The 64,433-nt window shown below is 42.7% G+C and overlaps 1 protein-coding gene across 1 annotated transcript; it reads right to left on the bottom strand.

Moving 5' to 3' along the window:
* Nucleotides 1-11,231: 11,231 nt before the first annotated feature.
* Nucleotides 11,232-32,841, bottom strand: CTNND1 (catenin (cadherin-associated protein), delta 1). Its single transcript, XM_006875787.1, has 19 exons — nt 32,608-32,841; nt 30,408-30,479; nt 29,571-29,723; nt 28,340-28,875; nt 23,404-23,867; nt 22,112-22,295; nt 20,928-21,045; nt 20,351-20,504; nt 19,964-19,981; nt 19,522-19,590; nt 18,709-18,836; nt 17,728-17,878; nt 15,828-16,020; nt 15,367-15,481; nt 14,753-14,840; nt 12,612-12,674; nt 11,827-11,930; nt 11,409-11,495; nt 11,232-11,258 (listed from the first exon to the last, which is right to left on the bottom strand). Exons 1-19 carry the CDS (start codon nt 32,800-32,802, stop codon nt 11,232-11,234), a joined length of 2,919 nt encoding a protein of 972 aa, XP_006875849.1. The 5' UTR covers nt 32,803-32,841.
* Between the last annotated feature and the right edge of the window lie 31,592 nt (nt 32,842-64,433).

The following is a 64,433-nucleotide window of genomic DNA, read 5'->3' as shown; positions in this document are numbered from 1 at the left end:
TAGACAGTGTTCCTGAGTAGTGAGGATGTCAAGCTTTCATTTCCTGTACTTTAGACATATTGTCAGAAAGGACTTGGACATGGTTGATAACGAGGAGGGTCAGCAAAAAAAGAGAAAGCTCCCTTCAAGGAGATGGACTGACACAGTGGCAGCAACAATGGGCTCAAACATAACAACTGTGAGGATGGACAACAGGGCAGATAGTGCCTAGGCTTTCGTTCTATTGTACATAGGGTCACTGTGAGTCAAAACCAACTAGATGGTACCTAACAACATAGACATGTACAAAAAAAACAAGGATGAGGAACAAGAGCAGGGTAAATAGAATGGGTCAAAGATAACGTCCATAAAGGCCAAGTTAATAATTATGCTGTCTGTCTGTATTGCAAGGCACCAAACACCTAAATTTGCCCAAGGTCACACTGTTAAGTTGTTGCTAAATGCCTGCCGTTGAGTCAGTTTCAACTCATAGAAAGCCTGTATAGGGTTTCCAAGGAGGGACTGGTGAGTTTGAACCACCAACTCTGTAGTTCAAACAGACCTAGCTGTCCAGTGCTTATCCTACAGTGCCACAACTAAAACTAGCAGAGTGCAATTTTGAACTCAGTTTGGCTTTAGGCTTTATAAATAGATTATCAATCAGAATCATTCCAACAACCCATGAGCTAGACTTAAGGGGAACTGGTGGCACTGTAGGTTAGGCATTGGGATGCTAACTGTAAGGTCGGCAGTTCAAACCCATCATCCACTTCATGGGAGAAAGGTGAGGCTATCTATTCCCATAGAGCTCCGTATTTGTGCCCATTCCAAAGAGAGGTCACCCAACAGAATGAGAAAATCATTGGACAATATCTTTGATATCCCATGTGAATAAAGTTTTACTAAAGGTAATACAGAAATGGCTGCAAACATATATTTGACAGAGAACTTCCAGAGGTTCAACCCAGATTTAGAAGAGATGGTGGAACGAGGGATATCATTGCTGATGTCCGATGGATGTTGGCTGAAAGCATAGAATATCAGAATGATGTTTACCTATGCTTTATTGACTATGCAAAGGCTTTTGATCATGTGGATCATGACAAGCTATGGACAACATTGCAAAGTATGAGTATTCCGGAACAATTAATTGTGCTCATGAGGAATCTGTTCGTGAACCAAGAGGCAGTTGTTCAAACAGACATGGGAACACTGAATGGTTTAAAATTAAGAAAGGTGTGTGACAGGGTTGTATTCTTTCTCTATTCTCATTCAACCTGTATGCTGAGCAAATAATCTGAAAAGCTGGGTTACATGAAGAAAAATGTGGCATCAGGATTGGAGGGAGACTCATGAACAACCTGAGATATGCAGATGATACAACCTTGCTTGCTGAAAGTGAAGAGGACTTAAAATATTTACTGATGAAAATCAAAGAGCACAGCCTTTGGTATGGATTGCATCTCAATGTAAAGAAAACAAAAATCCTCACCACTGGACCAATAAACAACATCCTTATCAACCAAGAAAAGATTGAAGTTGTCAAGGACTTCATTCTTCTTGAATCAACTGTCAACACTCATGGAAGCAGCAGTCATGAAATCAAACGACGTATTACATTCAGCAAATCAGCTGCACAAGACCTTTTTAATGTGTTGAAGAGTAAAGATGTCAGCTTGAGGACGAAGGTGCGCCTGACCCAAGTCATGGTATTTTCAATAACCTCATATGTATACGAAAGCTGGACACTGAATAAGGAAGACCGTAGAAGAATTGATGCATTTGAGTTATGGTGTTGGAGGAGAGTATTGAAGGTGCCATGGGCTGCCAAAAGAACCAATAGATGTATTTTGGAAGAAGTACAGCCAGAGTGCTCCTTGGAGGTCAGGATGGCCAAACTTCATCTCTCATACTTTGGACATATTGTCAGGAGGGACCAGTCGCTGGAGAAGGATATCATGTTTGGTAAGGTGGAGAGTCAGAGAAAAAGAGGAAGACCCCCAGCAATATGGGTTGGCCAAGTGGCAGCATCAGTGGGCTCAAGTGTGGCAACAATTGTGAGGTTGGCCCAGGATCGGGCAGTGTTTTGTTTTGTTGTGCATAGGGTCGCTATGAGTCGGTACCATCTCGAGGGCACCTAACAACGAGTCACAATCAACTCAATGAAAATGAGTTTGGTTTGGTTTACTCAAATAATCCTTGTGGCATAGTGGTTAAGAGCTCTGTTTCTAACCAAATGGTCAGAAATTCAAATCCACCAGCTGCTACATAAAGATGACAGCCTTAAAAACTCTGTGGGGCAGTTCTACTCTGTCTTATAAGTCAACTCCACATCAATGGGTGACCCAATAAAGAGAAAGAATGGATTAAAGCATCTGAGTAAGATATTGTACCATACATCTTAGTCCCATATAAAAGCTATGCTTTGCATTACAGCACACATACTTTAAGTGCATCACAAAGGACACAGAGAAATGGCTTTTGCAAGTGTGTATCACGGTAATGTATCACAAACAATGCAAAATTTGAATCATCTCCAAGAAAGTCCTTCTCAAAGGCTAGGGAATGATCCATGAGGCAGACAAAAATTCAACAACAACAACAAAAATTCAACAGCTCCTTCCTCTCCTTGCCTTTCCCAACTCTAAGGCTAGTGGTCCCTAAAAACAAGGTATATCTTCCTCATGTAGAAGGAAGGCAGTCTCCAGCCTTAACCCGGAAGGAGCCCTGGTGGCATAGCAGTTAAGCATCAACGTCTAACCAAGAAGCCGGCAGTTTGAATCCACCCAGCAATTCCATGGGAGAAGCCCTGGCAATCTGCCCCTATCCAGATCACAGCCTAGGAAAACTATGGAGCAGTTCTCCTCTGTCCCATGGGGTCATTGACTCAAAATCAGTACAATAGCATGGAACAGTCTGGGTCAAGCCCTCTTAGAATCTGGTGAAGCTACTCAGACAAACAAGACTTTGTACTCAAGGATTTGGCAAGAAAGTATTCTGCGCTGACATTGTACCATTAAGCCAGACTGATCACCTCATAGCAGACAGACAGCATAATTATTAACTTGGCCTTTATGGACGTTATCTTTGACCCATTCTCTTTACCCTGCTCTTGTTCCTCATTGTTTTTTTTTTTTTGTACATATCTACTTTGTTTGCTACATACTATGTCCCAGAGTCAATGAAAGTGAGGGAAATCCTCAATGAGATGAATTGCCACAACAGCATAAAAAAGGGAATTCAAACACATCTACGATCATGACGATGGTGTAGGACTGGGCAACATTTCATTCTGTTATACATAAACTTGCTATGAGTCGGAGTTGACTCGACAGCAACGCATTCCATTACTGTAACAGAGGCAGGTTCACCAGCTGCCCTGGGAGCATAGCTTGTTCTCAAAGGTAGAACTAGTCCAACTCCTTTTCTCTTGCCGTCTCTGGAATTAAATGTTCTGTTCTTTAGTGGCTACCCTATATTTAGATTCACAAAAAATTGAAGTTAATCAGTAACTTTTCTTCTGAATATAAATTCCTAAGAACATCTGTGTTCTAAACACCCAGTCAACTTACACTTTTGTTGTTTGGTATTTTAATCCCATACCTTGCTCCTATACATCAGATCTTGCTTATACAATTAATGCTTATTTACATTCACCGACATTGTTTACCAGTTATCTTCCTTCAGTATTCCTTCTGGAATCTAACGTCCCATCAGAAAGCACTTTGTGTCTGCCTAAAGGACATTCTGTAGAATACCTTTTGGTCTTTAAGTGGAAAAAACTGGTTTTGTCTGAAAACGGTTTTAGCTAGTATTTCATTGTATGTAATTTTCCATAGTTTTTTTCTTAGCTCATGTTGAAGATACCATTCTTGTGTTTTCTGGCTTTCACAGCTGATGCTGAGAAGTCATCCATCTGTGTGGCTTTCCAGAGTCTATTATTTTCTTTCTAGTTGTTTCTTTCTTTGGTTTTCATCTTTATGTCTCTAGATGAGTTCCTTTTCTATCATCCACGTAGTTTACGGTTTGGTACCCATCTCCAATCCGGAAAACGACATCAGCCATTTTGTTTCAATATTGACTCTTCCTTTCTGTTATCTCCTTCTGGGACTTGAAATAATGGACATTAGATCAATTATTTCAACTTCACATTTTTCATCCTTCTCTTTGAGATCCATATACCAATTCACAATTACCTTTCAAGTGGTCAAATATATTTTTCACCTCTAATTAAAAGAGGCATCCCTGCTTTTAACATTTTTACTTAAATTCTTTATAGTCAAAAAGTTCATTCTTCTGACAATGTTTACAGCAGAAGTTACATTAAGGATCTGCTTGTGTCTCTCCTTGATTTCACTAAATGCCTATTTTTTTGTATATTTTTAAATTTTTAGTGAGGGTGGTTCATTTGCCTTGGAAGCTTATCTTGGGGAACATTTTGGTAGCCTTAGAAGAATTGCATTTACTCTTGGAAATCATCGAGGATATGGCAACTTTGTACCAGATTATGCCTCACTTTAAATTTTGGAGATCAAGTTGATGTAGGAAAAACTTGGAAGTAAAAGATGGCATTGGCAGTTGCTTATTTCCTATGATTCCAACTTTCACTTCATTTTGGATTTGTGGATCCCTTACTTTTGTACCTGCTTGGCAATGTTTCTTGTTTTTTATGAAAACAAGGGGAACTCAAAAAGTTTGTGAATAAATGCTATTATCTTACAGTTCATTTTTCCATGTGCTTTTTGAAGTCCCCTCATATATGTTATCCAGCATCTTAGTTGTTTGGCTTGCAAGTGGATTCATTCACCCTCCATGACCCCAGAAAGTCTGAAATCCATGAAATCTGAAATCGTGTTTCGCATTTCCCCACTTTTGATTGTGTTTCTCCCATGGACTCTTACCAAAATGTTCAGCATGTTAAGGCAAGCAATCAAGTCCCTTCAGGACAAATCCCCCAAGACTGAAACTCAAATGGAACACACGAGTAGACATGTAAGCTTGCTGGTGACCACGTTGGTCTATTTGTGAGTTGAAGTGGGGGACAGGCAACAATGAAGACATGGGCTGAGTTTGACCGTGTTCCACAGACTCCTGTCAACCTAGAGATGACAAAAAATGAAGGGCTGGTTGGTCCAAAGTGTGGTGAGACCTAGGGGCTCCTGAGCCCATGGACAAGGACCTAGCCAGGGAGGACTAGAGCTGAGTGTGAAGTGTCCAGCAGATATGAAGTGAGGGAAGATGCACAAGAACACCCAAACTTTGCAGATAGTGCCCATTTGACCTAGCTGTGATGGCTTGATGACCAGAACTCAGAGGAAGACAAAGGAATTTGATAAAGGAAACAAGTGTAAATTGCTACGATTGATGAGCTTGACCTGTACTTATGGAAGTAGTTGCTCAAGATACCAAACAAAAGGGAACAAGTCTTCACATCAAGGATCAAACGTATTCCCTCTGTAAGCAGGGTTGATAGGGATGGGCAACTTAGACACTGGCTACCTAAAATGGGGCAGCTATAAATGCAGGAAATGACTGGCTGACAAGTTTTCAAGAGGGAGTTTAGTTTCAGAGTGTGCGGGGGAAGGTAGAATTCCCACTGAATAGTTTCATCTTGTCTAGACGGGCCTGGTGAAAGGAGATGGGGTATAAGATTCTTATGATTCAACAGTAATTGTTATCATGACTAATTGCAACTGTCACAATTGTAAAGGTAGTTTTCAAACAAAAGGGGGGAGTAGTTAATCTTACAGTCCAGGAACAGAGGACCCTAGGACCATCAAAGAAGAGCAGGAGCAGAATGTGGGACCCTATCCAGTGAAGCAGTAACACCAGAGATGGAGGCAGAGATGAGGACATGGAAAGAGGGAGCAGCTGAGGACTCTAGACTCATGGAAAGGCAAAGTCTGTGCTGGTGGCTAGGAAGCAGGTTTGCAGAATGTGCCCTTGGGCTGTTTAAATGATTCTATAATCCTGAGTGTTTTTGTGTACATCAAAAGACAAAAAAACAGGGGGAACAGAAGCAGATACTGTTGAACGTTGATACATGGAGGGGACTGTAATCATTGCAATGAAATGAAATACGATAGGATGAATGTAAAGCTGGTGTTCTCCCATGTAAACTCATAGAATTCACAGTAAGAACTTAAAAAAAAGCAAAAGCCGTCCTTTTCAACAATGAAAGAACAGAAAAACGCATTTAACATTTACTCAGTTTAATTTTTAAAATTTAATTAAAAAGGCAAAAAAACACTAGTCTCCTTATGCTTCCGAATCCTACAATTATAGTAGCAGGTATAAAGTACTTGACTCAATCCATTTGTGTACAGCCAGCCCCGGTCATCTCATACTGCATAAAAGGAGAAAGAGGAAAACTGATACAAAGCAAACTTATTGTCATTGATGCCTATCCTACACCTCGTTTTCTCCAGCTTTCTCTCCATCATTGTCTGCCTATAAACTGTGAGTGGATTGGGTCAAGAATGGTTTGAAATAATTGCCAGAAGGCCTCAAGTCAAGATATCATAGTTATACAAGTTATGAGAAAGGAATTGCTCCTAGTGGTATCTTATCTTCTTGTGCTTGGAGGTAGTTATCTTTCTGACTCAATGTTTCCAGCCTCTGACTCCCTAGCTTTGGACAATGAAGGACCTTGCGCCTGATCAACAGAATGGCATTGCAACTGCCCCAAATGACACTGAATGGGCCGCCTTGAGCTTCCGGATCTCCGGGGACACTTGGGTCTTTGTTACACCTGGAGACACCACCCCCCCCTGAAATTCCAGGTTTCAGGAAAATCTCCATACCCCCGCCCATTGTAAACTCACCAGAACTATACCCAGACCACACGGCCTATAAATACCCTAGTCTGTAAGGGAACAGACTTGGTCTCCTTTGGTGACGTAAGAGTACCCCTTCCCAGGTTTACTCTCAATAAACCTGCCTGCTGTTGAAACCAAGACTCTCTACCTTCATCTCTTTCTTTTTTTTTCTTACAATGGTGTCACAAAGTCTTACTCCCATTGAGGTACTCTTTGTATCCAGAGGTGATAGTTCAAAGTTGCCCTATCAAGGGAAGGCTTCACTCCTCAGTAACTTGGGTACTATTATCTAAGGTTTCTCCTACCCACGTCCCAGTCCATCAAGTGTACTACCTCAAATTCTATTCCTTTGAGATCAACATTGTTTCCTCTAGAAATCCCCTCTTAACATGGCTAACACCATATCACATCATAACTACATCCATTATGATACATGTTATTGTCAACGGACTTGGAGAATGTTTGCCTGGGTTCTAGTATAAGCATTAACAAGCATGGTGGCTCCATACAAAAAGCACTGTACTGTGAACCACAAAGACAGTGGTCTGAGCTCACTAGCCACTCTGCAGGAGAAAGACAATGCTTTTTGCAAAGATTTAAAACCCTGAAAACCCTATACAGTATTGCCATGAGTCAAAACCGACTCCATGACAATTAAGAATACTTTAAGCTTAAAACCCTAAATCACTGGAAACACAGTCATAACTTTTATGTATATTAAAATAATCCGTGTGACCTACCCAGATTACTACACAGGCAAACTTTAACAAAGCCCAAAGGATTCCTAAAGTTGGTGTAAGCAAATTAGCCACAGGCTCTAAAAGCTTCACTAAATCAGTGTCAGGAAATTCAGCCATAGAGGGCATTTATAAATCATTCTGCTTAGCACCTCTCTGGAGATAAAAGAACCACAGATCTCTGCTACATAGGATTCCCCTGGAATGCGATCTATAAGAATCCGTTTCACTGGCTAATCTAAAGCTAGCCCCTACTACAATGACTATTACGTAGAGGGTACTGGAGGAAGTAAGTCAAACAAATGAATCCAGGAGACTGAAGAGTAAGAGTTGTGTTTAACTCAGTGTCAATGGATACCACAGAATTTTACAGAGAAATAGGTTCCTTTCCCAGTGGACAAGTTTGTCTACATAGGTAAAAAAATCATCTCAAATGAGATGATCATATCTTTTTGAAAAACAAACTATAATAGTTTTTAGCTCAATGTGCTATTCTTCTAGTCTCAAACCATAATGGTCAGACTCAGAACAAGTCTTCTAAGAGCTACAATGCTTACATTTCTTGGCCTATTACTAGCCCAACTGTTTTAATTCCCAAATCTTGGTTCAATAAAATGAGACATGACCATCATCAGGAGCAGCTATATAATTTTAATCTCAAGATTCTGGCATACAGAAAGCATTTTACATAAATTCTCTTGAGTCTTTTAATTATATAATAGGAAATATGGGCCCAAGAAAAATAACTCTCTTCCATACATCTTAATCCTTGGCCTCTGCAGTAAAGACAATACCTGCTAACCCAACAAGTATTTGCTGACCTCTCATATATTACTTGGTAGGGCACGAAGGAATGCTACAGGTCTGTCCCTCATCTTCTCATTGAAGGGCTTGCATAGTCTAAGGCGCAACTTCATGGTCCACGTCCAGTACTTACATACATGGGCCTTTGAATTCTGCATTTTTCATATTTATTGGGATAGCAGTTCGGGTTGGTAGCTTCTAATCTTCCACTCATACAGTTCAATAGGACCATATATTGTAATGAACTTTATTCAGCATTAATTTTGTCAAAAGTTACCTCTTCCTTGGTCATCCTTCAGTGACTAAGTAAGTCTTAATTGCCTGCATTTTCAATGACCCACCTCTAAGGTGGTAGTAAGTTCGTTGTACTCTACTTCAGCCACACTCGATTTTTAAGAATCTTTAGAAGGAAGATTGTTTCACATATAAAGAAAATGTTGCCTGATTAGAGTTGGGATTGAGCTCAACCTAAATCCATCCTGGTCCAACTCCCCTCTGGTTGCTCTGGAGAGAAAAAAGGACATGGATACGTAAGAAAATAGCCAAGATGAAAAGGAGAGCAGAGGTAATTAGCTTGAAGTAAAGAAATGACACAGACCCCCCACATACACACTTTCAAAACTTTTATTTATATAAAAAATTCATTTGTTTTTAAAAGCATTAACAAGAGAGAAAGAAAAAGACAAAGTCTGGAACAGAAGCCCTGCTCCTTAGTCATGTTCGGTGGGAAGGTGGGATTTTTGGTTCTCTGAAATTGAACGTTTAGTGTTTTAACAAACAAAGTAGAGGGAAAAAAATTAAAGGTCCCCAAAAGCCCAAGGCTGTTCTATTACCCACACCGCACCGAGAAAAAGAGCACCAAGGAAAAGAGAAGAAAAGGACAAGAGAACCCAAGAGTGAGCCAGATTGGGATGGGGTAACTCCCCTGTGCAGTGCGCTCTTAGGGTTACAGAGAGCAAACGGCTCCTTTTTGCCAGAAAAGGTGGATGAGAGTAGGAAGATCTGGGGTAGGGAACGGGCAAACAAGGAATTCTAAATGCTTAGGAAAAAGGAAAGGGGTGTGCACATTTCTCCTACCCCATAGCCTCAATATATAAGGGAACTGGGGAGAGGAGAAGGGTAAAGATTTCCAGTTGATTGAATTTTTAGATTAAGGGGAAGGAGACAGCAATTAAGAAAAAAGGTGGGTTTAAAAAAAAAAAAAAAAAAAAAAAACAATCAACTCACATAGCAGCTGATTTCTCTAACCCAACCTGCTAATATACACTACACACTGGGGTGGGGGAAGGTGTGTTGGGGTGATACAGTGGAAGGGAGACAACTTGCCTATAACCCTTTCAGAGATGATGGTAAATTCTGGGCAAGTGAGGAGTATGAGACCCACACCTGACTCCTCCCACCAATCTCATTTTAAGATTCATCAGAATGGGATTATTACTGCAAATGCCCAACCATATGCTGTTGAGCAAAAGCTTGACATTATGGCTGAAATTAGAGGCTATCCCAACACCAAAATAAAGAATCTGAGGTTCTCTAAGTCACCTCTCTTCTTTATGCTATTTAGGACCAACAATGGGTAGGAGAGCCAACAAAATATAATTTGTAAAATCATGAGAAATGAGACTGCAGAGGCAAAGAAAGGCACATGGAAGGGAGGGAGGAGATACACCCCAGGCCAAAGGCACAAAGAAGAGGCAAAGCCAGGGGCAACCCCCACCTTACAAGGGTAACAGGGACAGAAGTTATGTACATCAAGTCCTTTAGTTAGCCAACCCCAGGGAAAAGGTAGGGAAGGAAATAGGAATATAAGGATTGTAGGGACAGGAGAAAATAGGGCAGGGAAGGAGGGCGGGGAAGGGGAAAGCCAGTTTGAAGCTTCCTGCCAGTTTCAGACTAACTGCTTCATGTACATTCCAACTAGCTCCTCCTAGGCATTCCTCATCTTCCCATCTTTCTGCTCCTTCTCACTCAAAATTTCTTCCTTGGCACAGTTTCCTTTTTCAACAGTCTCTTGCAAATAGCCAGGCCAGGTCAGCAGACATCACAGGACGGGAGAGGAAAGCTACTGACAGCCTGAGTAAGGGGCAGCGGCAGGAACCCAGGGTTGGCATGAGGCTTGAAGAAGATATGGAGTCTGTAGATCCTTTATGGTCCCTGCCTCAGAGATGAGGAGAGGAAGGTCTCTTGATCCCAGTTCTCAGACACTCATTCGAGGGCCTTTGCCAGGTGGAAGGTGCCAATGGTGCCGGCCTTCTTTGCTTCAAAACTAGCCATTAGGACCAAAGGAAGAGCTTACACTCCCCTTCTCCAAAACCAGAAAAAGCCCCTTTCCCCACCAGGGAAAAAAGAAGAAGAACCGCAGTTGATCAGATACATATATAGCATGTGACCTCCGATTCTTCCCATGGCTTCCAGTGAGGATTTCCACTCTTCCCCGCCCTCCAGACAAAGTCAAGAGTTCCAGGGAGAGCTGGCAAAAAGAGCTAATCGGCAGCAGTTTCTCCAAATAGGAGAGAATGAGGCATCCTATGCAAAGAATTGAGTCAGGCTCTTTGGGAAAAACCGGAGGGGATTTGGAGTGAGGGATCAATTACACTTCACTGGAGGAAGTTGGAAGTTGACGAAAAAGAAGGTGGCCACTTAGGCTCTGAGGGCAGGAGGCAGCCTGGCAGTTGGCACAATAGTCCAGCGAAGAAAGGGAAAAATCATTAGTCCATTTCACCACCAAAAAATAAAAGTACATATATTATAAGCTCAGGTGCAGCGGAGATAGAGGTGCTAAATCTTCTGCTGTAGGGGATAAAAAGAAAGAGTACGTTATGAGTTGGGATTAGGGCAAACCAAAAAGACAGCTGAGCAAATCTGGAGGAAGGAAAGGAGCGCATAGCGGAGATCAGACCACCGATGCATATCCCAGACTCTTAAGAGGCAACAATCAGAGAAGCAGAACCCCTAAGCTCCACATGTGGGGCCGAGACTACTGTCTCTGGCCAGATCTGATCAGCATGATTGGCAAATTGCTGCTACACACGGGCCTCCTTCCTCTCTTGGGGGTGACTAGAGGACATACCATGGGGGGGTAAGAAACTCGGTCCCCCTCATCATCCAAAACCAACACAGCCAACTCTTCATCCAGAGAATCCTGCCCCTCGTCCTGCTGTGAACACATGCATTTTGTTAGTATGAGAGTAGGGAAACAGGAATCTTGTGAGTGTGTCCCAGACCGAGAGTACAGTCCAAAATCTATTAACTCAAAGTTAACAGTAAGAGAAAGGTAAGACACAGGAAGACAGGCAGGTATGAGGGCAGAGTAGTTACTGTTAGTCTTCTCAGGATCAGTAACACATGCACATGTGTTTTACTTTACGCCCCACCAACTCAACCACCAAAGAAGGAATACCAGCTAAAGAGTCAAACCCCTACCAGTAAACAATGTCTCTATTCCACAAAACACACAGGCTTCAAAACCATATATGAAGAGAATTTACCATCAGGGGTGTTCCCTTTAATGGCTCCATATCCCCTAGGTCCCCGGATCGATCCAGTGTTCTACTGTGGTCCCCTCTCTCATTCAATGTGGAATAGTTGTTATCTAGGTGGGGGGAAAAAACAGCAACAGAAAAATCCTTCTCTATCATACAATACATATCAAACAGTTAAGTGTGCATTAAGCCTCTGGGGGGAACTGAGCTTGGCCAAAGTTCTAGAATGGCATTAGGGTCTAGTCTAGTAGTCTCTAACTTAAAAAGAACTTGAATCTAATCGGGAAGACAATATATATGAAATACCAAGAGTATGCCCTATAGTAAAAATAAAGTCAAAGTGAAGAGCTCTGTATATAAAAAGTATTGGAAAGAGGATTTAAAAGACTCCCATAGGAAAGAAAATGGAAAGAAAAATAAATAAAAGTATTGAATGAAAAAAAGCATTAGCAAGTCAACCAAGTGGACTAAAACACGGAGAGAAGAGAGAAGACAGAGGGAAGCCTGAGCTCAAACTGTGAAGTGCTAAGAATAACAGTTTCACAGGATCAACTTGATTTTGCAGGAATGAGAGAGGCACTAAAAGCTTTTTGGACATCAGAAAACTGAAAAAATAGATGGATCTCAATTTTTTTTCATCCTTTAAAATGGAAACAAATAGCCAATGCTCTTCCAAGATGATGAGTGGCGAGGGTTCCTCTAGGAGAGAGGTCAAACCTAAGCCCGAGATTAGTTCTTGGCACCCCAACAAAATGTCACTCCATGTTCTTAAGCAGACATAAATCACCTACCCAATAATTTTGTGTTTGATCCCATATTGCTCATTTGAATTTCTTCCCGATCAGGTTTCTTATCTATATGGAGTCAGAAAGGTCAAAAATTAAGTCTTCAAAACCTAGACCCATCAAAAACCTGTTGCTGGTCTGTCTTCCCACCCTCCTCCTCCCTCAGCATTTAAATTTTTAACTGAGCCTGCACTATGGGGCAGGCATTACACTCTAGGGTTACAGCAAAGCCTTATTAGAGGAATAGTCTTCCCTAAAGACCCCTGAGAGAAAAGCCACTCAATCTACACCAGCAGCTGATGAAGACCCACAGCTTTCATGGGTGTGGCTTAGAGCAGTCATTATCTACTATAATGAAAAATTTAACACATTAACTTCTATAAACAGAATATATCATTAACAAATCATGTATAAAAAAATCTGTGTATCTTTTTAAGTTTGGCTTAATAAAAGCTAAATTCCCCTATCTGCTTGTGCATTTAAATCTATAGTCATATGTTGTTTAGATTAAAATATGAAAAAAACATCTGACCTCACACACTATATAAGGGAAAAGAATTTTAGTAGCCTTTTTAGATAACTGTAGATATTCTTCAATAGTACACCAACATTAGACAAGCAATTTCGTGTTAATAAGCAACATAGACTCTAAAGTCATATTAATGATCTCTTCATATGCTATTAAATGAAAACTCATTGATCTGTCTTGGATCAGTAACCCTGCATGATTTTGAAACATCATGCATTCATCACTTGGAAAATACTGGTTCATGGTTATGCAGATCTTCCAAATATTAACACAATTCACTATATAATATAAAAACAAAAAAAGCACATGTTGCTAGCACCACTGATTTCATTAGAAAAGCCTCTGAGTATTTACAGTTATCAGGCTCACAGTGGTAGATTAAAGCTTTCCAAAACTGTTAACTGTCACTTCAATGCGCAAACTTTATCGTGGACAACCAATGTTGACAGCTATTTTCCTCAAATGGACAGGCTCACTGTATTCATCCAAGAAAATGTGCACCAAACTCCCAAGTCTGAGCAGTCACACTTTGTCTGCCAGTTATCTTTCAAGTAAAAATAGTATCCCACAAAAAAGGGGGGTGAAAAAACCTAGCAACTCAAACAATAGCATAAGTGCTTTTCCAAGAAGCAACTATTACACTTTGTTGTTGTTAAGTGCTGTCGAGTCGGTTCTGACCCACAGCACCAATACTTTAGTAGGTGGTATAAGTGCTTCATGAGAACTTAGAAGTAGTTGTTGTTGTTAAGTGGTGCCGAGTCGGTTCCAACTCAAAGTGTTTCCAAGGAACGGCTGGGTAAGTTTGAACTGCCAACCCTACATTTCAAACCAACCTTAAGGTCCAATGCTTTATCCCACAGCATCACACCAGGACCTTAACAAAATTAACAATTTTTGCAACTTCATCAAATGAATTTTTGAGGGAAACTGGCTCTTCTTTCCTTTTCTTTTTTTTAAACTGTAAATACACTAAATGAAGAATACAATGACTAATGCAAGTTTGGTGCCTTTGCCTTAATTAGCAGTAAGTACCACCAGTGTTTTTGTGCCATCAGTATAAACATAACAGTCTTGGCGATTCTCAGTCCATGCACAAAGAATTTATGCAAAAGCCACGTGTCATTAAGAATGAAAAACAAAACACGGAGTTAACGGAAAAAGAGAATATTTTTCAAAACAAGATATATCATTCTTTTTGAGCCGAGGTGACAGGGGTGAAGATAGGTTTGCACTAATGGCAAGTGTCTAAAATGATCAAATGACAATAGTGATCTCCAGGTGAGAGAATTAAGTCATTGTGTATCATTTTTCTGCTATCTGTCTCTTGTAATGTTTGAACAGTTAGCATTTACTAATTGGCATTATACTGAAAATTAAAAGGAAAATAAACAAAGGAACTAGGGGTTCACTTTCCATCCATTTAAATCGACCAGGCCAGCGATTATAAATTCTAACTTTATAAATCTTGCATAAGATTTCCCTTCCTCTTCCCCACCCACAAAAGCCTCGTTCACTCAGAAATATCAACGTCTCCCCCGCCCATTCTGAATCAGTATGCAGAGATTCAGAGAAGGCAGGGCAGCTGCAAGGAAAGAGGCGTGCTCCCACGCCAGTATACCTGATTTCTGACTCCGGTCAATGAGCGGGAGAGTGCTATCATCATAGGAATGACTGCTCTGGCTCCGAGAGGCGTTGTTGAGATTCACCTGGAAGCAAACCCCAGAACACGGAATTTACCTACATCTTATTCCCTCCCTTCCAGGTTCACATCCCAATTTCAACTCATAAGGTTGCGCTACTTAGTGAAGCAACTAGGATATTACAGCTTTTAGTTGTATTCACAACCAGAACACGAACATTGCAAGGCACCAAACCCTCGTACAGGGAGGCAAAGACTCAGGAATAGTAATGTCCTTCAAAATGCTATGACAGATTGGGGGGGGGGCGGAAAAGAAAAAGACCTGGGGTACCCTTCCCCATGTCTCTCTACCAGGAGCACTTAGGGAATGTTAATGTTAGGACATCGAGGGAGACCAGAGCTGCTTCAGTAGCAAATGACCTGTAAGGTCACTTTTGAGGAGTAAACCAACAGATTTCCTTAGTGCTGAAAGGCTTGGACAGAAGACAACTCAGTGTGTTAATAAATTAGAACAAAACAAGACAGATGTATTACACTGGGATCGAGAATTTAAAAAAGCAAAAGCCTCACTCTTCAAAGTTCCTTCCCACTACCTGAAAGTCTGTTTTCTTCCATCCTTCCTTTTCCAGTGGCTTCCGCAGTTCTTTATAACCCCAGATGGTCTGTAAGACGAGTGCCGCTGCTCTAACCTCTTTCTCGGAGCGATTCCTTTGAGAAAAGCAACACCAGACGAAATATGGATATAAGACCAAGAAAGAAGCTCAACATGCTATCCTCCAATACAATTTAACATAAAACATAAATGCCAAAGTGGGCAAGATCGTTTTCTCCAAATCCTGTATTTTGTCCCAAAGATCAGCACAAAAAGCATTTGATGCAAGAGGACCTGTTGCCAATTTATAAATCAACATGGCAGAAAGCAGAGCAATACCTCTTGCCACTGTCCATGTACTTAGAAGGGAAAAAACTCAAAAAAAAAAAAAAAGGGTGGTGGTGGGGGAAAGCTCTTTCATATGCAAATGCTTCCAGTCATCCTTGGAAGTGGTGAGCTCACCCTGATTTGTTGATCAACACCAGCTTCTCAATACCCTGCGTTTCCCGAAGCTTCTTGGCAGCCTCCAAGTTCTCAGCAATAACCTCATTGATGGTGTTCAAAATAGAGACGACAGTATCCTCAGAGTAATTTCGGGAAGTGTTCTGTTGCCCACCTGGCAGATTCTTTACCAAGTTAGGAATAGCATGTTTACCTACAGCAGTTAGATAGAAAAAACATATGCAGGAAGGAACAAGCTGAGTCAGGCCAGGGGAAGTCTTAAAAATGATAACACCTAACTAAATGCACTAACTGATGAAACAAAAATGCTTAAGTACTACTCCACATAAATCAACTTCATTTTCCTATGGGTTTATCATATCAAAAGAGCCAAGGACCTGGAATAGATGAATTTAGTCTTCTTCCTATGATTTCTTCTCCCCTGCTTTATTCACAATGAAACCATGTAAATAATGTCTATTAAAAATGCTACCATCTTACCATGGTCAGTTGGCATAACATAGTCCACCAAGACAATGTTCTATACCCTACTATGGTGAATAGCATCTGGGCTCTTAAAAACTCAGGAGCAGCTATGTAAGGTAGATTTCATCTCTATATGCAGAAGAAAGAAGAGTGATGAAAATTGAAGATACTTGGAAACCACTAGCCCAGTGGACCAATGGAGCATGGAAACATCAGTCACCATGACTCTGAGACCAGAAACACTAGATGGTGCCTGGCTACCCCTACCAACCCCTCTGAAAAAGCTCACATTAGAAGGTCCCAGAAGAGTGAGAGAAAATGTGGAACAAAATTCAAAGTTATAAAAAGGGCCAGGCTTACTGGTCAGAAAGAGACTGGAGGAACCCAAGACTAAGATCCTCGACCACCCTCATGGTCTTGAAAGGAACTCACCCTCATGGCCCAATTTTCAGCCAAGCAGTAGATAGATATATAGGGGGACAGCAACACTAGTAAGGTATGCTCCCCATCGAAGGGTCAACCATTCAAGATCAAAAGGGCAACATTTACCTAAGGACAAAGCTGAGAAGGGATGGGACGGAGGGTGGGATGGAGGAAGTGGGATCACTGTTGTTGCATGGCGGGGATTGCAATCATTGAGATGAAACAAAGTGTAGCATTTGTTGAATGTAAAGCTGATGATTTTATCTGTAAACCTTCATTCAATTCATAACAAAAAGTGTTTTTAAAAAGTCTTTTCAGAAACTCAACTGAAAATATTTTAGCAGATCAATAGAATCCTTATGAATTAAACATACACACACAGAAATCTGGGTTCTGCTACTATTGTTAACTCTAGGAAAATTACTTAACATCCCTGACCCTGAGTTTCCTTTATTTGTTTAAAAACTTTTTAAAGGAGCCCTGGTGACACAATGGGGTTAAGCATTGGGTCACTAACCATAAGGTTAGTAGTTCAAATCCACCTTCATTCACTCCAAGAGAGGACGATAAGGCTTGGCTGTCCCCATGAAGACCTGTAGTCTGGGAAACACTGGGGAGCAGTGCTGCTCGGCCCTGTGTGGTTGTGGGTGGGAGTAAGTGAGAAGAGACAAGTGCTTACTTGATCACCATTCATGGTGACTCCATGTGTGTCAGAGTAGAACAGGGCTCCACAGGGCTTCCAAGGGCCTCTGGGTGGACAAAGGCCACTAACCTTTCCGTAAGTAGCCACTTGTGTTCAGTAAGCAGCCATGTGTGTCCACTGTTTGCTCCCCTCAGGGAATGCTCAATAAATAATCCCTATTACTAATCCATCTTTGAAGAGTGACCACTGAACTGCAGTCGTCTCCAGTCCCTGGATTCACAAGCTGTGGAGGACTCTTTCCCTCGGTCATTGTAATACAGAAAACAGGAAGCCTCTGCTCTACTAGATGGTAAGCACTCAACTCCTTACCAATCAACTCTTTGTTGCGAGCATCCACAGCCAGATTCCTCAGAGCTCCAGAGGCAGCTCTCACTACCCGCTCATGTTCACTGGTCAGGAGGTCAGCTATCGCAGAAAGAGCTTTCTCTTGACGCAAAGCAGAGCGGATATATCGACCATACTAGAAGCAGCACATGGAAAGAAGTGGAACAGATTACAAATTTCAGTAAACTAGCTATCTAAGTCCTCCCACGGCGATGCTATGAATGATCTGATATGGTTCTTCCAGCCACAGTCTTTGTAACTCCCACCAAATGACCAGGTGAGACCAGGCAAATACGGTGTATGAGCACTAAGGAGGGGACTGGTCAGTTTACCATCCCACTAGCTTCAAATGAGCCATCTCAGAAGCAGGAACATGACCTCACTACCACTGAGAAAGAAGAACCAGGAGCTGAGCATATTCTCTGGTCCCTGAGATCCCGGAGCAATGAACCTCTTCAATCCAAGAGGCACGAGAGCAGTGGCAGAGAAGCCTTCAGGCTGAGGCATATGGCAGCATGGTGTGCCCTTTGGGCATTTATCAACAGCACTAAAGGAACTCTGTATCACTTACAGAGGTCAAGGTGCAGCATGGCTCTGAGGCCACGGACAAGAGAGAAATGTGTCTACCGGAATGGCTGAGAAGGGGTGCTCCTGACCAGAAGAACTGTATCCCTAACATTTCTGGTCCCTAGTAAACCCCGTAATCATGAGTATGGTCTATGAATTCTGTGTATTCACTGCAATGCATTAGTGAAGCCAGAAGAAAAGTTGAGAATGCCTTGGGAAAGGTGGTTGTGTCAGAAGACTGGAGGACGGAGGCATGTCTGACCTCCGCTTCACAGGAATCAGCCTCGGGCTGATGTGAGTTTGCTTCTCCTTCTGCCTTGCGAAGTCAGAGGAGGTCAGACATCATGCCCACACTATTCTTATACTCACCTCCTAATCCATTTGCTAAAAGATACTCACCGTCCAGCGCCCAGCACACAGGTTCTGGATAGCTCCAGCAGAGGCTTCTAGGATAGCAGAGGTCTTGCTCTCCTTGAGGAGTGAGATGTATATCCGGACCACCTCTGGCTGAAACAAGAGCTCATAGCCTGCACAACAAGAAGCAAGAAAGCAGAGGGGGATAACCAATACCTACAAATCAGGCTCTGGCCAGTTGGAGCCCAAACTTAGTACTGTGGATGCACAGTGATGGTCCTATATCAGAAGGTTCCCAACACTCTCCACTCAACAGCAAACTCAGAGGTCTGCTTCGGTGCCTTAACAATGAGTTGTTGTGTTGTTGTTGTCAGGAGCCATCGAGTCAGAACAATAAGTAACTCATGGTAATAGCAGCATAGATGTCAGTTCATCATGTAGAACTCTCTTCTCTCTCATCTGACTTGGCTTGATCATGGGCATTCAGAGCATTTATTTAGCTCATTTGTAGCAATCAGTCAGTCAGTGTCAAAGAGTCTCAAATGAACAGGTAAGATTTAATTGGCTTAGGCTACCTAAGTTCCTAGTAGAGACTACCATGAAGACTTTACCCTTAACCTATCATCAAGTAATCCAGAGTTGTCTGAACAAGCAGCCCCTTTCAAGTTATTGCTACAGTCTCTCATAAGTTACTATAGCATTTAACACTTTCACTATCACTTCAAATCCATGAGTCAGAGAAGAAAAAAGAGTGAACAAGATCATATATACCTATAATCTGCTGTTAGGCTACCCAATACTCTATCTGTGGATTATGTTTATGAGACCCTTGGTGACGAGAAGAAAAAGCTAACTTACCTCGAGCAGGACTGCTTCTTTTGGGAAAGTCCACAGTATCGTTTGCTTGATCCTCTGTGAGTTTTTTCCCTTTGGAAATTTAAAAAAAGTAGGGAAGGGCAAAAGCTTAAGAAAGGAAAAAGACTCCAGCCTGGAACACTTTTTCATTCTTCACTCATCAAGATGGGCAAAGAAAACTCAGGGCCCCTGGGGGGCTTGTCCTAGCAGGGGGCCAATATCACAAGGCAACAGGGAAGTTAGGGTAAGCATAGCTGTGCTACTGCCCTTTGTCCTGATGACAGGGACTAGCATGCTATGGGCCTTTCACTCAGAAGAACTACACTGGTTTCAATGGTCTTCTTCCATGCATCACAGGGTAGGGTTAGGCAAGGAGACACTAGGGAATGCAAAACCAAATCATGCAAATTAAAAGTAGACAAGCGCCTTAAAAGATTCCACTCACCTCTGGAGAACCACTCATCTTCCAGTGCGTCACCCAAGTGGATGGAAAGCAGAGCAGAGATTGAAGGAAGAAAAACGCAGGAGAGGGATGTCAACGGGACCATGGGCAAACAGGCAGTAAAGCACAGAGGGGAAAAGAAAAACACAGGAAACACAAAGGAGGAACGGGGGAGAAGGCCCCAGATTAGTTGAGTTCTTGTCCTTCACTGACCCAATCATTGCTACCGACACCACACCACCACCACCTTGAATAAAGCACACAACACAAGGGAAGCAGCAGCAGAGCAAAAGACATCTCTGACCAAGCAGACCGCCTGCTTGGCACATACTTCGCACCTAAAGCTCAAGGAGCTCTTGCCTTTCCCCATACCACATTCAAGAGACTCACCTTTACCCTTTTTGGCCCCGAAGCAACTGGCAGCATGTGGCCCAGTATTGTTGGCAATGGTGGGAGGGGCCTCCTGGTAACGCTCGGCCTGCGGGATCTCCCGGTGAACTTGATATGATAAGTTCCGAAGAAGGCAAACGCAGTTCTCCACAAGCTTGGGTACATGAGACAAAAGGCTCAATGAGAAGAGAATGTCTAAAGCACAGGTTTTCATGACTTAAAAATCCTGATCCTGAAAATCACAGTCATTATCAACCATAAAGCCTCTTAAGCATCCTGAAGCTTGTCAAAATCCTTATAACCTCAGTAAGAGCCAACTGGGAACACACTGGCTTCTGCCACTGTTTGTTGTGTGACCCAAAATTGGTCACACTGACTTTTTCCTACTTTGAAAAATATAGCATCTTAAAAGTACAGCTAAGCAGCTTTAAAATATATTATTGTAGGTGAAGGAAAGTCTCAAGAAAACTGCTTTTCTAAGTTCCAGCTGGTATGGGTATCTGAAAATCTGAGTCAACAGCTCTACTACACTCCAGATACCACACGAATGAAATACACTTAGTCAACACTAACATACCTTGCTGTCTGAATCCTTCTGGCCAATCTCAGCCTGAACAATGAAAATGAGAGCATCAACTAAACCATCGCATTCCCGAAGTTTCCTGCGAGCTTCACTTCTCTCTGAGCTGACGTTCCTGAGGGGAAAGAAAGAAACCTCAAGATAATGCAAATTCAAAAATCATCCTTTAAGGAACCCTCAGCATCTAAAATACCTTTTCCATTCACTGTAACAGAGCAGGTACCTATTACATAAGTAAGGCAATGCAGGTAACACAAAGTTAAATCAAGATCATCCTTACCTTCAGAACATTTATAACCCTGACTATGTGGTAGGGACAAAGGGAAAAGTAAACAAAGTATCACAATAGCAATTATTAAACACACAACAGATATGCAGAGGCTTTAGAAAGTTGGGAATCCATTTTTCAATGAATTTTCTGAAGCCACCTCATACTTCTTGTATGGAAATACAAATGAGTACAAATGCAGAACAGGGTAAGCACATACCATTCCAAATAGGAAAACAACATACTCCATGTGTGCCTAGAGCATTATGGTTTTAAAGTACTATATGTAACAGGCTCAGTCAGACAGTAGCAACTCAAAAGATCACATAGGCACCTTAGGTAGGAATGAGTTTCCCCCTCAGAAAAGGAGGGGGAAATGGCTGCACAGCTCAGAGCAAGAAAGCAATGTCACTGAACTGCACATGTGGAAATGGCTGAGTTGTAGGTTTTGCTGTATATATTCTCAACAAAATTTAAAAAAAATTTTAAACGAATATATTTATAGGAAGAAGAAACCAGGAACAATTCATGCAATAAAGGCACTTGAGTTCAGCCTCAAAAGGTAACTATGGAAAGAAGGGCATTAGAGCAGAAGGAGGAACTGACCTCTCCATCTCATCTCCCAGGCGCCTGACATGAGGTGTGGACACCTGGGGGCAGGGTCACAGGCACAGACTGGAGAGAGGCCTTACACAGGGAAGTCCTGAGCTGAGCATGTTTATCAGCTTAGAGGGACAAAGATGGAAGCAGGATATGTGGGCAACGGCAGGCATATATGGCATACGAGAGGGAATAATGACAAAGATAGAAACACAGGTAGGAGACAGAGGTGAATGACAGAGAGAAATTTCTTTTTAAATCGAAGTCAGTCCTCAAAACCATCATGTTGACTCCCTCAAAGCCCCTACTGTACCTAAGGCAGCCAGCTGTGTTGGTGAGCACCGACTCCCACTCAATATGGCGAGGCTTACAGTCTTCACTAGGCTCCCGCTCCCAACCAGAATGTGGAATGATAACTTCATCCGTCAAGGCATGCAGTGCGTGGTCCACAATCTCCATTTTGATTGAGTCATGGGAAGAGAGATTCCATAGGGTTCCTGGCAGAGACAATGAGTCGACTAGCTCACCAGCATGTAAGACAGCATGTTTGCAGAATGCCAGAGAGAGAATCCCCTTATTCCATCACTTCTGTCTTCCCCAATCTCTTGTGGTGGTATTTGAGCTTTTGTTTATAACCCAGAATAAGAAATGTGTTTTACATTATGGCTCATTGCAAACATTAATAAAATTTCATAACTAGACCAGGGGTTGTCAAACTTGGGGCTACTTTGGGGCTAGAAAATTGTTTTGTGTGGGGGGGAAGCTATCCTGTCCACTGTTAAATATTTAGTAGTATTCTGGTCTCTACTCATTAGACACCAGTTGGTGTGAAGTGTCATCATGTCAGATTCAACTCAAAAAGATCCTGTAAAAGGCTTCCAAGGAGCAACTGGTGGGTTTGAACCACCAACCTTGAGGTCAGGAGTCCAATGCTTATCCTATAGCACCACACCAGAACTCCATCAGTAAGTACTCACAGTAACCAAAATGTCTCCAGGCTTTGCAAAAAATCACAGAACCCCACAGTGATATCAGAACCATTAGTCGACACTATTTGTCTTTTTTTCTTTTGGAATGTGGACTGTGATCCACAAAATTTTTTTCAATACTCACTAGTGGATTACAACTCACCATGTGAAAGACTATCACTGTTCTAAAACAAGGGCTATAAGCTCAAATATCTCTACAAGCCAGGTTAAGTCAGTCATAGCCAGAAGATTAAACGATAAAGGGCAAAGTTTGGGAGAACTCCTTCTATTTAGCAGTAGATAGTCAGAGATGACAAGGTGGGATTACTCAAATTGAAGAGTATATGCCCCAGTAAATTCAGACGAACTGCCCTGTAGGAAGGCAGATCTATTATTACTGACTTTTCCACGTTTTAAAGAGAAGTCTGGAAACTAGAATTGTAGGTGCAATCTCCTGAATTTTAAACATTAACCACCAATTCTTTAAAAATTTCAAAACCTTGTGTGATCTGTGAGGTGTATTTGGCCCAAGGGCCACCACCAGTTCACAAGCTCTACTCAAATGTGAAAGGCTGGACACCACTCTAAGCTCTCCATGTCTCTAGTGGGCAGCAGCTCCTGAAGGTCTAGAGCTCACCTGTAATAACTTCAGTAAGGTCCATATCACGAGCCTTTCGGAGCAACCGCACAAGAGCAGGAACGCCATCACAGTTTTTTATGGCAATCTTGTTATCCTGGTCACGCCCAAAAGAGATGTTCTTAAGCGCACCACAAGCTCCAAGGTGCACTTCCTTTTTAGGATGGTCTAACAATCCCACCAGCACTGGGATGCCCTTGAGCTTCCGCACATCAGTCTTCACCTTGTCGTTACGGTAACACAAGTGTTGCAAGTATGCAGCTGCATTGGACTTGACGGCATCCAATCGGAACCCTAACATAGCAATCACCTCTGGCAGCTCTGGCTGTCTCCAACTGGGTGGCGGGGGTCCTCCTTTGCGCAGGCTATCCAAGCTTGCTAAACTCCCCCTTTCATGCTGGGCCAAAGGAGCCCAGTAGTACTGGTCCGGTGGCACCTCTTCACCAATCATGTCTTCATAACTCCTGCAAGGTTTTAGAAGAACCAAACAAAACGGAATACAGCATGCTGTTAGGTCAGGCTTCCTGGGCATTCCTGCTACCCCTCAACTTCAAGGGAGGGGTTACCGAAGCTACAAAACAATGATCTTACATTTCCTGTACATGAATGATGTACTGATCAATTTTTCTTAAAGAGACAGAAATAATTAAGTTAGTAATTTTAAACTCACTACCATAAGTGGCTTATGACTCGCAGCAACCCTGTAAGGACAGAGTAAAACTGCTCCACAGGATTTCCAAGGATGGTCAATTTTCACAGGAGCACACGGTCTCATCTTTCTCTTTTGGAGCAGCTGGTGGATTTGAACTGTCAACCTTTCGGTTAGCAGCTCAAAGCTTAACCCACACCCACTGCACCATAGGGCCCCTCATCATTTCAAAGACACTTGCAATGAGATATGACCACTAGAAGCTCTGGTAGCATAGTGGTTACGAATCGGGCTGCGAACCGCAAGGTCAGCAGTTCGAAACTACCAGCTGTTCCGCTGAAGAAAGATGAAACTTTCTGCTCCCGTAAAGTTTTACAGTCTCAGAAACCCTGTACAGGGTCGCTGTGAGTCGGAACTGACTCCACGGCACCTAACAACAACAACATGACCACTAGGAAAGAAACAAGCTCTCTTAGAGGCTCATCACCAAGACAGACCCAAAGCTTGACTAGTTAGCATCTGAGATACCTGTCACCAACTTCTCAAGGTGGAGATTAAAAACAACCTTCAGGCAGCGGAGTTAACCAAAGTCTCAGAAGGCGGCAAACAAAGGCTGAGAACAGTTCTTACAAGCCTTTAGCCAAACAGGAAAGGAAGCATTTACACCAGGAAACAGCTGGTGGAGTAAGACCCAGAAGCAAACTTCATATTCAAGCTTCTCCCTACCCTAATCTGGAAACTACACAATAACTCCGAGTAAAAACATGAGGACCTGGCTTTGATGTTGATGAGGTCGAAGCCAGACATTCATTTTTATAATTCATCCCAGGGTCATCTCTGTTACTCAACAAGTATGCTTGAAAAATGGTTTCCATCCTCGAAAGTTCAAAGGCACTCACTATCTCCAATTCTGTCAAAACAGAAAGTACTGACTAATATAACATTTGGGAGACCCAACCACAAAGAAAGGTGCTCTGGTAGCGTAGTGGTTACGAATTGGGCTGTGAATCTCCAAGTCAGCAGTTCAAAACTACCAGCTGTTCTGCGGGAGAAAGATGAGGCGTTCTGCTCCCGTAAAGATTTACAGCCTCGAAAATCCTGTATAGGGTTGCTATGAGTTGGAACCAACTCCACCGCAAATAATCATCACAAAGAGGAGTCCTAGTGTGGCACCTTAGGATAAACAACCTCAAAATCGATTTGAACCGCAAGTTTGAAGTTCAAACTCACTAGTCACTCCTTGGAAACCCTAATTCAGGGTCCCTAGGAGTTAAAACCTACTGGATGACACTTAACAACAACAAAGAACTTCAGAGACAAAGGCAAAGCAATTGAAGGTAATGTCAACCTTGAGCTAATTCCTTCCTGTTTCAGTACTATCAACAACCACTAGAGGGGGAGTTTGTCACACTATTATTTATTCATAGGCAGCAGGAAGGAAGAGACCCATTATCTGTGAGCTCATCTCACTGGAAGCTCCCACAGGAGAAAGGGGAATCTATTGTATGAACCCTCCAAATAAGCCTGTTGTTTGTTTTACAAAACCACTCCCACCGTCACCAAACCCTCCAGGTTAGCCTGAACAGAGGTGGTCTCACAGGTGCCAACTAATCATTTCATAAAACTAAAGCCAGGGAATATTTACATACATAGGGAAAAACTGGAAGGATATGCACCAAAGTATTAAAAGTGGTTCTCTGTCAATGGATGGTATTCTTTCCTGGGTTTTCCAAGTTCTGTACTCAAACTGTTTCTTTTATTTTTTTAAAGGAAAAACTTATTTTTAAATAGCAGTTACAAAAGCAATTACCATAACCAAGATTATTAGGGTCACTCAGAGAAATCTACCTGGCATTTCCTTTTTACAGGCCCGACTCAGGACATTCTTTCCTTTGTTTTTCAAATAGCAAAGCTGAGCCAGAAAGATTAAATGACTAGCTTGAGGCCGTATAGCTAGTGGGAGAGGCACAATTAGAACCAAGGTCAAGTAGTCCAATGCTTTTTCCACTACCACTCTGCTTTTACTGGTTCAATTTGACCTTTTATTACTCTCCTAGGCCCGGAACAGGAAGCAGCTAATGTTCTTGCTAGACAAGCAGGTTCCCAAGTCCAAGGCAACTCTGGAACACATCCAAGGACCAGGCCCCAAAGCCTGTCTTTATAGTAAGTGCCACAATTATGCACAGCAGAGAATAGGACCTGCCCCATGCACTCCTTTGGGTCTAACCATGCTTTACTAATGAGGAAGTTTGCAAAAGCAGACTTGTACCACAGCCAACACCCTGGGCCCAGCTCCCTCTGTGGCAGTTTCTACCACTCACGGCTCTAGGCTGAACCAGCTGAGATCTGCTGTCCCTCCAGGAATAAAAGGTGAGTCACCATGGGAGTTGGATTAGCTATTCAAAAGACACCTCAATGGTGGGTGACTCAGGGTTAGATAATGAGGCCTCTACCCCTGTGCCCAACCTAGTTCACTGTTAACTAAAGCTACCTAGTCCATTAGGTAAACAAGCACCAAGGTATCTGCTATAGAAGGAAATTCAGCAATAGCTGTTAAGGTCGCCTCACCATCAAGAAAACCAGAAATTTTCCTTTGTTTCTTGTTTTTTCTCTTTGCCTGGAAATCCTGTCTCTAGTTTACTCAAAAGCAGGGCTCAGCAACCAGCAGGTCAAACCTGTTTTTGTACAGCTCCAGAATAAACAATGGTTTTCATATTTTTTTTTAAAAGACAAACATAAACAAGAATATGAAAACAATGATATATGTATGGTCCACGAAGCCTAAATTAGTTCTATCTGGTCCTTTACAGAAAAGGTTTGCCAATCTTCATTCTACAGCAAACTTGACTCTCAAGACAAGTCATCTTCCAGTCTAAACAGCAATCACCCCCTATTTCAAATCACCAAAGACTCCCAGAGACAAGCAGTACAGGATAGGCAGCTGCTAGTGACCTTTCAAGAGTGTCACTAATGGATCACCTCTAAGGATGCTGTCCCCATTTTACCTTATAATCAAATGCAGCATTCTAAAGAACACTTTGTAAGGGTTGTTTTTAACTTTGGAATTAAAACCACAGGTCTATTTTGGCTCTGAAACCTAAAACTTTCAACTCTCTTCTTAACACCAAATGAAAAGCTAAAGAAACCCAGAACAAGTTAAAGTATGTCTTCCGTAAGTCCAGTCAGCAGGCTCATTTATACTGAGGCAAATCTGCTGCACAAATTTTTTTTAAAGTGTTGAAGAGGAAAGATGTCAGCTTGAGGACTAAGGTGCGCCTGACCCAAGTCATGGTATTTTCAATAACCTCATATGCAAGCAAAAGCTGGACAGTGAATAAGGAAGACCTTATAAGAATTGATGCATTTGAATTATGGTGTTGGAGGAGAATATTGAAAAGTGCCATGGGCTACCAAAAGAACCAATAGATCTGTGTTGGAAGAAGTGCAGCCAGAGTGCTCCTTGGAGGCCAGGATGGCTAAGCTTCGTCTCTCCTACTTTGGACATATTGTCAGGAGGGACTGGTCGCTGGAGAAAGATATCATGTTTGGTAAGGTGGAGGGTCGAGAAAAAGTGGAAGACCCCAACGTGATGGATTGACCGAGTGGCAGCATTGATGGACTCAAGTGTGACAATAGTGAGGTTAGCCCAGGATTGGGCAGTGTTTCGTTCTGCTGTGCATAAGGTCGCTATGAGTTGGAACCAACTCAATGGCACCTAACAACAACAACATCCTGGTGGGGCATTGCAGGATAAGGTGCTGGACCACAAGGTCAGTTTGAGCTGCAAGGTCTGCAGTTCAAACCCACCAGTCACTCCTCAAAAACGCTATGTTGCTGTTGTTGTTGTTATGTGCCGTGGAGTCATTTCCGACTCATAGCGACCCTATACAGGGTTTCCGAGGCTGTAAATCTTTACAGGAACAGAAAGCCTCATCTTTCTCCCGTGGAACAGCTGGTAGTTTCAAACTGCTGACCTTGAGATTAGCAGCCCAATTTGTAACAGGGTCTCTATATAAGTCAGAACCAACTCGACCGGCACTTAATAATCACCAAGATGAGATCAGATCTTAGCCAGAAATAGCAGAATCTCTGGCATGAAAGTAAAGTCCACTCTTAAGGAAATATACCAATAACCACCACAAGTCACTTTCTATAATCAGACTATATGACTTCATGAGAAAAGACAAAGAACAGGACTGGCTTCTATTAAAAGGGGAAGAGGGTAGGAGGTGATCCCTAAAAACTCTGGGAAGTAGAAAAATGGTTCCGGCCCATATTCTTGCCTACCTGAGGCGTCGGCGAGGGTCAGAGGGTGTCCCGGTCCGACGGGCAGTGCCGTAATCAGTTATCATGCCATAATCCAGGTCATCGTAGCCCATGCTACGCTGGTCATCCTCTAGCCCATAAGGCTCTGGGTGAAAGCGATGCAGATCCACACTGCTGCCACCTACCCGGACCTGGGGCTGGGGCCCATAGACATCCTGTCTACTAGGTGCCCGGTAGCCCTCCATGCTAGGCCTGTACCGCTCATCAATGCGGGTTACCCGAGACAGGCTACCATAGTTGTCACTGCCACTTGGATAGCCGTCTTCGTAGTGACGACTGTATCCATCAGGGGGGTAGTGGAAGTTCCTAGGAAGGGTAGCAGTGCCTGCCTGCCCCACATAGGGACCAGGCCCTCCATTGCCATTCTTGCGGAAGTCTCGACCCAGAGTCTGGATGTAGTTGTTGGAGACTGAGGAGGCATCCACAGGCAGCCCATCTGGCCCCACAGGGACTGGCTGGACGGTCCGTGTTGTCACAGTCTTCACTACCTTCTTGACCTAAAGTAAGAAACAAGACACAGAAAACAGACTTGTGAAGAACAAAGTGATATTGCCTTAAATTCGAGAAAACTCTAAGAAAAGAAATAAAACCCTACACACACCTCCTCTCTTTCACTAAGAACTGCCTTAAATGTAGCACAAACCTTTCTTTTCAAGAAGCCCTGGGAGCGTAGTGAGATACGAATTGGGCTGCTAACTGTAAGGTCAGCAGTTTGAATCTACCAGTTGCAGATGAGACCTTCTGCTCCCATAAAGATTATCAGCCTCAGAAAGCCTGTACAGGGTCACTTTGGGTCAGAACTGAATCGAAGGTGCGCATGGTTACGTACCACAACCACCTTTCTTTCCAAGTAGGAAAAACTACCTTATAAAGAAGTAATGTTGTTGTGAAGTACCACTGAGTCAGTTCCAACTCATAGCAACTCTGTATAGAATGCAGACACTTTAGTTGGAAGTCCAACGCTCATCCTATAGCACCACACCAGGACTCCAAGCTAATACAGACCTTGAAGTACCTTCTCTCTTCCCCATGCTATCAAATTTCCCTGTATCTCTTCTCTATCTGGTCAGAGACCATGTTCTTTATGCCTTTCCCATAGATCATTGGCCTGCATCCACCCTAATTCAGTGCTTAACTCCTCCCCTAGTAGAGATCATAGAAAGACACCTTCTTTCACTCCATCTTAGCTTACTGTGGTTTCTGTGCGACGAGTAGTCCCATCATCAGAAGTCTCCACAGAGACAACAGACATGGCTCCCTCAGGGTCCTCCTCTGTGTAGGTCTCCACAATCTGCCCAGGCTCCTGCATTCTGGGGATGGTACTATACAGAAGGTGGCTGTGATCCTACATGGACAAGAGGAAAAGGAAGATGCTACTATTTAAGCCACATATTCACCTCACTGGGAAGCATCATGAGACTCTGGGGACAGGAATTCCTCAGGCATCCTCCATAGGCCACAGAGGTTATAGAGAGGCAGCTGTTCCCATCTTTTGAACTTTATTAAAGGACAATAGATGTCCCAATCATGGCCATTTAACAAACATGAACTGCATTAACACCACAGCCACATTGCAGCCAAATGACAGAGACAGCAAATTTAACTTCCCAGTTCTAAAGGAAGATGAACTGGTTTAACTGCAGCCACATCTACATCTGAGTGAGCTTTCAGAAGAACTTTGAAAATAAACCAGGAAAACTCAGTAAAAACCAACTCTGTTACTCTTCAGAGTAAAGCCAAAGGCTTTAGGTGGGATTTTCTGCAGACTAGAAGGCACTTCCTCTCTAGAAAAGGAATATAGTAATTGAGGAATCAAACAGGGAGGGGAGTAGTGGATGACAGAGATCAATATTCATCCCAAAACACAACCACAGATTTACTGTGGAGCTCTATGGATTAAAAAAACCAACGTTAATGAATCATTATCAATGTGGCATGTCCTTTTCAATACACTAATATGATCTTATTGGCTGGGGGAGTAAAATAGGAATGAAACCAAGCAACCTAAGCTTTGGGCCAAAACAATTACCTGGGGTCCGTTGAGTTTCAGATCTGAAAATTTCTGTCTCTCAAGGTCAGCATCGCCCACAAACCGGCCGTTCTGAAACATAGCCCACAAGAAGACAATTCATTTTGTGGCCTTCCTTTGCTCTATCAAACATAAATGACCTTTTTTTCCAAACAGGAAAAGGGCTTTCAAGAAGATATTTGTGGCCTGCAGTCCTTGTGTCAGTACTCATAAAAGAACCACATCACTCCTTAGTCTTAGCACTTTCATCAAAATTGGAATCAGGCCGGGAACTCTGGCAGACTGGGTCTGGAACATAAGAACGTAGGCTCCATTGAGGGCAAAGGATTTGGGGGCGTCTGTTTTGTTCCTGATGTATCCCTGGTGCCTTGAACAACGCCTGGCATATACAGGCACTCATAAACTATTTGATGAATAAGTAATGGAGACTCAGATTAAGTTCCCAACAGTCAACCTTTTTGGAAAACAGTAAAAATAATGGAAAGTTGGAAGGACAAGGTTGGGGGTTTCCCAAAGCTTTCTTTATTGTTCCATGTATCTTCACGCTCTATGACCACTGGAAACCCCCATATCAGGGAGCTTTTTAAAGAAACCAAGAGACATGAGTCTCCTTTCGAAATATTTAGAAGAGAGCAAAGCACCCCAAACTCCTTTTACGCAAGCAGACCCCTCGACATCATCATCAATTATCAGTCACAGAACATATTTAAGGCATCATTCTTGAATTGTTCTGTTTTATGTAGCAGCAAATAATCTAATGACTTTAGACCATGTAAAAATGTATTTGCCTGCTCCTCCTACAACAGAACGGAGTGAGATCCAGTCACCTTGGAAGACCCTCCCACTCCCTGACCCACCCCCCTTTACATAGGGAGTATTATGCTACAGGGAGAGGAAATTAAACATTACTTTCAGGAAGAAGGAAGGGTGTGGTATCAGTATCATTGCTGAGCACAAGTTAAAAATAAAAAAAGAAAGAACAAGTGAAAAAGAGAAATCACACACTAAATTCTGGATTCTCCATTACCCCGAGGCTGAACCCCGTTCTCAACCCTAATCCTCTACCCTAGTTCCTAAAAAATTCCTAGAACACTGTACACACACAGACTACTTCAAATTCCTAACCATCCCTCACTTGGAAATCTGTCTTCACAGCTCACAACTGCAAAGGTTCCTCAGTATAAGGGACCTTCTCCTCTACCTCAAATATAATTAAGGTATCAATGAAAGGGACTATAGGGTCACAGATAGACAAAACCTCAGACAGATTACATCACATTGAAGTCTGACTAAAGACACGTAGGAAATACAAGATACTTCTCTTTTTTTTTTTTATTACTTCTCATTTCTACCACAAACTCTCCCAAGTCACATCCTAGAGTCAACTAGCCTCAGAGACCACTGGCTCCTGTGGTTTTTGGGGTTAAACAGTAGCATGATCCTCCCTCTCAACAGCACTCCAACCCACAGCATGAACAATGACCCTTCCTCCACAGTCAACAAAAGACAGCATACTAGGACAATATGGAATGGAATATACAAAATACGGACATTGCCACACATTCTGAGCACAAATTGTTCCCTGAGGGAGGCTGAACTAAGACTGCAAGCACAAGATGCCCAGTTTCCCCAACCACCAAGCAGGAATTGACTCTCCTGAATTTTTAATACCAAGAAAAAAATCAAAGAAAGCAAAAGTAACTTAAGTACAGCACCAAGTTATACCTCAATACAGGAAGTCAGATGGAGGCTTTGGAGATAAATCCATCCAGTTCAGCACTGAGCGATATAATATATCTCTTGCTGTTGTTATTTATTACCCCCAGCTGCTCTTGCTGTTAAAGTGACTTCAAAGTCAGTTCGGACTCATAACTACCCTGGCTGCCTAGAGTTTCTGGGGAGCAGCTGGTGGGTTTGAACCACCAACCTTGTGATTAGCAGTCCAGTGTTTATCCTACACCACCACACCAAGACTCTTCTTTCCTCCTAGAATGGTCAAACCTCCTGGGGTGGTTTTATTCTGTCCTCTAGGGTCACTATGAGTGGGAATCAGCTTGACAGTGTGGCTGATTTTGAGGAAGGTTTATCATGAAATATGGGCAGTGAACAACCCATCACCATCAGGAGAGTAACTTCCCAAGAAGGATCTCTGTGACCCTGCTGAAGTCCTACCTGCAGGTCTGATAGAAAGAGGGGTTACCTGATGCCGGCGGGTGAGGGTGCCGTTGGCCATGAGTGGGTTGGCATCTTGCGGTGAGACCCGGACGCGTTCCAGTTGCGCCGAGACGTGGCGCCGTTCCTCCTCCAGCGCCCGGGTCAGCTTCTCAAACTGGGCCTCTTGCTCCTTCACAGAGGCCAAGATGCTGGCGGTCGACTCCACCTCTGAGTCGTCCATAACAGCAAGGGGCGGAGCCGCCGCAGGGCAGGGTAAAAAGGAAGGTGGACCACAGAGGGAGGAGGAATGAGGGAGACTGCCCCCCTCACTTCACACTAATGGGAGAGAGTAGGAAAGAGGAGAGAAAAGGTCACAGGTCAGAGAAGACAGATGAATTATTAATCCCAGAGCCAAAGATGCCCTCTCATGATTCTACTGCAGAGCAGAAAGCAAGCCACCAAGCCTGGGAGCCCATCACCAGTGTCTGCTAGGGCAGGATTCTTTTCCCATTACACTCTTGAATGTTGTTGTTGTTAAATGCCATCAAGTCAATTCCGATCCAAAGCGACCCTGTATAGGGTTTCCAAGGAGCAGCTGGTGAACTTGAACCACCGACCTTGCAGTTCAAACGACTTTGCAGTCTGACGCATTAGCCCACATTGCCAGACCAGGACTCAGATAGCCCATCAGAAATCACCAGGGAAAGGTGCAACTAACTAGAGCCAAATCTCTATACTATCTGATGGCGAGGGAGGATGTGGCTAAGGGCTATAGTCATGATGTGCAATTAGAATTGGAGTGTTTTCCCTTGAAAAACTTTGCTGGCAACAATTCCATGGTACAGACGATCACTATGCTGTCTGTAGAGGGGCAAACCATTCTGAGAGTTAAGGAGGCAGTACATATCTTACTTAATCTCTCCCAGGTCTTAACAATGGTAAAAATACTAAATTGTCATTGCTGTTAAATGCTATAGAGTCAGTTTCAACTCACAGCGACCCTGTTTCCAGGGAGTAGCTGGTGGGCTTGAAACACCGACCTCGCAGTTAGCAAGCAATCCAGTACTTATCCTACAGCACAATGTTAAATTATAATCAAAGCATATTATACTATCAGTACTGTAGTATACCCAACGAGATGGATTAGTTAAGTGGCAGCATTGATGGACTCAAGCATGGCAACAGTAGTGAGGTTGGCCCAGGATCGGGCAGTGTTTCCTTCTGCTGTGCATAAGGTCGCTATGAGTCGGTACCGACTCAATGGCACCTAACAACAACAACAACAATAACTGTAGTATAACTTTGAAAGATAGGTTCCCTTTCCTGTATTAAATATGGGGCTTTTAGATTGAGAAGATGGTCTTAATTTTGCCTCCCATCTTTAATGATGGAAACATTTTACAATTTTCATAACATTTCTTACTTGCATTTTAATTTAACATAGTGCTGGAGGGTAAGCACTGGATTGCTAACTGTACAGTCAGTGACTCCTCTAAAAAGGAGTTATTATTTGACTACAACAATAGAGAAAGTCCTGGTGTGAAATCCTCAAGGTCAGCTGCTCAAACTCACCAGCCGCTTGTTGGAAACCCCACACAGGGTTGCTATAGTTTAGGAACCAATGACTCAATGGCACTTAACAACAACCACATAACAATAGCCAAGTAAAAAGACGATGTGCAAAAAAAAACGCATGACTTTTGGGGACCTAGAAAAAGGAGCCTCAAGCTCAAGTCCTGAAACTGTCCCCCAATGTATTCCATGAGGACTGCCATCATCTCTGTAATCCACAGAAAGTTCTAAATCTTTTTTAGATTACAAGCCAGCGGTTCAAAGCCACGAGCCTCTCCACAAGAAAAAGATGAGGCTGTCTGTTCCCATTAAGATACAGTGTCAGAAACCCAGTGGTGCAGTTCTGCTCCATTCTATAGGGTCACTGTGGACTGGGATCAACTCGATGGCATTGGGTTCAGTTTGGATTTGGTTTTATTCTATTCTTATTCTAGCTCAGGGTAAATAGCCAGTATCTAAAAAGTTTATGTATTAGTTTTGAAATAAATGAATTATACAGAAATGAGGAACTCTTCATACTCTTATTCTATAAGTAACAAGTTGGCTAATAAATGAAGTGGCATGGTATTCATGCTCTCTTACAGCTCTGGGAGATTTTATGGCTAGTCCAAAATAAACTATGTTGAAAGGGAGATTCCTGAATAAACCTTCTCTCCTATTCACCACCCCCTCATCAACCCTTAAAGAAAATAGGCACTTAAAATAGATTTTCTTATTCTTAATAAAAATATTTCCATACACACCTGTTAAAAGAAGGTCGTAACTGATTGGTTTAACACAGAGAACAGCCCCGTCTAGATTCAAAAAGTCATGGGAGAAGCATCCCAGCCACCACAGCAAGGAAGGAGAGAGCTGCAGAAATATATGGAGGAAATGGAAAATGAGAGGAAAATAAAATACACCAACGCATAAAAATAAAAGGAGCAAGGGGAGGAACTAGGAGAAAGACACTCTGGAAACGGAAGGGAGTCATTTTTAAAAGTCTCGGAATTGCTTAATTTGCCAAATGTCCTTTGGATTTTGCTCTGCTTCAGATAACTGGGCCTTGGATACAGTTTCCAGAAAACTCCAATTCTACTGTCATGTCAGAGTTCCTCCAGCACCAAGAACAGATTACAATACGGATAAAAACCCACTTACACTCCTGGTGTCCAGCAACTCACTGTGGGGGAGGGCAAGGGGAGGGCTTGCTTTGGAATGCCCTTCCCCCTCTTCCCCACCCCTAAGGCAGAAACCTGGAAACCTAGTCTCAACATGCCCACAAAGACATTGAGAAACCAATGCAATAGTAGTGATGGAGAAGACATGTGGGGACTAGCCTAGCCTGAGTCTTTTTTACTTCAGCTCCCATTCCCACGCTCCCCACAGCCCCACCAAGCACAAATGCTGTGCCTGTTTGCCCTAAAGTGTATGCAGCATTCAGCAAGCAAGAATACCCAGGAGAAACTGATGAGGAGGCACCCAATAAACTCCTTCTATATCAAAAAATGGGTGAATTCTCCATCACTACAATGACTTACGATGGGCCCAGCCCATGAATCCAGGAATGTGTTGCTGTTGTTATTGTTAAGTGCCATCAAGTCAATACCAACTTGTATAATGATCTCTGTATAATGTTCCAAGGAGCAACTGCTAAGTTTGAACTGCCAACATTGTAGTTCAAAGGGACCTTGAGGTCCAGCGTTTACCCTACAGTGCCACACCAGGACTAGGAATGTGGAAGCCTTCTCTAATTTCTCTTACCCCAGTTCTTGGTTTCCACAATCATTCATCAACTCCTCTTTTAGTGTAAAACCTTGTGTGGCTTTCTCAAATTCCCAACCTATATTCAAACAGGTCACTCAAAGATCTTTAGTAAGTACCCTTATAAAACATGTTCCTTCACAATAAAACATTTAAAAATAAACATGTTCCTCCCTTTCATCTCCATTTCTTCATTTTAAGCACTTGCTCGTATCAATAATGACCTATGATCCTTCCACACCAAGAAGATTCTGAGCTCAAGAATCTTCCAGTGACTGAGATCCAAACTTACCGCTCTGGTAGCCTCAGTCCTATAATCTTTGCTAATAAAAGCTCAAAATATCATTCCCATGGGGCATACACAATGATGATCTTCTGCTGCAGAGAAATTGTCACCTTGCCATAAATGGCCCCATTTTGCCCCTACACATCTAATTCAGCAAAGGGGCTAGGAAGACAGACGGAAGGGGAACTACCAAGGTGTCAGGTCTGTTAGTATATGGAGACACATTTGTTTCTCCATCTCAGCTTTAAAGCTGACCACCTGCCCCTAATCTGGAGACAGTCTTAAAACACGGGGATATTTTCTTCCAGAAAGAAGGTGGCAAGGCCAGTTCTTTCTGGTTGTGTGGGTTAGAATAAGACTCAGAAGACTCATCTCAGAACTGGCCTTGCCACTAAGAAACAACTGTCACGTCCCATCTGCAAGATGCCAATACCACAACCAGCCCAGACTAAGAAAAGCTGCTGGGAGGATCAGGTGAGATAATGTATGCTATACAAATATGAGGTATTAAGTTGTTTCAAGAGTGAGTTTCTCTCTCCCAATTAATTACATTACTTAATAGTAAGGAATGCCTCAGTCCAAAACTATTTTGTGAAGATGAAATTAACTGGATTAAGAGCATAACTGGGTTCTAAGGAACAGATGAGCTGGTTTCCCTACTCTGACATTATTTACCAGGAGGTTCCAGCTAGCCTCGTGTTTCTGGGACAGACTGCTTCTCTAGTGCCTGGCAGTGGTTTACAGCATTCCACATCTACTACAGCACTCGATGCTTCAATTTGAAAAGTCTTAGAAGTTTATTACCAAAGAAAAAGGAAAAGTGACATGAAATTAACAATTACTGAAAGCCTTACATTTATTATTCTGACAGTCCTGAAAAATGTCCTACAGAAGTATGTTTCATTGCATGAAAAAACAAATTGTCCGAGGTCGCAGTTACTAGGAAATTTTACATTTATATCTAGGTCTTTGCCATTCCAAAGCTTGTGCTTTTTCTATGCCATTAAGTTCAAAACAATAGGAGTCCAATACATGATGTTCAGCACCTCTTCCCTATAACCTCTTTCTTCCCAACCGTCACAGATAAAGGAGGGACAGGGGGAATAGTTTCACTTTTCTTTAGGCTAAAGGATTGTCTTATTAAGTGCCATCAAGTCAGTTCCAACTCCAACTCATAGCAACCCAGTACAGGGTTTTCGAGGGAACAGCTGGTGTAGTTGAACTGCCGACCTTGCAATTCAAACTGACCTTGCAGTCCAGTGTATTAACCCACAACACCACACCAGTACTCCAGTTATAATATCTAGATATTAGGTATAAGTGGGAGAATGGAAAAAAATAAGAAAGAAATCTAAGTGGAGGAGTAACAGGAGTTAGGCGAGTTACAGTAACTGATCTCATAACTCAAAGATAAAGGTTTATTTCCATATTGTGTTATGGGCCGCTGAGTCAGTTTCGAGCCATAGCAGCCCTGTATAGGGTTTCTGAGGAGCAGCTGGTGAGCCATCAACTGCCGACCTTGTGGTTCAAACCAACTTTGCAATCCAGTGCATTAACTCACTGTACCACACCAGGACTCCAATGCAGTATGGACAACCTCCACATGTTGCTGTTGTTGTCAAGTGTTGTTGAGTCGGTTCCAACCCATAGTGACCCTGTATAGGGTTTCCAAGGAGCAGTTAGTGAACTTGAACCACGGAACTTGTAGTTAAAATGACGATGCAGTCTGACGCATTAACCCACAGCACCACACCAGGACTCCTACTTCCATGTTGTTGTTGTTGTTGTTGTTGTTGTTGTTGTTATGTGCCGTGGAGTCAGTTCCGACCCATAGCGACCCTGTACAGGGTTTCCGAGGCTGTAAATCTTTATGGGAGCAGAAAGCCTCATCTTTCTCCCACGGAACACCTGGACTGTGAGATTAGCAGCCCAATTTGTAACCACTACACTACCAGAGCTCCTTACTTCCAAGTGTTGTTGTTGTTATGTGCCACGGAGTTGGTTCCGACTCATAGTGACCCTGTACAGAGTTTCCGAGGCTATAAATCTTTACGGGAGCAGAAAGCCTCATCTTTCTCCCGCGGAACACCTGGTAGTTTCAAACTGCTGACCTTGCAGTTCACAGCCCGATTCGTAACCACTACGCTACCAGAGCTCCTTTACTTCCATGTAGTATGCACCAAAAACAGATATACATACTACAGACCAGCATGCAAACTATTAACTGATTCAGCAGACAAAGTCAGTAAAGTCTTGAGTCCAGGTCAATACCTTTCCAAGTTTTCCACTTAGAAGTTAAGTGGATTACACTTGCTTTTACCACAAAGAAACCACGTCAAGGAATTTCCAGTGAGGAGACACAATTAGATTTTCTGAGAATATCAGAATTTATTCTTAACAAGCCATAGGTGTTTTAATACTGATGCGTTTTAAACACACCAGGAAGAATGTTTTTGCTATCACCTAGAGCCTACAAAAAGGATGTCTAATTCAAGTACTGGCAATAATACAAGAGCTCACCATCTTCTGGAAAAACTCTACACCAAAAGGCTTTCAAGTGAATCAATACCCAGAAGGGCCAAAGAGTGTGACCGTGCCAACCTAAATCAGCAGGGGAAAAAATCACTTCACAACAGCACAGGCCCCGGAATGAAGATTTGTTCTACTGCAAACCGGCTGTAGAAACATAATTTGGAATTATGATTCTTAACCTTACCATTAGAGGCTTTAGATTCAGACTGAGTTCCAATTCCAGCTTCACTGCTTACTAGCTGTATGACTTTGGACAAATGACAACTTAATCTCTCTAGATCTCAACTCCCTTTTCCATAAAACGGGGAAATAATAATACAAGAAGGCTTTTTAAAAAAACCCCACAAGGGGTGCCTTTAATAAAATTAAAAGGAAAAAATCCATTACCTTTTAATGCCATTTTTCCACAAACTTTTGGAAGCACCCTGGTACATAGGATGGATACAAAAGCTTGGGAACGAATAAGGGTATAGCTGAGCAACATGTTGAAAGTAATGTTACTTAACTGTACATGTGTAGAGTGTTATGATAGTAAGATTTTCTTTATTACTATGTATTTATAAATGGAGTCTTGATGTGGCACTGTAGGATAAGCACTGGACCACAAGGTAGGTTTGAACCACAAGGCTGGCAGTAAAATCTTGGAAACCCTATACAGGGTCACTAAGACAGGGTCACGAAGAGCTGGAATCAACTTGAATGCACCTAACAACATTTACAATAAAAAAAAATTTTTTTTTTGAACCTTGACACAAGGAAGGCTGTTAGCATCCAACAGCAATTCTTTACAAAGAGAATAAAACAATTCCGTATTAGGGGTAAAAAGGCCTGCAAGTTCAAGTTGTAACTCTGCCAAAAATTAAGCAGTGCGACTTTGGAGACGCTTTAAACGCCATAATCTTTGATTTCCACGACTTTCCAGGGTTGTTGGGAGTTTTAGTATGCTAATAATATATGTAAAAGTATAGGTTGGATAACGGAGTCTCTCTCCTCCCTCCATGCAACTCAGACAAGATGTACAACTGCTGTAGTGTACCATCAACCCAAACTCGTGACAGAGCACAGCTGCCCCACAGAATTTGCTTGGTTGTCATCTTTTTTTATCTGTAATCTTTATAGTAGCAAATCACCAGATGGTTCTCTCCCAGCACTACTGAGTGAGTTAGAACTGACAACCTTTCAGTTACCAGCGTTTTACCATTATGCCACCAGGGTTCACTGGAAAGAAAATCTTTATCTTCTGTTGTGGTTGTTGTTAGGAGCCGTCGAGTCGACTCCGACCCATAGCGACCCTTAATAGGGTTTCCAAGGCAGTTTTCCTCCTTTCTTCCTACGTATTCCTTCTTAAATCAAAAGCAATGTCACAGATCTCTGCTGTCCTTCCGGGAGCACTCATTCTTGGGATTTCAGATGCTCCTTTGAACAAGCGCACTGAGCCTTTTAGCGAAGAGTATCATACAGAGCTCTGGTAGCGTAGTGGTTACGATTCGGGCTGCTAATTTCAAGGTCAACAGTTTGAAACTACCAGCTGCTCCACGGGAGAAAGATGAGGTTTTCTGCTCCTGTAAAGATTTACAGCCTCGGAAACCCTGTGAAGGGTCGCTATGGGTCAGAATTGACTCCACAGCACTTAACAACAATCATACAAATCAGTAAGACGGCACCGGGGGTGATGCACCACCGTACTATCCAACGTTCACCCTAGAAAAAGGGGATCCTCTAGACATGCACATGCTCCTCTAGACAGCCTATTTGCCCCTAGGTCCAAAGCAATTATTCCTGTTCAACCACACATGTTGCTGTTATGTGCTATGGAGTCGGTTCCGAATTACAGTAACCCTGTACAGGGTTGCCGAGGCTGTAAATCTTTACGGGAGCAGAAAGCCTCATCTTTCTCCCGTGAAACAGCTGGTAGTTTCAAACTGCTGACCTTGAGCTTCACAGCCTTATTCGTAATCACTACGCTACCAGAGCCATACACATATGCACACAAAATTATCATTTTGTCTATAAATCAAAATCAAAGAAAAATATTTTGTCAATAGTTTTTGTACGGCTTATCACAGAGGGAGTCCTGGTGTAGTACTATAGGATAAGCACTAGACCACAAGTCAGTTTGAACAGCAAGGTTGGCAATTCAAATTCACCAGTCGCTCCTTGGAAAGCTTATATAGCGCCACTGTGAATTGGAACAAACTTGAAGGCACTTAACAACAACAAATCACAAAGAGTGCTTCTATCAGAGTCCAAAGTCTAAGTCTCCAGCCCTCTACTTGATGTTCCCAGCATGAAGTTCACAGTCAAGAACAATTCTAGCACTTTTCCCTTTACCAGGAAAATTCACTACCAACTCTAACCCCCAAATCCCTGGGGCTGATTTGCATTCCAACCTAAAATACAGGGGACTCTGCTCCCATCACAATCTCATCTCACCTGAGCACTTGTCAGAGTCACAAAATAACTGGTCCTTTGCCCAACCAGTCACCTAAATTCTGGAATTGTCCCTGACGTACATGTAGGCCATTTCTGTGCTTCTCTGTGGATCTACTTTATGCGAGGTCCAGTGTCTGCATTCAGAACACCAAGAAAAGGGAAGCAAGAAAGAGCTGGGTCTCCAGGGACCCAGCAGGCAGCTGTCAGAACTGATGGTGAAGGAGTCACCTCTTAGGAAAGCACGACCATTTCTGAGAAAAGGAATTTAAATATGTTTTAATGTTTATAATGTTTTTTGTTAAAAGGCAGGTTAAAAACTAAAAAGAAAAAATGCAGTTGAGCTGGAAATCTATAATGTCAACAGGGCTCCTTAAACTTACTTTGGTTGGTTAATGACCCAAAGTTACCTGTCAATATTTAAAGATTTTAAAAACACCACTCACTCCAAAACAACAACAATAACAAAAAACCATCAGCATGACCTCCTAAATTAAAAAAACAGATGGAACATTCTTCTTACTCTCCTTTCCTTTACCATGTATTCTGAGACCCCCTCCCAAACTACAACATACTAAAAGGCTAAGTAACTGCTGTGCTGGCTTTGAAGCAAAGGAAGGGTGTGGCTCTCAGCTCCAGAGGGGGCCCAGGACTGAAAGGGTATGGAAAGAAACAAAACCTGCTTCTCTCCAGAGCCTGCATGACACACACAGGACTGGTCTAACAAGTCCTTCTGATCTCTCAGGCCAGGCCGCCTCCTCTCCTCCCCCATTACCCTTGTGCCTCTCCAAGGCCCTCCAGTGGGACAGATAACACTGAATTTTCTTTCAATCCAGAGAGAGCCTGAGACACCACTGTTACTTACCTGGGTGTCCCTGTTGCAACCTTGCCAAAGGCGCTTCACCTGGCCTTATAAGGAGAAAGCAGAGCTTTAGGGAAAAGCTGATAAGTAAAGATAAGAGGGAGGGACCAAAAAAGAGGGAGGTGTCAGCCTAGAGGAAGGGGCGAGGCTAAATGCCATTCTCCTTTCTACAAAAAGAGGGAGAAAGAGAAAGGGAGGTCAAATGAGAAACAAGGCAGATGGAAATGGAAAGGCCCTACCTCTAGCTCCTGTTATAAAGGAGAAATCCTCAAATTAACCAGGACACCTTACATCCTCCCCTAACCCTGCTAAAAAAATTTATGTTCCAACTCATAGTGATCCTGTAATAAGCTTTCAGAGGAACGGCTGGAGAGTTTGAATCACCAAACTGGCTGTTAGCAGTCTAGTGCTTATCCTACAGCATCATAACAGGGCTACTATATATACAAGGAGCTCTGGTAGTGTAGTGGCCGCAAGATCAGCAGTTCGAAACTATCAGCTGTTTCACAGGAGAAAGATGAGGCTTTCTGCTCTCGTAAAGATTTACAGCCTCGGAAACCCTGTGCAGGGTCACTATGGGTCGGAGTCGGAACCGACTCAACGGCACTTAACAACAAGTTGTTTTTAAGTGCCGTCGAGTCGGTTCCGACCCATAGCGACCCTGTATAAGGTTTCCAAGGAGCAAATGGTGAGCCTGAACCGCTGACCTTGCGATTCAAACAACTTTGCAGTCTGGCGCATTAACCCGCCGCGTCACACCAGGACTCACACACACATACATATATATATCTCATGGAAAAGAAGCTTAATTAACCTTAAGGTTGACTAGAGGTCACCCGGCTGTTGGAGCTCACATTCCTTTTGAAAGCAGCAGCTTCTCACCAAACCCCCTTACTTTCTATCTATGGCACTCTTCCCGTCACTCGATAATAACTTGGAAAAACTGGACACATGTAACTGAGTCATATTTACTCAGTCCACTTCCTCAAAGCCTGAAAAGACCAACAACGCATCTCATTCTATCAGGTTTAAAGTACATCTCCGTTTTGCAACACGTAATAGGGAAAGAGAAGGAGTGAGGCTATGAAGAAATCAAGCTGAGGAAGCAACTAAGGTCCTATTTCAGCTATAAAACAATTAGCTGAAGGAAACATCTCTCCCTATCTAAAAGAAGAAAATCTGGCCTCAAAGGGGAAGTTGGGAATTACTGATTGATCTCCCCCTATAAGTTATCACACGTAACTCTTTCAACACTGATGTAATGGTGGTCTCTTTTTAGTAGATGAGTAAACCTCCATCAGAAGTACTTAGTATCTTTCCCAAAGTCATACTGCTTCTAAGTGGTGGAAAGTCATCTGCTCTACTGCAAGCCCATGTTACTTCTTGATACAGACTAATTTGTGTGAATGTTCTATGTTTCCTGTGGTTAAAAGTTGACCTAAGGTAAACTTTTGGGGAGTGGGAAATGAGACGGGGTGGAGTGGAACCAGGTAGACCTGCCTAGAGTATTCTGGGCAGCAAATGAAAAGGAGCTAAGTCTAAAGCAACACAACTTGAAGGAATTGACTTTCACTTTAAAGAACAAGACCTTACTCACTTCTGCAGAGAGAGTTGCTCACACTTTATCTCAATTTCCCTTTTCATAAGGAACAAATACTTAGAAGGTAGATGTAACAAAAGAGGTACGACTTTACACAAACCACCAACCTTTGGCCGTTGGCAAACCCACTCTAGAAATCTGATTAGAAACCATATTTTTGGATCCTCCTCCCCCCGTTAACTTCAGGAAAGAAAATCTAATCACAAATATCACTACTCTCATTTTTAATGTGCTATCCCGCTAAGCCAAAAGCAGAGATCAGAGTTGGGGTGGCAAACAGAAGGAACTAGAAGCAGGGAAGATTGTGCTAGCCAGCATCAGAACAGAGGGGGAGGGACTGTTCTAGCGGTATGTTAGCAATCTGCCTCTAGGGCAGCTGTCCTCCTGGGCAATGAAAGGCAGGTTTGTGTGTGTGCTCAGGGACTACAGCGTGGCCAGAAGCTGAGGACTCAGCCACCCAGTCCACAACATGAGCCGAGATGCGTGTTCCACAGCGGGGATGGAGGGCAGGGAAATTGGGAAACAAGGGGGGAAAAGCGGGGAGGGAGGCTGACCGAGAGTGCTACAGGTGCCATTTCAGTCTAGACCTAGGGAAAGCATTCCAGGAAAACTCCCAACCACTCTCCAGTTAGAAAACTGCCAGCCCCTCTCAATAGTGAAATCACACAATGGCCCTAACATAGGACCCCAGAGCAACCTGTTTCTTTCTCATTCCGTTTTCAAGACGGCATCTGCAATATATATAGCGAACAAACATTATTTAACATCTACCTTCTTCTAGAACTCCTTTCTTAATTAAATATTTGTTGTTGTTAAGTGCCTTCAAGTGGGTTCCAACCCATAGTGACCCTGTATGGGGTTTCCAAGGAGCAGCTAGTGAGCTTGAACTGCAGACCTTACAATACAAACCAACTTTGCAGTCCAGCACATTAAGCCACAGCACCACACCAGGACTCCAATTAATCTTGGTGGTGGTGGTAGTGGTGGTATGCCGTAGAGTTCTGACTCAGAGCGACCCTACATAGGGTTTCCAAGACTGTAAATCTTTACAGAAGCAGAAAGCCTCATTTTCTCCCTCAGAACGACCAGTAGCTTCAAACTGCTGACTTTGAGGTTAGCAGGCCAACTCATAACCACGACGCTACCAGAGTTCCTTGTTGTTGTTGTTATGTGCCGTGGAGTCAGTTTCGACTCATAGCGACTCTGTAAAATCTTTACGGAAGCAGAAAGCCTCATCTTTCTCCTGCGGAACAGCTGGTAGTTTCGAACTGCTGACCTTGTGGTTCGCAGCCCGATTCGTAACCACTACGCTACCAGAGCTCCTTACCAGAGTTCCTTAGAGATCCATAAATAATATACTCAAATACAAAATGCAGTGAGATCTCCAATGTTAAGTCAAGACCATTTATATAACTCAAGTGTTAAGATGCAAAAGGCCACAGTCAGAATTCACACTCCCTAATGGCTCAGAGGAGCTAGATACTCTGAGAACCCCTGGCCACACAAAGGCTGCTCTCTTCTTGGTTCAGCTCTGAGGCGAGCTGCTCTTCAGGGACAAAGAGATTTCACAGGAGAACCACAAAGACATCGCCCCTCTCCTGTTTCCCCACTCCCAGCTTTCTCACTTCCTGTCACAGTAGCACCAGACCACAGTCTCCCAGAAACAAACAAATACAAAGTGCTGATTCTGGGCTTCAGGCCAACCACATTCCAGGGCATCCTGTCTACCAATCACCAGCCAGAGCTCCCACTTTGCCCTGCTCAATTCCTTATCATGTTCGGGAAAACAGCCCTCCTCCCAGCCCCAAGCCAGCACTACACAGGGACAAAGCTCAGGCCTTTTAGAATCAGCAGAAAGATACAGCTTGTGGATCTAAGGGTTTGGAAGAGGTGGTGGTGGTGGGGGTGTGTGTGTGTAAGGTTCCAACTTGCCAAGTTTCTTCACTTTATAGGCACTGCAATGGGGATTTTTAAACTACTGCGGTTGTTACATTCAGTTCAGCTACATGAGACACACACCACTAGAACACTTTCATGCTGGCAATCTGATCACTAACCTGGTTTCAGTCAATGGAATCTTCCCACCTGGAGAAAACCTTTAGGACACATCCTGTCTGTCACCTACTCTACCCGCCCCCCACCCCCGGCCCCATTTCCACAATCTGTCCTCTTTTCCTTACAAGCATAAAGTGGACTTCTAAGGCAGGCCTCACAGAGAACAAACAAAGGCAGCTGACTCCACCCTACAAAGAGGCCTGGATAGGCAAGGGTTTGTCAGGTCTAGGAACAAAGTTTCTGCTGCTCCTAGAGTGAAAAAAGGAACACTAAGTAGTGGTCATTTACTCCAAGTCAGCAGTTTGAAACTACCAGTCGTCCTCTGGAGAAAGATGAGGCTTGCTGCTCCCATAAAGATTTACAGCCTTGGAAACCCTACACAGGTCACTGTTGAGTCAGAACCGACTCCACCACCACCCGGAACTGCAGAGTAGCTTTGGCAGCACAGGGCACAACCTCAGCGTTTCCTGCTCTCTATTGCACTGGTGTGGCACTGTGGGTTAATGTAACAGACTGCAAGGTCGGCGGTTCAGGCTCACCAGCAGCTCCTCGGAAACCCTATACAGGGTCATCTATGGGTCGGAACCAACTCGATGGCACTTAACAACAAAACAACTCCACTGCAGGAATCCTGGTGTGGTGTTGTGTGCTGGGCATACACGGTTGCTTAGAAGCACTGGTTCAAACGCACCAGTCACTCCTTGGAAACTCTGTAACAGGGTCACTGTGAGTTGGAATGGACTTGAAGGTACTTAACAACACTCCATTGCAGCATAATGTGCAGGACAGCAAAGTCAGTGTGAACCACAAGGTCAGCAGTTCAAACCCACCAGCTGCTCCTGGGAAATACTATACAGGGTCGCTATGAGTCGGAATCGACTCTATGGCAGTTAACATCATTCTACAGTTAAAGGAGTCAGGGCCACAGATGTGGAGCGACATACCACCCCCCTTCAGGGGGTCACCGCCTATAGGTCTGGAAATCAGTCAGAAAGTAGTGTCCCTTCCTAATAAGGGTTAACTCCCCTAACAAGAGGAATGAGAATTTTTGTTTTCTCTTATGCAAGCCCAATGGAAGTTAGCCCTAAAGCCTAGAAGCATAGATACAGAGAGGTCAAGCTCTATCAGCCAGAGTAGGAAATTCCAAGGAGCAACACCCTTTGCCCCAAGGGCTGAACTCCAAGAGCAGAAAACAGCACAGAGCTCAGCACAAAGTTTTCCAAGCAGATGGACATTGCAGGCACAACTAAAGGAGCTCTGCTAGTGTAGTGGTTATGAATCGGGCTGCTAATCTCATGGTTAGCAGTTCGAAACTACCAGCTGTTCCGTGGGTTCTGCTCCCGTAAAGATTTACTGCCTCGGAAACTCTGTAGAGGGTTCCTATGAGTCGGAACCAACTCCAGAGCCCATAACAACAACAACAACAAATAGAGCCCTGGTTGGTGGTTCAAGCTTACCAGTCACTTCTTGGAAACCCTCTACAGGGTCGCTACGGGTTGGAACCAACTCAACAGCACTTAATTACAACATAGAGCCCTGGAGTGGTGCTAGTGTGGCACTGTGGGCTAATGCATCAGACCGCAAGCAAAGTCGATTGAACTGCAAGGTCAGTGGTTCAAGCTCACCAGCTGCTCCTTGGAAATCCTACACAGGGTTGCTGTGGTTGGGAATCAACTCGATGGCTCTTAACAACAACATAGAATTCTGATAGGGCACAGTGGATAAGTACTGAACTGCTAACTACAAGGTCACAGTTCAAACCCAAGGGGTTGTACTCTGAAAGTCTATACAGGGTCTGGCTAAGTGGAAATCAACAATAACAACTATTGATATGTTAGCATCTCTCACCTCCCCATCTTCCTTTTCTTCCCAGGAGTCCTGGGGAGGCAGTGGTTAAGAACTCAGCTAGTGTTTAGAATGTAGCAGCCAGTTCAGGGGGAAAAGCTGAGGTGGTCTGCTTCCGTGAAGAATTACAGCAGTGCCTCTCCTCCATCCTAGAGTTGCTGTGAGTTGGAATTTGACTTGATGACACGGGTTTTCGTTTGGTTTTCTCCATATACTCCTTTCCCACTGCCAGAAGTACTCTGCACTGACCCTGATGTAGGCAGTAAATGAAAAGGAGCTAAGTCTAAAGCAGCACAATTTGGACTCCGTCCATATCTGGATCCTGTATAACCGGGTAGAAGGGGGTGGAGCAGACATATACAGAACAGTCATCCATTCTAGGGCTGGACAGAAAAGAGACTATTTAGCAACCCCATGGTTTAGATTAGAACATTAACAGCAGGTCCTAACCATTGAAAACTCTATCACTGAAGCATATAAAAAGCAAGTTAAAGATCTCTTACCTAACAGCAGATTAAATTAACTCCCTTTTTCTCTCAAGAAAAACAGAAAACCATTAGCACCAGTGAGCACTGTGCTCTTCTAAACAATCATTTAAATGAGACCTAACTGTCAACTGTTACCCTAGACCAAAAATGAGAGGATACGGAAGCTTGTCCTGGGACAAGAAAGCTAGATTACTGGAAACAGAACCACCAGAATGAAACCATGAGAATGGTGACACATTGTGAAAAAGTATAACTAGTGTTTCCTAATAATATGTATTGTTAAGTACCATCCAGTCGGTTCCAACTCATAGTGACCATATGTACAACAGAACGAACCACTGCCCAGTCCAGTGCCATCCTCACAATTGCTGCTATGCTTGAGCCCACTGATGCTGCTACTGTGCCAATCTACCTCGTTAGGGGTCTCCCTCTTTTTCACTGTCCCTCCACTTTACCAAGCATTCTGGATGTACTTCTTCCAACACGTATGTATAGAACGTGTTAAAGGAGAACTGAATGTGTCATGTAAAATTTCTCCAAGATCACAAACTATTTTTGTTGAAAGAACTGAAAACTTAATTACAATTGTTGGTATTCCTATCCAAGTCTCTCTCATACTCAAACCAGGTCTAATAAATCATCATCAATTAAGTACCTCCTCAATGTGGGGGTGGATATACAAACTGACCCACCGCTAATGAGTCAATTCCGATTCATAGAAACATTGTATAAGGTTTCAGAGTCTATAAATCTTTACAGGATCAGAAAGCCTCCTCTTGTCCCATGGAGTGGCTGCTGGGTTTGAACCGCTGACCTTGTGGTTCAAACTGACCTTACAGTCCAGCACATTATCCAAAAGCAGTAGGTAATAAAGTCTTGTTGTTGTTAGTGCCATCGAGTCACTTCTGACTCATAGCGACCCTGTATAAGGTTTCCCAGGAGCACCTGGTTAAGTTTGAACCACCAATCCTGCAATTCAAATCAGCCTTGTGGTCCAGTACTTACACAGGACTCTATACCAATAGTACTGCTTCAAAAGGACAGCTGGCAGGTTCCCTGGCTCAAACTGAGCAGGTGAACAAAAAGGGGGTGCTAACTCTGAAACGAGTCCTGGTGTGGCACTGTGGGCTAATGCGTCAGACTGCAAAGTCATTTGAACTGCAAGTTCGGCGGTTCAAGCTCACCAGCTGCTCCTTGGAAACCCTATACAGGTTCACTATGGGTCGGAATCGACTCAACAGCACTTAACAATAACAACTCTGAAATAGTCACTCTGGGGTGAGACGCAGCAAAGGAGGAGACCAGTATAGTCAACAGACTTAACCAGATACCTTGGTTCTAATTGTAACTCTGGTTGTTTGCAGACCTATTTAGAAAACCTAACCAAAGGAATAATGAATGGGTAAGAAGAAAGTCACTGGAGAAGCCCAAGACTTTAGCTGAATGCTCGACGGTTGGAAAAGCATGAATCTGCTTTACAATTCAACTTCCCACACCCTTCTCTCTCCAAAGCAGGCCCAAGGCTTAAATAATCGGAGGGAAGAGAGGCAGAGAAAAGAATGTGACTGGGAAAGGTTTAGCTACATTCCAACCAGCCAGCATCCCACTTTGTATTAACAGTGTCTAAGAATCCAATCCCACTCCATGAAAGATGCTGGGACTCTGCTAGCACACATCCAATTCCGCGCCCACCCCCACCCCCAACACTCTGAAGAGTGTAATGGAGAGGGCCTGATGAAGGCACCAGCTGTTTCCACTACTCTCCCTCCCCCCAGCCCCAGAGACCACAGTTCAAACTCACATCAAACACTTAATACAATTGACTGGTCAGTAGGAAGGAGAAGCCTGGACTAAAATAGCAGGAAGAGTGCCAACTGGCCCCACTCAGAAGGAATGTTTTCTTGGCTCTATTTAAAAATAAGAAACCTTTGTTATCCCTGCCCCTCTACACAATAATGTTCTCCTTTCCCCAACCTACACCTCAGTATCAAAGGGGTTTCAGTTTCTTCTCTACTACTACTTGATCTATTTTCAAAAGTCAGGGAATACAGGGGAGGTATGTGTAAGGTTGCATGTAAAAGAATGTCTGGGAGATTAGAAGTCTTCCTGTACTGTAACAGTAATTCCAAAACGTCCAAGGCTCCCAGAGGGCAGGAAGAAAGGCTGACAGAGCATTGGTCCACATTACAGACACACGTGATAGGTTGGCAGATAAAGAGCATTAACGTGACCAACCCCACCATCACCACCAACCCACCCATATTCCAAATGGGCTAGTTAGCCAAGGAGGAAGGGAAGGAAGCCAGCACTTCCTTTTCAGACAGGAAGTGACATTGGCCCTTCCTGTCAAATTTTAAACAAATTGTCCAGCTTAGTCTCAATACTTACATCCTCTCCTGAATCTGTTCCACAATTCCAAGACAGAATTGTGGAGATATGGTCTAAAATTTTTTGGATATGGTCTAAAAGTTTCCCTGCCCCCTAAAACAAGTCAGTCCTATATCACACTAAGTGGCAAAACCCCCAAATCAGGTTATGACGTCTGTTAAAGAGGTAGATCATTTCACTGCAAATGAACCACCTTCTCATCATGCTGACTTATCATGAACTAGTCTTCTCTACATTCCACACTAATTAAAATAATCACCCACTTGGGAAACCATACATCCAAGGACCTTAACTCAAATCTTCGGTTTTATGGCCCTTGGTTCTGACTGATCAGAATCACCTGAGGAGGTTTTTTTTAAAAAAGTAAAGTATACGAGGAGAGCTTCAAAAAGTTCATTTTAAAAATGGAACTAAAAGATAATGGAATTTTTCCACGACTTTTTTTAGCTTAGCCCCCTTGTTGTGTGTGTGTGTATGTATAGTATTAATACCCTAAATATACTTCCTTATTCCCCATACTTCAATTTCTGGAGAGAAAGCCTGGAAATTCAAGTTTCTAAAAAGTCCTCAGAGGCTGGCAGCAGGCAGTGGAAGACTGGGGAGAAGTGAATGACTTAAAAGGAATAGAGGGAAATACTGTGAACTGATGGTACATGTGGGGATTGCAATCATTGTAATGAAACCAAGTATAGGATTTGTTGAATGTAAAACTGATGACCGGCTCTGTAAGCCTTCATTCAATTCACAATAAAAAGTTTTAAAAACTGATGAATCAAAGTCCACAAAGTTATTTGCGGTTGGAAACCGCTGTACTGGCCTATGCCTGACAACCCTCAACCATCACAAAAACAACACTGGTTAGACAATACATTATTTAGGCATATCTTCCTGCTCACCAGACAGCCTACATCATATTCAGTCTGAAGTAGAGGCACTTTGAAAGCATGGATTTAAACTGAAAAAGGATAGCTGAAATTGTTGTTGTTGTTAAGCGCCATCGAGTCGATTCCGATCCACAGGAGCCCTGTACAGGGTTTCCGAGGAGCAGCTGGTGAGCTTGAACCGCCGACCTTGCAGTTCAAATGGCTCTGCAGTCTGACACACCAGGACACCAGGACTCCATAGCTGGAATTACACACTCCTAAATCTTATGTTAAGGAGCTCTGGTAGTGTAGTGGTTACGAATCAGGCTGCGAACCACAAGGTCAGCAGTTCGAAACTACCAGCTGCTCCGTGGGAGAAAAATGAGGCTTTCTGCTCCCGTAAAGATTTACAGCCTCAGAAACCCTGTTCAGGGTCGCTATGGATCGGAACCGACTTGATGGTACATAACAACAACAACTAATCTTATGCTACAGATTCAAAACATCTACAAGAAATTAGACTGCTGAGAAGGAAGAATTGTCTCACTAAACAGCACTGCCTTCTTTGGACTCCTGATTTGCTATACTGAAAGACATTCCTATTTATATTGCAGATTGGATCACTAGATTACTTGAAACATCTTACATTTTCCTTTGAGGCACAAAGGGATGCACCAATATTTCAAAGATTGGCTCCAAGTTATTTCTATCCTATCATTAGCTGCTATCAAGGTGGCGCCAACTCATAGTGACCATATGTATAACAGAATGGACTTCTTTCTAAACCCCTAAATCTAACATTAAAGACCCTACATAACTCTAGTCCTGTCAGTAACAGAATAAAAATAGCCAGAATCTCTGGATTCAAGTGTTAACTCTCTGAAACTTATCTAAGTGAGTCACTTTAACTTACAGTTTGAGTAAAAGAAAGTGAGTAGCAAAAATGTCCTTAGAAAAACTGTAAATGTTTCTACATTCCACAAGGAAGCATGTACCACAGAAGATTTTGAAAAGAATGGTATTAAAAGACAACCACAGATATCTCGGCCCCATTTATAAAAGTTGAGTAATACACATTAACCGCTTATTTTTCAATCTTAAACTTCACAATTTTTCAGAATCTGTGGTTGCCTGAAATATTTCCAATGCAAGATGATACAGTTACCTGACAAAGGAAAAGAAGATGGAAGGGGAAAAAAATGTTTCCTGACTGAGGCCATCTCCGATGGGTAATACAGGTAGTCTCCAACTTACAATGTAGTTTGAGTTATTACAATGGTCTGCTTTTTACTTTTGTACATCTTATCATTAATAATATATATTACATACAATGTCACAGTGCATAATTCGCTGACATTATCATTCTCATGCCAACCTCCAAAGGCAAATAAAGATGAGATTTATAAAGATACTAAAAAGAAAAGGAAATAATAAAAACTAAAAGGAAAATAAGGTATTCAACTTAGGTCAGACTGACGACAGCGTCAACAGACTAGAACCCCATCATGAGTCAGGGCTGCCTGTGTTAAGTAACAGGATGACAACTTGATAGGTCTAATTAAAGGGATGACCAGAGGGTAACCAGGTCAAGTTCCAGGGCTAACCTCCCTGGAAGGGAGAGTCAGGAGGGACAAACTAGCTCAACCAGAAATCATGAGAGAGAAAAGTAAGAGTAGGTGATTCAAAACACCAGTACAATGGTAATCAAATTCTGTTTACTTTCCCAAAATGGGATTATCATAGAACACAATCACTAAATAGATGGTGGTCCTTCCTCAAACTCCACTAAAGTCACTATGTGAGCCCCATACATATTGAATGGACGGCACTTGAAAACAACATACCATAGTGGGTATTTTCAATCACCTCATATGCACGTGAAAGTGGGACAATGAATAAGGAAGATCGTAGAAGAATTGATGCATTTGAGTAATGATCTTGGAGAATATTAAAAGTACCATGGACTACCAGAAGAACAAACAAACCTGTGTTGGAAGAAGTGCAGCTAAAATCCTCCTTAGAAGCCAGGATGGCAAGACTTCATCTTTCATACTTCAGACATATTATCAAGAGGGACAATTCCCTGGAGTAGGACACATTGGATTTGTTAAAGCGGAGGGTGAACAACAAAAAAAAAGAAACCTTTTAGAACAGGACTCAGAGAAACAGGGTCACTATGAGTCTGAACCAATTAGATAGCACTTAACGTCAACTGCCTAAACAGAGTCCTTCCTGGTGTGATACTGTAGGATAAGTACTGAACTGCTAACCGCAAGGTTGATCATTCAAACCCACCAGTCACTTCTTATAAACCCTTTACAGCGTCGCTATGATATCAGGCGGGACCAGTTCCTGGAGAAGGACATGTTTGGTTTGGTAAAGTGCAGGATGAACGAAAAAGAGGGCGACTCCCAACAAGACAAACTGGCACAGTAGTGGTAGCAGCAATGGCTTCAAATATAACAACTGTGAGGATGGCACGGGACCACGCAGGGTTTCATTCGGCTGTGCACAGGGTTCTGGAGTCAGAACCTACTTGAAGGCACCTAACAACATCAGAATAGTGGGTTACGTGTTGAACTGCTAACCACAAGGTCAGCAGTTCAAGTCTACCAGGCGCTCTGTGGGATAAAGATGAGGTTTTTTGCTCCCATTAAGATTCACAGCCTTGGAAACCCTGTACAGACTTGCTGTGAGTCAAGACAGACTCAACAACGCACAGCCAGGAGCCAACCAACCAACCATTGCTCTGTAAGCACTGGACTGCAAACCACAAGGTTGGCGGTTTTAGGCCAACACCTGCTCCAACAGAGAAAGCTAAGGCTTTCTGCTTCCGTAAAGATTCACAGCCTCAAAAACCCTACAAAGGGTCACTATGATTCAGAACAGTCCTGGTGTGGAGCCATAGAGTAAGCACTGGACTAACTGTAAGGCTGATAGTTCAATAAGTCGCTCCTAAGAAATTCTATACAGGCTCACTATGAGTCAGAACCGACTTGGTAGCATTTAACAACAGCTGCCTAAACAGACAGAAAAGAAAAGACCTAAATGGACGTCAGGTGAGACTGTAAAACTTGCTCAAACACAGAGTACCTAAAGCAACTGGAAGAAATGATGAAGCAAAAGAGCTAAACAGACTATTTCAAAGGGCTGGTGGAGAAGACAAAGTATTATAATAAAATGTTCAAAGACCTGGAGTTGGAAAACCAAAAAGTAAGAATGTCTTCAGCATTTCTCAAGCTGAAAGAACTGAAAAATATTTCAAACCTCTATGGACAAATTTCTGAGCACCATAGGAAACATCAAAAGAAGATGGAAAGAATACACAGTCACTGTACCAAAAAGAATTGGTAAATGTTCAACCATTTCAGGAAGCAGCATATGATCAAGTAATGATGGCATCGAAGGAAAAAGTCCACGCTGCGCTGAAAGCGTCAGCAAAACTCAGGGCTCCAGGAGGTGATGGAGTACCAACTGAAATGTTTCAACTGATGCAGCACCAGAAGCACTCATTAGTCTATGCCAACCAACTGGAGAGATCCATATTTGTGCCCATTCCAAAAAAGGGTGACCCAATAGGATGTGGAAATCGTCAAACAATTATCATTAGTATCACACGCATCTAAAAGTTTGCTAAACGTCAATTGGGGGGAAAAAAAACAACTAACAGTTGCAGCAGCACATTGACAGGGAGCTGCCAAAAATGAGTGCTGGATTCAGAAGAGGGAGGACAGGGAGCAAGGGATATCAATGTCAGATGGAGTGCGGCTGAAAGCAGAAAATACCAGAAAGATGTTTACTTGTGTTTTATTGATTATGCAATGGTATTCAACTGTGTGAGTCATAGCAAACTATGGATGACACTATGGAGAATGGGAATTCCAGAAGATTTGTGTTTACAAGGAACCTGTATATAGAACACAAAGCAGTCATTCAAACAAGGGAAAACCAAATGGTTTAAAATCAGAAAACGTAAGCATCAGTGTTGCATCCTTTCACCATACTTATTCAACCTGTTGGCTCAGCAAATAATCCGAGAAGCTGGACTATAATGACTAAGACTGGGCACCAGGATGGGAAACTCATGAACAACCTGCAATATGCAGATGACACAACCTTGCTTGCTGACAGGAAGAGAACTTGAAACACTTACTGATGAAGATCAAAGAGCACAGCCTTCAGTAGATTACAAGTCAACAGCAAGAAAACAAAAATCCTCACAACTGGACCAATAAACATCATAGTAAACATGGAGAAAAGACAGAAGTTGTCAAGGATTTTACTTGCATCTACAATCAATGCTCATGGTAGAAGTCAAGATAGAACAGCATATTACATTAGGGAAGTCTGCTACAGAAGACCTCTTTAAAGTATTCAAGAGCAAAGATGTCAGTTTGAGAACTAAGATGCACCTCACCCAAGCCATGGTATTTTCAATAAGCTCATAGATGCACGCAAAAGCTGGACAATGAATAATAACAACCACTTGAGAAGAACCTATGCATCTGAATTATGGTATGGATGAGGAATACTAAAAGTACCATGGACTGCCAGAAGAACAAACGAATCTGCCTTTCAAAAAGTACAGCCAGCATGTTCCTTAGAAGCTAAGATTATAAGACTTTGTCTCATGTACTTCTGGACACATTATGAGGCCCAATCCCTGGAAAAGGACATCATGCTTAGTAAAACAGAGGATCAGCGAAAAAGAAGGCCCCCAACAAGATGGACTAATACAGTGGCTGCAACAATGGGCTTAAACATAACAGTTGTCGGGATGATGCAGGACCCAAGCAGTGAGGGTTTTGTTAGGTTATGCATAGGCTCACTATGAGCTGGAGCCAACTCAAGCTCTGATTGCACAGTGCTTACGAATCAGGCTGCTGACGTCAGGGTCAGCAGTTTGAAACTAAGAGCTGTTCTACGGGGGGAAATGAGGCTTTCTGCTCCCGTAAAAGTTTATAGTCTCAGAAACGCTGTACAGGGTCGCTATGAGTCAGAACCGACTCCATGGCAGATAACCACCACCACCAAGGGCACCTAACAACAACTGACTAAACAAGGAGCCCTGGTAGCACTGTGGATAAACACTGGACTGCTAACCACAAAGTCAAGGGCTATCTACTCACACAAAAATGTTCAATCTCAGAAACCCTATATAGTAGGGTCACTATGAGGCAGAATCCACTCAATGGCCGAGAGTTTGATTTGGGTTGGGTTGGGTTTACTGCCTAAACATATATATGGAGACTGGGTATAATATTTGGCCAAAAGCATGTAAACTAAATCAAATATACTCAAAAGAAAATTAGACCAGGTCCTGGTGTGGCACCCAGGGTTAAGCACTTGACCTCAAGGTCGATTTGAACCCTATACAGGGTCTCTATGATTCGGTACTTTACACCAATAGGCTACCCGTAAAAAGAGTCCCAGGGTAACACAGTGGTTAAGCACTTGAAAGGTCAGCAATTAGAACCCACCAGCTGCCTTGCAGGAGAGTCTGCTTCCACAAAGATTTACAGCCTTGGAGACTCTATGGGGAAGTCCTTTGTATTACAAGGTCACTATGAATTGAAATCGATTCAATGGCAGTGGATATTTTTAGGCTATCATTCCTAGTACTCAGAGAAAATTTACTATGTAGATTAGAAAGTGGAGAAATGTATTTCTCTAGGGAAGAAAAATTCGCCTCTGATCTCATTTCCCAAACACATACAGCATATTCTAAACCCTACTATTATCATTTCCCTAGCTAAAGTCATCAACCTATACAAAATCTGCTCCCACACAAAACACTTGCTGACTATACTCACATGGAACTTGTGCAATGGGAGAAAGATGGAAGGAGGTGACAGCTGTTGTCACTGGGATCTGAAGAGAGGAGACTTTTCTTTGTACTGTTAAGTGCACAAGGCTACACTGTCCAACACATGCAGCAGCATCTCTCTGGACAAGTCTCCCCTTTCTCCCACCTTCTTTGCTCACCAGCACCAATCAGCCCCAGGTCTTTTGTATTTTCTACTCTCCATAGTCACATTACTCCATCCCTCAATTTTTTTTTTAGTTTTCACTCAAACATACATTTCCCTGATGACTACTCTATACAAAAGAACTCCAATCCCTTACAGTGCTTCTTACCTTCCATCCCCCCCTTAGTCTGCAACCTTTTTTCTTAGTACCATTACCAAACTCTGGCATACTATACAAGTATTTACTTGCTTATTATTTCTCTTCCAAATAGAATGTAAGCTCTGGGAAGCAGGCATTAGTTCTATTTGGTTTACTGCTATACTCCATTCACAGTTTTATTTTTTAAATAAATAAAAAGGTTTCACTGCTTTTACAATGAAAACATAAAGCTAATTTTAGAAAATGAATCCATTTTTTTTCCTCTAATTGGGATGAGTCCCCAGAGTTAGGTTTGACCGTAGCCTTATCTTAAAGAACCCTGGTACTGTACTGGGTTACACACTAGGCTGTTTGCAGCAAGCTCAGCAGTTCTAATCCACCAGCCGCTCCTCAGGAGAAAGATGAGGTTTTATGCTCCCGTAAAGATTTACAGCCTTAGAAACCCTATACTGGGTCGTGATCTGTCGGAACCAGCTCGACAGCATGTAGTAGCCTTACCTAAGGTGCCTTGGTAGTGGTAAAGGGTTGAGTGCTGGGTTAACCAACCTCAACGTATCACTTCAAACTTAACCAGCTACTCTGCAGAAGGATCCGGTCTGTCTGCTCCCGTAAGGATTCAATCTCAGAACCCTGAGAACTCTGTCCTACAGGGTGGTCACTATTGACTGATGGCAGTGGGCTGGGTTTGTTGGGTTGGTAGGTGTCTCTGTAAGTCCTGGTGGCACAATGTTTACGCTCTTGCCTCCTAACTGAAAAATCAGCAGGTCAAACCCACCTGAAGTTCAAATTCACTAGGGAGAAAAAAATGTAGCCTTCTGCTTCCATAAAGATTTACGGCCTTGAAAACCCTATAGGGCAGTTCTCTGTGACTTGGAATTGGCTCAGTGGCAGTGGGTTTAGGATTTGGTAGCCTTATCTACCCAGGGCTTACGTTCAGTAGGGAAGGCATTCAAGTGACCAAATTAGCCCCAGTTTACCAAATAGTCAATGAAAAACAGAACATCAGAGAAGTTAAAGAACTTCCCCTGTTCCAACAAAGAAGTGGTGGAAAGAAATCAGATTGGCACCTATTTCTCTTTTTAAATAGACTAGTCTATTTTAACTGTGTGCTGAATATACACCAGCTACTTTATTTCAATGAGGTTTACTTCACTTGCAATGAAATGGGAACTGCAGGTACTTTGATAAAGTATTGAAAGGTTGACCTAGTTTCTAAAACAATGTCTTATGTCCTCAACTATCAGAATTTATTTTGGCTTCTTAAAATATAAGTTCACTGAAACAAAAGTCTTTTCACATTGCAGTGAGACCTCCCAATGAAATATTACATTCCAATGTATAAAAACATAAGAGAAGCATTTACAAACTTGCTAATTTACTCTATGGAAAGTAAACTTAGTTTGCTCTAGCGTCAAATGAACCAAAATAAGCAGCAAATTAGTACTCTAATTGAAATATCCTAACACTTGCACCTTTAGCACATGAGTATAGTTTAGTCTAGAATAAGAATCAAAAACATCTCCCACATTAAGGTTTATTAAGGCAAAGCAATACACATGAAGAGAGCATCAACCTAAGGGGTGAAAAAGGATAGGGAAAAGCAAAGAGAGGCAAAGGGAGACACCACAGAGAGCAGGCTCGCAAATGAAAGGAGAAACTATAGGAAAATCAGCAGAGTAAAATGTGGGTAACAAAAGGTGGAGCGTTGGGGAAGGGGATCTATGGTAGGGACTATGGAATGCCAGCGGAATTTCATTTCAATACTACTCACAACACTAGTTTCATAGGTTACTTAGTGTGAAAGGGGCGCACAGTGCAAAAAGGTAGACTGGAAAAAGCCACAAGTTTACAGGCGAGGCTACATCTAACACAAATCCTGCTTTGGCTTTTCCACATACAGAGGCAGACCCCTTTCTTGATGGACCCTCCTCATAAGGAACATTCATAAATTCTAAATTTTGCTGTGTACCAGGCTTTACAGATGTCCATAACTAAGGGCTGCAAACAGAGAATGTTGTTCCCTGAATTCAAATGAGGGAGGCTTATTTCAAGGGAGAGTACACCCTGCCTTCATTTCCATAGAATTGTTTCCTCTACAACCATACATAACAGATTGCTATTTTATAAAATCCTGGCTGGACAGAGAGACTTCAAAGTAAAGAATTTTGTTCAAAGTCAAGAATAATAAATCCAAACAAATCCCATTTTCAATTCATTCTCTGCAGAAATGAAGAAATATTTACCCTTCAAATAAATGCTTGAGTTCTGTTTCCTATATTGCTGTCTTTTCCCCCTAAAATAACAAAATCTCTAAAGAGATTACATTACTATAAAATAGTCAAGCTTTACCACCTGGTTCTCTCCCACCAACTTATACCACCCTTTATTAGAAGAAGTTATTCATTCCCAGACCTGCCCATATAACTCCTCACTTGCCTACTGGAGACATTTTTTCCCACATTAAAAAAAGTTAAGCTTGCACATCCAGGAATTCTATTTATTCTGTGATATATGTGTCTAAATTCACTATAGAATGTCAAGTGAAATGAAATTTAATCCAACAGGCAAATGATGTCTTAATTCATTTAAAGTATCCATTCTAATAGCAAACACATAAGGTATAAGTATAAGGTGGGCAATGGTTCTATGAATTCCACCTATACTAAATCACATAATCTTTATCAACAATCCTATAAAATAGGCTCATTGTATACCCCCACTTTACAGACAAGTAAATTAAACAATTTTCCCAAGGTTACACAGCTAGTAAGTAGCAGAGCACGATTTGAACCCAGGCTATCTGGCTCCAGCATCCATGTTCTTTGATCTCTCCGTATTTGTGGAACTCTGTGATTAGAAAGCCCCAGTTTGATCAGCATATTGATTTACAGAAAGAGAGAGTGTATGCCAAAATGGCGTCCAGGTGAATGAAAGTTTGTTTTGTCTAACTGATGATTAAGTTCTCTGTTGTTATTGTTGCTAAATGCCATTGAGTCGGTTCCGACTCATAACCACCCTGTATAGGGTTTCAAAGTAGTGGCTGGCGAGTTTGAACTGCCAACCTTGTGGTTCAAACCAGCCTTGCAGTCCAGTGCATTGTTCCACAACCACACCAGGACTCCATATTGTCCCCTACTGCTGGCCACCAAAGAAGACTTTAAGACAAAAAAACATGAGTCTGTCATCATGGAGTCCTGGCATCTGGCGCTGTGGAATAAAGCACTGGACTGTAGAGTCGGTTTGAGGCTCCAGGTCGGTTCAAGTTCACCAGCCGCTTCTCAGAAACCCTATACAAGGTCATTATGAGTGGGAACTGACTTGACGGCACTTAACAACAATGCCCCATCATGGAGTCCTGGTGTGGCGCTGTAGGATCAGCACTAGACCGCTAACCACAAAGTCAGTGGTTCAAACCCACCAGCAGCTCCATGGAAATCCTGTACAGGGTCACTATGAGTCAGAATCGACTTGAAGGCACTACACTTGAAATCACTACAACAATGTCCCAGCATACCTTACACTTGAATTGTCCAAAACCACTCTACTGAATGGTTGAAGGGCTCTGGGAGAAAAAGCAGCCCAGAAAAGAGGAGACAGTCCTTAAAGCAAATTAGCAACCATGGGTCCCATTCTCGGTGCTTAATGTTTAATAATGAACAACGTGCCACTCCAAGTAGAATTGGGAGGGAAAAAATTACTTCAAAATGGTACATTATACAACACGACTAAATACAAATCAAGGAGCCCTGGTATCGTAGCAGATTAGGGACTACGCTGCTAACCCTGGGAGAAAGATGAGGCTTTCTGTTCCTGTCAAGATTTGTTGTTGTGGTTGTTATGTGCTGTGGTGCCGGTTCTGACTCATAGTGACCCTGCACAGGGTTTCCAAGGCTGTAAATCTTTACAGGATCAGAAAGCCTCCTCTTTCTCCTGCGGAACAGCTGGTAGTTTCGAACTGCTGACCTTGTGGTTCGCAGCCCGATTGGTAACCACTACGCTACCAGAGCTCCTTTCTCAGAAACCCTATATTGGGTCGCTATGAGTCAGAACCGACCCCAGTACACACAACCACCACCACCAAAAATTAATCCACATCCTATTTCCCCTCGATAGTTCTAACCAGAACACCAGTCCTTCCCTTCTTACAAGCTCCTTGCCAGAATTATCAATGTTCTCCTTATTGGAAACCTTAGAGGCAGCTGCATTTAAGCAAAGCAATCCCTATTTCAGCTTCATGTGATATTTGACCCTTTTTGCCAGGGAACAGAACATGAAAGAATATGTGTAACCATTCACATCCTGGTTACCTACAGTTCATTCCCTTATTTAAATTCTTGTTTCTATTACGTTAAACTACCCACAAAAAATAATTTGTACTCCTGGTGTGGCACTGTAGGATCAGCACTGGACTGCAAACCACCAGGTTGGCAGTTTAAACCCCACCAGCTGCTCCTTGGAACCCTAACAGGGTCGCTATGAATTGAAATCGACTCGGTGGCACATAACAACAAACTCATTTCATGAACAGAATCTACTGAACTTTCATGGCTAAACCAGTGACAAAAAATACAGTGATACCCAAGCACATTTTCTTTGAAACACTGATGTTCAAAACTGTCATCGCAAACTTTTAATGTTTTTATTAATAATTGTAAAAAATACATCTAACTCAATAGAGAGAGCAGCACTTGTGTGCTCTACCCTACCATGTTCTGGAGACCAGCTGCTCGCTCTAGAAAACGGTTACACTTAAAAGTTTGCAATGGTTGAATGAACCAGTAATGTATGCTGACAACTTCCTTTATTGGACATCAACTGAATAGGACCCTTACTTTTTGTGCTATTTTTGGACTACTTCCCTAGAAAGAAAACAGGGTTAAGGAAAAATTTTAATTTACCATTTCGATTATTTCCAGAAACTTCGCTCAAAAATGGAAGGGAGGGTATATGTGAAGAGCAGGACGAAACTACAAACTAAAGTAAAAGTTTCCAAATTACAAGTTTATTAGCCAACCTATGCTATTTTGCTTCCCAATCTCAACTACCTTTCAAGTCTTACCCACAAAAATCTCTCACTGATTCTCATCAACAGCCTTATTTAACCAAGGCTTAGTAAGCTCCTCACTTTGTGTACCAGACACTAACATAGGTGCTAAAAGGATACAGATGAGACAGTACCTATACCCAAACAAGTAGTTCACAAGCTAGTGAAAAGGTAAAAAGTAAATTGTTGTTGTTGTTAAGTGCCGTGGAGTTGGTTCTGACTCACAGTGACTCTGTACAGGGTTTCCGAGGCGGTAAATCTTTACGGGAGCAGAAAGCCTCATCTTTCTCCCACAAAACAGCTGGGAGTTTCAAACTGCTGACCAAAAGATTAGCAGCCCTATTCGTAACCACTACGGCTACCAGAGCTCCTGAACAATTATAATAGTGATATATATACACTATTTGCACTACCTGCTGCAAGACTCTCCTAGCAAATTGGCAAGATCACGCCAAACCACATGCCTGAAAATTCTCTGAAAACAGAAATTCCGTTTATAATCAAATAACATTTAAGGCATTTCCGAGACGGTTAAGAAATTAAGAGAGTAATGATACACATATGGGAAGATGTCTATTTTAAAGATAGGAAATTTAACAGCCATTCTAAATACTCTTAACATTGTGAACGATGAAGCCAGCGGTTCTAACTCGCCAGTCACTCCTCAGAAACGCTCCCTATACAGGAATCCTGGTAGGTTAAAGCACTGGACTGCAAAGTCAGTTTGAAGCACAAAGTTGGCGGTTCAAGCTCAACCAGTCACTCCTCAGAAACCCTATACAGGGTTGCTATGGGTCGGAACTGATTGCTGGCACTTAACAAAAACAGGGTCACATAAGTTGGAACCAACTCAATGGCACTTAACAACAATTACCCTAACTTGGTTGACAAGCCCTCAAAGTGAGGACCAGTAGTCAAGCCTTGGTTTAATTCTGGCTGTTTTTTCCATTCTTTCTGGAGTATGGCAATGTATCATTAGTTAAGTCCATGAACTATGCAGAGATTTTAGGCAAACGCCTGGTTTCTCTGGAGCTCAATTTCCTTAAAAAAAATTATTGTTGTGGGGAATTAAGTAAATAGTACATATAAAATGCTAGCACACAGCAGTTTTTTTGTTTTTTTAAGAAAATAAAGGTGGGTGGGTTAGTAACAGAGAATTGTCAGGTACCAAAACAGAAGGCTATAAATTACAGAGGTAATAATCATTTTGCTATTCCAACTGACAGTGATCTGTGCTTACATTATCTATATTCAGCCTGTCTTTCCATCCCTAGAGAGTAAATATCTCATAAGCCTAAGGCTGGATGGCCAATTGCTTGGAATTTGGCTTTTTGTTTTGTTTTTAAGACCTGCAACAGTCCCAATTTTGTGCTAGCTAGAAACCATGTTCTAGCCCCTCTCATGCTCCATAATTAGAACCCTAAGAAAGGCACTAAAACTCCAGTGCCCCAGAACGGGCCCATCCCACCTAGAACACACATAACAAAGAAACCAAGAGTCTATAGGAGTCAAACAAGGAAAGGAAAATCTGCATAACTCATATTCATCTGGCTTCATTTTTTACCCCCAAACCAATACGAGGAGCAAAACAAAAACAATTTTAAAATAAAAAGAGATTTACTTTTATCCCCACCCCATACTGTATTTCCTGAAAGAATTAATGGAGGAGAGGAGGTAAAAGAGAAATCGTCCATCTTATCACCCAAAGACATCTTCCTAGACACTACTCAAAACAAAGCCTTCAGCTGGTGGAAAAGGTCCTGGACGCTAGTTATACAGTATGCTCACTGCAACTATACAAAGGCCAGTACTTAAAAGTCAGACCCAAATCACCACCACTCAGTCATCCAGAACCGATCTGCAAACTGCCTTTGTACTCTACTTCAGATTCCCTCATCCCTCCCACTAAAGGTGGAAGGGGGGTGGGGGAACCGGGACCAACACTCTGTAGCAACAAGACCAACCCCTCAACAAGCCACCAAGAAACCTCCCTAGGCTAGGGTAAAGGCAAAGAGAATATATGAGAGAACATTAG

Source organism: Chrysochloris asiatica, unplaced genomic scaffold (genome assembly GCF_000296735.1).
Source record: "Chrysochloris asiatica unplaced genomic scaffold, ChrAsi1.0 scaffold00339, whole genome shotgun sequence".
NCBI lineage: Eukaryota > Metazoa > Chordata > Mammalia > Afrosoricida > Chrysochloridae > Chrysochloris > Chrysochloris asiatica.
This window is presented reverse-complemented; position numbering and strand designations above follow the sequence as displayed.

Coding starts and splice junctions, on each gene's coding strand:
- CTNND1 (XM_006875787.1), bottom strand. CDS start 32,802: ATGGACGACTCAGAGGTGGAGTCGACCGCCAGCATCTTGGCCTCTGTG. Junction 30,480..32,607: donor CCCTCACCCGCCGGCATCAG/GTAACCCCTCTT, acceptor GCTATGTTTCAG/AACGGCCGGTTTGTGGGCGA. Junction 18,837..19,521: donor AAGAAGCAGTCCTGCTCGAG/GTAAGTTAGCTT, acceptor CTTGTTGTGCAG/GCTATGAGCTCTTGTTTCAG.